The 72,089-nt window shown below is 27.3% G+C and overlaps 5 protein-coding genes across 8 annotated transcripts in view; 2 read left to right on the top strand and 3 right to left on the bottom strand.

Annotated features, from left to right (window-relative positions):
* Positions 1-18,344: 18,344 nt before the first annotated feature.
* LOC126901037 (protein embryonic gonad-like) lies at positions 18,345-29,367 on the top strand. 2 transcript variants are annotated; one of them, XM_050677168.1, is made up of 3 exons: positions 18,345-18,681; positions 25,564-25,641; positions 28,628-29,367. In XM_050677168.1, the coding sequence occupies exons 2-3, from the start codon at positions 25,564-25,566 to the stop codon at positions 29,162-29,164; spliced, it is 615 nt and encodes a 204-aa protein (XP_050533125.1). In that variant the 5' UTR covers positions 18,345-18,681; the 3' UTR covers positions 29,165-29,367. The 2 variants fall into 2 exon arrangements, with proteins under 2 accessions (XP_050533125.1, XP_050533124.1); XM_050677167.1 differs by lacking the exon at positions 18,345-18,681 and adding an exon at positions 23,782-24,455.
* Positions 29,368-39,717: 10,350 nt separating this feature from the next.
* Positions 39,718-47,216, bottom strand: LOC126901028 (protein tramtrack, beta isoform-like). Its single transcript, XM_050677152.1, has 4 exons — positions 46,637-47,216; positions 40,721-41,492; positions 40,596-40,652; positions 39,718-40,536 (listed from the first exon to the last, which is right to left on the bottom strand). Exons 1-4 carry the CDS (start codon positions 46,811-46,813, stop codon positions 40,283-40,285), a joined length of 1,260 nt encoding a protein of 419 aa, XP_050533109.1. The 5' UTR covers positions 46,814-47,216; the 3' UTR covers positions 39,718-40,282.
* Positions 47,217-50,693: 3,477 nt separating this feature from the next.
* Positions 50,694-52,895, bottom strand: LOC126901033 (uncharacterized). The gene is made up of 2 exons (XM_050677160.1): positions 52,577-52,895; positions 50,694-51,830 (listed from the first exon to the last, which is right to left on the bottom strand). The coding sequence occupies exon 2, from the start codon at positions 51,781-51,783 to the stop codon at positions 50,947-50,949; it is 837 nt and encodes a 278-aa protein (XP_050533117.1). The 5' UTR covers positions 51,784-51,830; positions 52,577-52,895; the 3' UTR covers positions 50,694-50,946.
* An 873-nt stretch (positions 52,896-53,768) lies between these two features.
* Positions 53,769-64,233, bottom strand: LOC126901022 (serine/threonine-protein kinase WNK1). Of its 2 annotated transcripts, none has more exons than XM_050677137.1 (24): positions 64,007-64,233; positions 63,631-63,838; positions 63,450-63,570; positions 63,046-63,356; positions 62,881-62,983; positions 62,056-62,449; positions 61,746-61,903; positions 61,494-61,582; positions 61,196-61,409; positions 61,018-61,135; positions 60,864-60,949; positions 59,723-60,573; positions 58,651-58,855; positions 58,435-58,569; positions 57,361-57,483; positions 57,194-57,253; positions 56,939-57,138; positions 56,676-56,880; positions 56,213-56,542; positions 56,041-56,133; positions 55,392-55,538; positions 54,860-54,999; positions 54,609-54,739; positions 53,769-54,533 (listed from the first exon to the last, which is right to left on the bottom strand). In XM_050677137.1, the coding sequence occupies exons 2-24, from the start codon at positions 63,834-63,836 to the stop codon at positions 54,373-54,375; spliced, it is 4,581 nt and encodes a 1,526-aa protein (XP_050533094.1). In that variant the 5' UTR covers positions 63,837-63,838; positions 64,007-64,233; the 3' UTR covers positions 53,769-54,372. The 2 variants fall into 2 exon arrangements, with proteins under 2 accessions (XP_050533094.1, XP_050533093.1); XM_050677136.1 differs by having other exon boundaries at positions 63,631-63,842; positions 64,007-64,232.
* Positions 64,234-66,203: 1,970 nt separating this feature from the next.
* Positions 66,204-72,089, top strand: part of LOC126901023 (vam6/Vps39-like protein) — a 10,860-nt gene continuing 4,974 nt past the window's right edge. Inside the window, exons 1-3 of one of the 2 annotated variants that reach the window (XM_050677139.1) lie at positions 66,204-66,750; positions 71,321-71,396; positions 72,068-72,089. The exon at positions 72,068-72,089 is cut by the window's right edge and continues 134 nt beyond it. In XM_050677139.1, coding sequence (XP_050533096.1) covers positions 71,327-71,396; positions 72,068-72,089 — 92 coding nt within the window. In that variant the 5' untranslated portion in view covers positions 66,204-66,750; positions 71,321-71,326. Of the gene's footprint in view, positions 66,751-68,375; positions 68,500-71,320; positions 71,397-72,067 lie in introns of those variants that run through there. The other variant, XM_050677138.1, reaches the window with a different exon arrangement.

The raw sequence follows: 72,089 nt of genomic DNA, 5'->3' as shown, positions 1-72,089 counted from the left end.
TAATGGATTTTTATAAGATCAATTGATAACAAGTTTAACTACTAATTAAATAGGATTAAAGGATAATGCATTTCTATATTTGATCTACGGTAATTATGTAAGTACCTGAATTAGATGCTTAACTTGTATACTGGCAACAGATTTTTAAAGAAGGCAGTCTGATAACGTCTATTCATATTCTTCTTGTATAACATGAAAGGGTGCACATCTGACAGTATTTTAAATTAATGGTAACAAAGAAGTATCAATAATGATCATTAAGATAGTCAATCTTTTTTAAAACATCCTGATCATTAAAAGAATATTTCTGATTCTGAGATTGGACTAGAGTATAAGTTGATCTGTTAAAAATGACTTTTTCATACTTGTTGTGCATACAAAACATGTTTAGGTTATTATTCAATGAATTAGTGTGTTGGATATAATAATGTATAAAACAAATCTAATCTTTTTGTTGGTCGATCACTTAATAATTAGTCATTGAATGCAATTTTGCATCTTACACTTGCCTATATACATATAAATACCACTAGGTCACTAATGTGTATAATTAGGCACATACGTGGCTGCTTTATTATTATTATTATAACGATTACACTATGATTCTATTGAGATCATATACGAATTGACGTGATTTGTCTATCTGGAAGTTAATTCGTTGTAATATAATAACAATAATAGTAAAGTATATAGTATCAGTGAGAAAATCTTTACAACCATTTGCTAATGGCCCTTCGGCCTTATATCGTTGTTATTGATTCAACTTTGACTCGACACAACTATGTTATTAGAACAATCGATCCCCGATGTTTGTTTATGCTGTTTACCTGTTCTGTATACTTTGTTTTCTTCTTATTATTATCCATCTTATTGTATTTCTAAACTGCACGAATGCATCAGGTCACGACTGTGAACCATATTTACTTAACACCTCCGCCCACAACCAACAGATAAATCAAACCGATAAATTTGGACGTGTACCTATGTACACATACACCCGAGTCTTCAACGGTGACAACGAAGACACCTTGACCATTATTGCAATAATAAATACACCTGTTCTCTGCAATTACACTCATACTTTACCTCAAGGTATAAATAAGAATCATTTCGATGGTAAATCACTTTAACTTATTTCCGTTAGTTCAAATTCAAGTTGCTTGTAAAAATTTTAATTCTAACAAAATTTGAAGTAAAGTGGATGAACGATCAAATTAAACAAAAATAACTGTATATATAAATTACCAAATTAAATTATCGAAAACCTAAACAAGTTCGTTTATATTCAAAAACTGATATGTATATTTTAACAATTTTTCAAAGAAATAAAACAAATTTAATCTTCTGTTTTCTACTGCAATATGTATAGCTTTGTCGAATTCAGATTACTTAAATGAAATCGCCATACATTTTCATAAATTATACTTACATTCTTTCAGGGGCGTATTTTCGAAGAGCAATCGCCTCTATCGCCTCCCCTAGACCAGCACTGTCAATATTCATGATGAAAAAATTTCTCGAGACATGTTTATAAAGCCAAAATGTCTCTAAAACCTTTTTTTATTGTTATCAATTTGTTTTTTGAGAATTTTTTAACAAAAAACTTCTCTGGAATTGTGTTAAAGCACATTGTATTTAAAAAAAATTAAGTCACTCCCCATTAAAATATATTTTAAATACGGCCCTGCTTTCATTTGGAATTTAATCTAACACCAATTCCCAAGTCATAAACTGGGAAATTAGAATCTGGTTTCTTTTTACAGAAACAATTTATTATCTTGACTAATTCCAAAGTTTTCTTTTGTACTCTTTAATTTCACTATAAAATTTGAAATTATCTTTTATAATTCTTATTTAAATAAATACGTTTTACGAGACATAAGATTGCGATTTCGCATGACATAGAGTTTCAATGTAAGTGCAAAAAGTCTTTGTAATAGCAGAATAAATATGCATTTATGGTAGCATCAGTAATCCTTAATAGTCAATGGTCAAGAGAGCACTATAATCGTGAAACATGAAGGTTTAAAAAATACCGAGGCCTTGTGTCAGCCAGCAGATCGTCATTAAAATTAACCTTTATTGATCCTTGGTAATAGAGCAATAGAATAACTAAGTAAATGGAAGTATTTAAACCATATAATTTTACAATGCGTTGTAAATATACTTTTTATGAGCAGAATTTATATACCGGCAATAATTTATTATACTGGAAACCTTATAAAAGTAAACCTTTAAAATAATACATTGTAGAAGATTCATATTACAGCGGTCGACTGCACTATTCAGAGCATATTATGTATTTTATTGATTTTATTTACTATTATTAGGCTACTTGCAAGTACCGATGTCATCTTTGACTCTAATAAACACGTAATATAAACATTTGTGGCCTCCAGGCTATGGCCTACAAAGGCTAAGGATGGTATGAGTTAAATGCAAAACATGTTGTTTATTTGAACCCACACATTTATAAATTTAATGTAAAACTATGCACTCGCCAGGCCACCGGGGTCACAATAAAAAAGTGTATTGGTAGAACAACACCACATTGTTCTAGGTAAACGTAATAACCTATAACTACCATAATATAAAAAGAAGAGACGATTTCAATATATGCACGCGCACTTGAACATTTTGTTATGGTTATAAATATTTTTTCATTTTAATATACAAAGATCGTGACCCGGGGGGGTGTGGCCGAAGCTACGAAATCTATAACATTTCGATCGTTTGAATAATTTATAATAAACCGTGCATAAGATATTTAGTCCACCTTTCACTCAGCGAGCATGGATCAGCCGGTAAGTAACCATCGTACTGAGAGACGTACCCGGCTTTAGCCTCTCAAAGGGGTCATACAAGGAAATAGCTGGTATAACAGTGAAGACGTTTTGATGAGATAATTAAATTATAAAATCCGAAATCGTACGGTCATCGGTCACTGGCGTATCTAATGTGATTTCCAGTTTCATTACTACAGTTCTGGTTTCTGAGAATAACTCTTAAACGTACGTCTATAATTAATAAAGAATAAACTTTTATGGATATCATAATAATTTGTATCAATGTTCCATTTAGGGTTGAACTAGCTCCAAAAAAAAAACCGGTAAAAAAATGTTGTGATGGTCCACTTTTTGTATCAGCGTTATCTTCGCTTGCAAACATTGGCGGGAATATAAGAGCTTAGAAAAAATTGGCTTCTTGAAATTTATTATTTTTTAACATTTATGACTTCTTTTGCTCGTATAAGATGATTACAAGACACAGGAAAAATAATTAATGTTTTATATGATTAAGATTAATCTGCACAGCATATTACTAAAGTTTCCGACCTTGTTTTCATAAAAATTACAAAAGAACAATATTTGCTTAAAACATTTTTCTTTGTTTTTTATCTTTGTCTTTTATATCAAAATCCTTCTGTCATAACATATAATCTTTAACTTTTTATTTTTACAATTTTATTGGTTCTTAATGTATTTATATTTCTATGGCATCATAATATTTTTGTATTTCATGGTTTCTAAATATATTTTTTTGCACTTTTGGGACTACTCTATAAATATTTTTTTTGCTCTATACGGCTTTTAATAATATAGTATTTCTAAGTAAAAGTAATACATCAAGTCTTCTTAATATTTTTGCAATTTAAATAGATTTACTTTAAACAGATAGAACTTCAGCAATTTGTCTAATGTATAACATTTAATAAATAAACACACTTATTTGCAATACTAAATCACTCATCTTCGACTAGTATTTATTTATTTTTTCAAAACAATGCCGGCTACAAGTACTTACGTTTTCAATGAAAACGATTAATAAATAGATACAAACCGAGTTAACATGTAATTACATAATATCCTTAAATAGTTAAATGATATCCTTGCTCCTCGATCATGTAAAATTATTCAAATTACCGGAATTATATACCATTACCAAAAGATAACATCAGCTTCGGTTTGAGCATTATTAGACTTGGCTGTTCGTGAACGGTACCGCGATGTGCGCGTGGACCGATTGAAACGGAAAATAGTAACCGATTAAAAAAAATCTCGTTTGTTTATCCACGACATTAAATGAAGACTAAAAGTCACGAACCAATTTTCTAAACGATTTCATCCAGTGGACTCTATATACCTATGACATGTGAAGATGGACAAAAAAAATCCTGTGTGCACGCGCTTATTATACGCGGCGAGTACGAATACGTTCTCTGCCTTTTACGGTCTAGAAGCCAAACTAAAATAAAATGAAAAAAAAAACATAATAATAATAATAATAATAACAACGGCAACGACTATACCGGGTGGATTTGTAAACGCATTTACAGAACTCGTGTAGACATGGAACTGGAGCAAGGCTTGTTGGCTTGTTTCACGAGCAACGCGACGCANAACAACGGCAACGACTATACCGGGTGGATTTGTAAACGCATTTACAGAACTCGTGTAGACATGGAACTGGAGCAAGGCTTGTTTCACGAGCAACGCGACGCGGAGCACCTCATGTACAATTTGCAAAAGGCAGACGATACGGTTGCACGACATGTGTCCTTCACGAGTAACGGCAGGGCAAATAATACACGGAGCCAATTTCGTGACCGTTTCTCGTGTACACTTTAGATCGTATTCTACACCGAGTTTGCTCGTTCTTTCTCTCTCTCAACACACATTTCATACGCATACGTACATCTTTTGAATTTTTTCTACTGTACTTTAATAGGTACTTATCTCATTTCTACCTCTCTTACACCCCCGCTTGTAATAATCATGTGAAGATGTTGTTATACATTACAAAGAATTCTCACAATGAGCCCGGTCGGCGAGTAATTTCTCTTGGTCCAGTCGATAACAAATGGAAAAATGAATTTCTAAAATTTCTCCCAGGAAATCTGAAAATTCTCATTTGTGGTGATTTTGAACTTCTTAAACACTATTTGAACATTGGTGTTGACGAGTTCTTACTAAAATCCAGTTGTATAACTCATGTAAATTTTAATTTCAAATTATTCCTGATCTTATACGCAGTATTCATATACTCACTTCCTTCAAGTCTTAGGGATACAACCGTTTAGTTATATCCATCCGTTTACTTTATACGTGTTCCGCTTTCAAATTTTAAGTCAAATAGATGTTTATGAAGAATATCAGTCGGCGTACATTAATGGCACATAAACTAAGTTGTATTCCCACGAACGCCGACAAAAATACGACGCCGTCCCTCAAATGTCATCGAATCAAATCGATAACGAACAATATTATTGTAATTCGAATTAAAGAAAACTGTCGAAATCGATGCTGTCAGCGACACCAATGATTAATCGCTCGGTCGACAGTTATCGGTGAGAAGAACGGTTTATTGGCTCTCCTATTAGATATTAGATTGTTGTAAGACCAAAATATTGGCTCGTCATCGTCCCAGCAACAGCAATAATGGGAAACAGTGCAAGTACACGCAGCATAGGGATGCATGTATACGGATACAAATACACATTGTTATGCGTATGGATTATTATTTATTACGTGTATATGTTGGTAAAATTCAACAAACTCATTTCGGGGTTAAATGTGCGCACATGTACTTATCGCAGGGGCACCCTTGAGGTCTGACCCCGTTCCGCATCGACACTCTTTTGCTACCGTTTTGTCATTCAGGTAATTCATGAGCGTGCATGTGCACATATACAACACAAAAGAAGCCTTTGTTATCGCAATAAAACAGCAATAAATCGCTCGTGGTAAAAGGGCAATAGGTGTCGTCGAATTGATATGCTAAGCGGACTTGAGTCGACTAAAATGTAGCAGCAGGGTTACCAGTCAGTTCTCATGTTTATCTATAAGGTGCCGTTGTTCTCCCCTGGACGACATTATTAAGATATCGACTAGCCTTTTATATAGATACTCATTTCTATTGTTGTTAAAGAATGGTGGCCGTGCCACTTAAAATTTTATATAGAACTCGTTCATACAAGGTAATGAATAAACTATGTAGTGATGTGGCTTAAAAAATAAACTGGATACAACTAGCCAAGTGTACGTGTGAGGTCTTAAAAACTTCGTTACATTGCTAAAGAAAAATACACATGAATGTATAAACAAAAATAAAAACAAACCGTAACAAAAGCGCCCGTTTACATGCACATTCTCCCATCGTTCAAGTCTTCCATTATGATACTCAAGGGTGTTTAAGTTTTATGTAACTCTATATAATTGAGATTATAATATATAGTACAATATTTTTATTTTTATATGTGTTATACTGCAATAATCAATATAAATTGTGTTAAATATTTTACCATCAATAATTAAAAACAACTCTATTAAGAATTGTAAACTATTGCCTTAAATAATGATAAATTTTTAGTGGAATTACTTTTAAGTCTTTTATAATAAGTATAAACTTGAATACAATCTGTATTCAAGTGTAGCTTTAAACTATAAAAACAAACTGGAAAGCGTATTCTATATTATGTTTTAATTAATTAACTAATATTAAAACAACCAAAGCGATTTCAATAAAAGAAATCTCTGGCTATTATTTAAGAGATTATTTCTTTAGTTTTAAAAAATAAAGACAATTAAATAATACATTTGAAGAAAAATGATTCATTGAGTTGCGCCTGAGAAACTTTTACAAATATGCCAAAAATCAATTATTCGTATCCTAAAGGTAAACATTTTTCTACATTACATTGAATAAAGTAATTAACTGAATAGTGAAAAGAAAGTACCGTTATTATGTAAGCGAAACATTTAAAATGTAAACATCATTGTTAAAAAGAAAATGATAATACTATTGGTTTTGAAACAAAGTTGTACGATATTGTCTACTATACTCCACAAAAGTTAACGAGTTCCCTTATGAAGGTTATGAATTACCAAATTAAAAAACCAATAACTTTCATGTGTACAACTGAAACTAATTATCTTGAGGCTAGCCGATATATATGTATGATCATTGTATGATTTTATGTTGCATAATACTTAGATGCTTAGCTGTTCTACTTATGTCGTACTCTTAACGATAATTTTCAGTTGTGTACTTTTTATATTGCATTTTAATTCATTCTTTAGCTGTGCCAATAAACACTACACGAGATATTAACGAGGTACACTTAGAAAACATAGTACATAATGCAGTTGCTCCAGTATTATAATTACAAGTACACGGCTATTAACCATTTGCTCTTCTTTCAACACATCCAATTTTAATTTGACGGACAATCTCGATATTAAATTGGCACACTGATACAGAACCATTATCATGTCCATTGGATAAGCGCGTGTTATAATATAAATAAATAATGAAATTTCGACATACAAAACCAATGTATTTATTATCTTAAAAGTATTTTCATTTTTCGTGTAACAACATTCTTTCTGTTTGTTTAGGTACTTGGGAAACGTGATGAAATAACTGTAGGTACTCATTCATTGTCTCATCTACTTGTTTTTTAAGACGCGCGGAGAAGCTACAGACCACCGCAATATACGAAATCGTATCCATATCAAATGAGAAGCAATCAATCGTGGTCCGATTGATGATTACTGTATACTTTCTAACTCGACTAATAGTTGACATAATGGTCTCCGATTACTCAACCTTGTTTAATTTTCATATAAATCTGGATCGCCGACTAGTGTTTCTTTGAAAATTATTAATTTCTGGTAACCGTGTACGACTGAAGGTTGGGGGGTATTCACTTTTTAAGTCTGGCCGTGACAATGATCGATCGGAAACGACAGTAATGATGAAGCGCGTGTATACTTAGAAATGTGTATTAAAATATTTTGTATGTATGTGTGCATTTCAAAACGGCTATGTATCTCACACAGAAAACGGACCCCCTCTAGTTTTACTGTTAACCGCCCCGATTGTTGAATAATAAACATTATAGCCGATTCGGCACGGTCCATCAACCTGGCAACAAGAGTACGCCCTGAAAGTTCACGTTATTTATATCTTTTATATATTATAAGTGGAGTGTACTTATTACACTGGACCAATTTGTACAGATAATATAGTACTGTGAATGCCGCGCTTGTGTGTGTATGTAAATCCGACTTTGATTTATACGGTGCCATTAAATTAAGCTTTAATGACGTGGCGGAGCACATTATACCAATCCTTTAATAGAAGTCATTAGTCATACTACAATATTCTAGTAGCCAGTGTTTATTTATTTTAATTTTCTTTTCAACTGATTTTTATTTCAGATGTTCTTTGTGAGAGCCCACGCTTAATAACAAGTCTTATATATTGAAAATAATTATTTGGTCGAACATCGCCATTGATTTTTATTAAGTTATTATGAACAATTATATTCATTTATCTATATTTCTCTGTAAAACTATACCTTTATAAACCTTAAGTAACTTCAAGTTAGTAGCAAGCACTTGATTTGACGTCATGGCTATTTACTTGGTATATCAACATTATGATGCGTATTCAAAAGTATTTTGACCGTGAGATCTGTTGTTCTATGTAAAAAACCTAACGCTAGCTACAGACTTAATTATACTTTGATCGTTCTAGCATCATCTTGTGTATAAATTGTCAATTAAATTTGATCAATTATTGACCAATAACAATGTGTATACTATTGATGAATTGATTACACAATTTTTACATCCAACATTTTTCAGAAGTTTAAGTCTTAACATTGATTCCAAAATTTTATTTATTTTCCTCAGTGAAATAGTTTTTAAGATAATTATTAATTATATGTATATGTATAAAGTATATCCTTTTTTATTAATCGAAAATTACACCAAAACCTACACATGATAAGGAAAATTTACGAGCAGTCTTAAAATGAAGAACCCAAAAATCTATAATTACATTTACCTTCAATGTTAATTTGATACTAATATCTCATATTTTAAATGATTACTTCTGAATATTACAAAATAATGATAAACCTTATAAATCTATAAAAACGACTAAACATTAAAGTAAATCCATGGATTCAGTTGTTTATAAAATATATATGTATATTATAAATTACAAAATATACATTTTATTCATAGACAAAACAATATATTTTTATTAGACTGGACACCTTGATAAACCTTATAAGTGCACTTAGTATTTTTATTTATTAGTGGGAAGCATAGGCGGAGTTAGACGTGGCCTTGGAGAGCTAAGCATCCCCAAAAATAAAATTAACCCCTCAAAAAATGTTGAAAATTATATTAATGTTGAACAAAAATATTTTTAGGCGAAGGAAAAATTATCAATAATCTCCAATTTTTTTCAAACTATTATTGTAATTAGTAGAATATATGTAAAAGAAGTGTTTACTACCCACCTTATTGAAGAACAACTGTATCTTTGCAATATAAATATATTCACTTTATATGATTTTGACCTCTGTGTTGCTTAGGTATGATTAGGCTATAGGCTCTATGCTTAGGTTCTGGTACATATTATGTAAAGATATTTGTGAAAAAGTTATTATTTTATCGCATGATTGTGAAGGGAATTATTTACACAATTAACAATTAATTTATTTTAATAATCAATTTAATTTTTAAGAACAAAAATTACTATATTAACTTCAAAGTAAGAGCGATTTGATCTGATCAATCCAATTCGTCATTCTTTTATGTTATTTTAAAAATCAAATAGGACTTCATATGCCACTTATAATGTGGTTACTTTTTCGCTCAATTGTACGAGCAATACAATATTATATTCTGAAAGGGTATATTTCCTTTAGTAATTCTTACCGTGACTTCTTTAACCCTTTAGTATTGTTTAATTATAATTATCACCACAAGTATAATTGTGAAGAAACTTGAAGAGCTCATGTCATTTAAAGTGCGTATTTAAGTATAACCTAAGAACGTGTAATGTAAATTGTTGAGGTACATTTAATTTATTTTTTGGTGGGATAATAGATAAAAAATGTTATTTATATTTTTTCCATTTAAATATCTTAAACACTGATTAAAAATAAGTAATAATACTAAATATAAATTCTTAAAAAGTTAAATAAAGTTTCTTTTCTAGTAATTTTTTATTAATATTTATAAAGTACTAATCATTTTTTAAGTATTAAGTTTATATTTTGATGTATTCTAAATAAATAATGATCATTTAGTCAAGAATTAAAAAAAAAAAGACGCATTGTTTTAAAATATCATGTAAATATTATACGAAATTTGTGAATAATATAAAATATAGAATATTGTAGTAAAAATAGTTTTTTTTTTTTTTAATTTTACAAATATTAAAACACTTACGATAAATTATATCAAGAGATTAAATGAGCTATGTCTATTTTGTTTACAACCTAATACATAGTATAGATAACATTATTTTATTTCCTATTACAATGTAATTCAACCAGATTATAAACTTAATCTTGTATTTATTTATTAACTGCATGACAACAATGACGCAATATACCGATAATTATATAAATAAAATGCTTTAGTAAAAGTCAAAAATTAAAAATTCAACATTTGGATAACCTTGAAGTATTAAAAAAAGATTTAACTCATTGCTAATATTGATTAGGCAGATGATACTAAATAATTTGCCCACTCAAAAATTAAAAACTACGTACGTATCTTAATCTGCATACAATAATACCAACACATAAAATGTTCTAGTAGATTTATAAGAAATATATTCGTTACAAATAAGGCAGCACACTGCTTCTATAAATCTTTGAACTATTTATTCAATTTAAAGCGGCTTATTTACACAGCAAACATGAGCTCTTCTCGTGACACCTATGTACTTATGTACGAGGAATTTCAACTTCCAAACACAAAAATCGTGCACCCGTTTTTTTTTTTAAAAACAACCCGATGACCGGGTTTTTTTACAGAAAGAGTTACACAACAACGGTGACATCTCACGTTGTAACACGGTGCTCAAGAAGAACACTGTTAATACAGAACAATCCAGATTCCTAAGTACAGAAGAATCTTGTAATTTAATTGATGAGTACAATGCAATAATCAGATAAACTCGAGATTCTCAGAAAATTATTTTTGTTAATTTTGAATAAATATGATTTTTTTGCGTAATTCAGTTCAAAAGCAAGTTCTTTATTCCTATTATTTGTGGAGATATTTATTGTAGAAAAAACAAATTTACTACTGTTTTAATGAAAACATTTTCATGAAATTGCTTTTCCTAAAAAATTAAGATATCTAATTGTTGCGTTTTTCAATTACAACAATTAAATTCAAATCGAAAACTTTACTAGTCGTCTAAAATATAAAATAAACGATGTGGTGGTCTGTTTTTTTATAAGTGCACCAGACCGCACACATCAAGTAGACACATTCAACACAGTTACGGCCTGAGGCTTTCCAATAAAAATTAAGTCGATTAATTACTATGAATCGACTTCCAGTCTTAATAGTTATGATAAGTAATATTATACATTATTATTTTTAATTATCTAAGTAATTGATCAGCAATCAGACAATGTAAAATACATGGGTATAATATACGGAGAATGGTGTATAGCAGTTTGATTAATACTCACATAGCACGCGATCGACCAAGATTTTTCCATCGAGCTTCGATCAATCAGAAATCTGTACTATAATTCTATCTGCAATACTTGCACAGAGTCACAAAGAAACAACAACCCTAAGATAGATATTGTTAATATTACATGTTGTTAATATAACTTTCAATATGATGATGCTAATTAATAACTTTATTATAAGATTAACGACTTTTATTTCATTTCATACCTTTTTCTTTCGGTCTACGATGGAAAATTTAAATATCGTCTCAACGAAAACCTACAACCAATTTATAATAAGCTCAATGAGTATAGAGCGTAAGAGATTTAAAACAAATATGATGGTTAAACATTATTTTTGTTACGATTATATTTTGATGTCAAAAAATCCAAACTGGACTCATTATTCTCTTATTTATATTCATTGTAGTCATATTCATACAACAACAGATAAATTTGCTGANAACAACAACCCTAAGATAGATATTGTTAATATTACATGTTGTTAATATAACTTTCAATATGATGATGCTAATTAATAACTTTATTATAAGATTAACGACTTTTATTTCATTTCATACCTTTTTCTTTCGGTCTACGATGGAAAATTTAAATATCGTCTCAACGAAAACCTACAGCCTATTTATAATAAGCTCAAAGAGTATAGAGCGTAAGAGATTTAAAACAAATATGATGGTTAAACATTATTTTTGTTACAATTATATTTTGATGTCAAAAAATCCAAACTGGACTCATTATTCTCTTATTTATATTCATTGTAGTCATATTCATACAACGACAGATAAATTTGCTGAACACATCAATCCAAAATATTTTACGCGTCATCAAATATTAGTATTTATTATAATTTTCACGAAAGTAATACATGTTATATGGGAATCATCTATAAAGATGTTACCAATTAATATCTAAAATAAATTTAAATTAATATTCTGATACAGAATACTTATACTCGGAATAGAGAGAAAATATATTTTATATTATGATTCCGTCGTTGTTTCTTCATAATTTATAACGTCCGACATAAAAATCGTGTACGTGTCTGGGCGGATTGGGTATATTTCGATCATGACGTGGAGGTGTGCCCCTCAGTCGTAAAACAAAATGCGAATCTATTGATGATATCAATGCAAGTTTTGTTTGTTTTCCTTCTGCAGCTACACACGTTTTCATTCATATCAGATAATGACAAATGCGTTGTATTATTATACTCACAAAACTATACGTATAATTAATATTAATTACTTTAGCCAAATAATCAAGTCCAACCTTCAGCAACTCCCACTGGATACCGATAAAGGCATTAAATTAATATTATGAATTCATTTAACTCTACAACTAATAATGATCAAAATAACCTCATTTAATGATAGCATAAAAAGAAATATTTCAAATATCACTAAATTGTTAATGAAAACAAAAATCCTTGTAAAAATTTGTATTTTCTTAAAATTTCTCAACATTTTATGAGATTTCAAGATTTATACAAGTCGTCCAGAAAATAGCAACAATAAGTATTTTTACACAATCTCTTATTTCAGTAAAATATTACTAAAAATAAATAATTTAAGTCTATATTCTAATACATTAATAGCCCCGGAAGACATATAAAATACATTATATAAGTATATTTGTACTAATACAAAAATAATTAATGCCATAAAAACAGAAATTCATAAACCCATTTTTATGACATATAAATTTTTGAATTAGAGGTACAGAATTATATTTGTTAATCAATCATTCGAAAAGTAGATTACTTGATTTNACTGGATACCGATAAAGGCATTAAATTAATATTATGAATTCATTTAACTCTACAACTAATAATGATCAAAATAACCTCATTTAATGATAGCATAAAAAGAAATATTTCAAATATCACTAAATTGTTAATGAAAACAAAAATCCTTGTAAAAATTTGTATTTTCTTAAAATTTCTCAACATTTTATGAGATTTCAAGATTTATACAAGTCGTCCAGAAAATAGCAACAATAAGTATTTTTACACAATCTCTTATTTCAGTAAAATATTACTAAAAATAAATAATTTAAGTCTATATTCTAATACATTAATAGCCCCGGAAGACATATAAAATACATTATATAAGTATATTTGTACTAATACAAAAATAATTAATGCCATAAAAACAGAAATTCATAAACCCATTTTTATGACATATAAATTTTTGAATTAGAGGTACAGAATTATGTTTGTTAATCAATCATTCGAAAAGTAGATTACTTGATTTAAAAATAATTGTATAAAACATTTAAAAAAAAAAGCACCATTCGTGATCTTCTTTGATACGTTATCAATAAAATATCTGTAGTATACAAACAATTTTTAATAAAATTTAAAAAACAAATATAAAAAATAATGTATTACATCGTTGTTGAAAATGAAAATTTGGAATACTTATCAAAAACAATGCAAAAATAAAACCTTTTATTATTTTTTGCTAATTATGAATAGACATGATATTTTAGCGTAATCCAATACAAAAATTAGTATTATATATCTATTATTTGTGGAGATATTTAATTAAAAAAAACAATTTTAGCATAGCTTTTGGGGAGAAACAATTGCTAAATTTGTTTCTACTGAAAATTGTAAAAAAAAATTGACTTATTTGATTGTTGTATCAGACTCTTCTATTTTGGTAACTATAATGTATTAATATTATAATCATTAAAAAATTATGTAACCGTTAAATTTATAACAATGTGATATTTATTATTTTATACTTAGTAAGGTTATGATGTATGTAGGCAATAATGATTTTCTAATTAGGTACATAGATTCTTTTGGTCCATTTTACACTATTATCGACACATTTAAATAGATAAGGACTGTTAAAGATTAAAACAATCATTAAAATATTAAATCATTAGCTGTTTATAATATCAAATGGTTCACGTAAATGGTGGTGGGTCAAAAACGGTGCATTTAATTTCTTAATTTTCAATTAAAACCTGACCTAAACAACACTAATAATACTGAAATAAGCCGATCATTATGATGTCGTTAAATAGCTATATGTTTATTAATGAGAAAATATCATATAAAAAACATGTCAAGTAAAGCTGTTTAGAATGTCAAAAGTTGATACAACGACCCAAACCGCAGACATTATTTACTCAATGCATCCATTTATAGATGACTACAATTTGAACACGTCACACAATGTACACATTATACATCATGTCACTGTACGAAAATAGTTTTTATGAATGAGTTCTATTCCTAACTTTATCGCTAGTAAATCGTTATAAATTAGTTAATAATAATCATAATGGTATAAATATGTTCGTCGCATTTAATGATCATTACTCAACGTTTTCCCACGGTTAGCTATATGGGAAGGCCATTAAACGCCACAGAAATGAAACGATTTCAAGGTACACGCACTTTTCCAAAATAATCTTAAATGTTCTATACATTTGTATTAATCCCATCGTTAGTTGTTAATAGTTTAGCACTTATATGTTTTTTATTCTAAAATATGTTGAAATATGAGTCATCCCATACATTTTAAATGCTATATATATATAAATATAACAATATTTGACATAAAAACGTGATCTCGTTAGAAGCGCAAAAATATTTTCATGTAAAATAACAGAAATTAATAAATGTAAATACACCAATGTTCTGATTACAAAATAAGTTATAAAAACCCTCCAAAATGGAGTCACGGCATTATTGGGACAAGTATAGATTATTTGACAACGATTAATATCACTATCATAAAAAATGCTTTAATGCGAATTTGTCGCAGACGTCTCGACACATTTTCCACTGCTTCAAACTGTTGTCAGTAAAGTTCCCATGAAGACTGACCATCGAAAACAGGTAGAGTAATTCGGACTGCATGTGCCCTAAACCCAACAGAACCTCATACTTTTCAATTAAATACTCCAATTCTAGTTACGCTTTCGCAAAATAGTCAAATATTTATTTATTTATTTGGTCGACGTTCGTCAGTAATTAATTTAACCAGTAGTCCTAACCTTTGTTCTATCAGTTCTTCTATAAACTTTCTTTTCCATTTCGTCTACTGTATTGCAATTTTCCTAATATCGTGATAATTGAATTCGTCAACTGTTCTTCGTTCTCCACCGTTGTTTTACAGATGCATATTTTTAGCATGACTAAATAAAACAAAAATTAAAGACAATACCGAATTTAAAAAAATAGTCGATTCACTTCTAACATCAATTGTAACAAAAAATAATGAAAGATAAAAATCGTTAATTGAAAACAGCAAAAATAAACGATGTACACAAAAAATAATATACACTTAAAAACCAGTGGCGGATATGTGTAGGACGCAGAGGCGTGAGCTCCCCTTTAACGCCCCCTACTAAAATAAAAGGAACAAAGGACTTTGATAATAATTTTTTTTTTACAAAAGCTATACAAGTCAGTAAGACTTTTTACACACTTCTACCAAACTTCTTTAGCTATTCCAGTACATTGCATCATCCAATTGCATTGACTCGTCGTGTCTGCGATATCTTTATTCGTACTGTCTAACCATCGCTGACTCGGTCGTCTTCCCCTAGGTTACTTTTTTGTTGAATTTTTAATTAGGATTTTTCTTATGAGACTTTCACTAGCCCGCCAAACATGGGCATCTCACTCCAATCGTTTTGATTTGCAGACCACTCCTGAGTTAAAATGATAATACATTTTTATAAACCATTGTAAATGTTAGTTTTTTGTTTGGAATATATTTCAAAGAGTAGGTTATAGGGGTAAATTTTGAAAATAAAAAGGAAACCTATCATGATTTTTTACTATTTAATAGAAAATAATTTAAATAAAATTTTGTCACATGGATTACCAGATTTTTATCATAACTTTTTGAGATATTAACATTTAAAAATTTAGATAATATGAAGAACTGCGTAGTGTCTAACGATGCTATACGCACATAAAACAATTCTTCAACATTGCGCATCCATATAAGTAATAGTTACATTGATTAAAAAAATAATGATAGAAAACTGGTTATCGATTTGTCAAATTTTTATTTAATCATACTACATTATTATTAATATAATAATAATATGTTCCGATTCTAACTTTTAAAAGTTACCGCCAAAAATCTATCCTCAACAATATTTTTTTCTTGTAATAAACTTGATATTTACAATGATATATAACTCTGAATCAAATTTTAATTTGTACATTTTTATGAAAAAATCATTATTTAACGGAAAAAAGAGGATTAGTACGCCTTATAAATTACCCTGTTTACATTATTTCTTTTATACGAGTATATTAATTTTGATAATTTGTAGAATATTTGATAAATTTTAATAAGTACAAAATTTAAAATAAAATAAAAAATTTGAAAAACGGATATATTTTTTTTGTTTTGAAGAAGACATTCATAAATCAATCACAAAAACTATATAACAAAGGTAACGCACTCGCCGTTATCTTCTGCACACTTCTGTTATCTTGCTCATAACTCTCAACCCCATACTATTTATGGAGAATAATTTTTAGTGGTGGCTGAAATGTACAGGTGCACACGATATACTGTTTGAGCTTGAAATATAATAATAATAACATTATAAGTTTACGGCATGTAGTCACCACGATCCATAAGTTCTGAACAGTGATGGGGCAACAAGATAGTGTCGCCAACTAGCGTGAGACATACCGTCATCGGAGGCGATGCGATGTCCACTTGAAGTGATGACACACATTATATTATTGTTGATGTTGCCTACGACCTACGCCATATAATATGACTGGATCGGTACATGGAGTATACACTATTATTGCTGGTTTTGTATACGACCGTTAAGCAAATAGCCAGTCGTGGACAAATGAAATATACTCGGTGACGTATTGAATTTGTACCGATCTTCAGACAATGCACAACAGTCTCAACTGCTGTAGCAAATAACTTCAACAGCAGCTTGCAGTTACATCGATCGCACGCAATCCAAATGTCTACTAGTCGTTTGTGCTTCCCGTTTGCTTCCGATAACATCTCCTTGTCATGTTTATTAGCCTGACCGCTAGACCCTCATAAACCCTTTTTTCCTATCTTGCACGCACATATACTAACTGAACGCCTGTGACACGAACGGGCGCAACCGCGTAGGCCGAACCTGGTACATTATTGCACTTAGTTTAACTTATAGATATCCAATCTAGTTATGCTTAAACCTGTACTACTACATAACAACAGCCATACTATGTGTTATGATATAGTACACTGCTCCGTCGTCACAATCAACGAGTAAGAGCTTCTTATTCATCAGAAAAAAGTTATAATTGTACATAATTCAGGTTTTTACTGGAAAACATGACTAATTATAAAGTTCTTAATATTTTGAAAAAATGTAGCAAGTAGGAATACTCGATATAAAAATTAAAAATAACCTTTTTACAGTTATTTGTGTAAAAATTGAAGTCTTCTTACGAAGTTTATTCTTTTTGAAATACTATGACTTTGTGCAAAATATTATAGCTCTAGTATCTTTTTCTGGGAATATGAGTGCCATAACTCATTTATCCATTGTATCCGCACTATTTTTATACAAGCACCAGGTTATATAGTATACTGAAAAGTACACGCTGAAATCTTTTACTAGTTATCCATTTGTTTAATTAATACAAATTAAATTAATTATAACTATTATTTAAATTTCCAATTGTTTCAATATTAAATCCGACCAAGCTCAAGTATAAATATATATATATATATATACACTTGATACATTTTAAACAATCAAATCGCACCATACACGAATCATTCATATTCATCTTACTTTGCCCTTGACGGCAGTCGGTCGCTGGAGACTTGAACGATCGGCTCAACGGTAATTGTATTTATCTTATTACTGTACAAATCTACGCTCCCACTTGGACGCTGACGCGACGCAACGCTGACACGCTGCCGTTGGATCCGCAGCAAGCGTTGATAGGTTATCCACCGCCTTTTGGTCGACGTCGCCGTCACTATCGTGTCGCGTTTACAACTGGTCCTTTTCGAATATTATTTTAATTTTATTCTAATTGCCATTGTGTTGTACCCACAGTTGCCCCTAATCATTATGTAAAACGATCGCATCTTCACCCGCAAAGAAAACACGTGTACTGCGTTCCAACACTCATATTGTGTTAACACAAGGTAAGTGTCTCGCCGGAAACTTAAGATTCGAACGCGATTTGCATTATTAATAAAGGTGTAGTTGATATTTTCCATTTTCAATTGCCCACCATGACGGGGTTATCTTTAACGTGTTGACGCATTTCTTTCCCTATACCATATTATTCTACATTAAGTTAACATTACTTATAATTGGCGATTGATTAATAAATATAAGTTTATATAGAGCGTGCTGTAAATTAACAAAAGGGTTTCTATGGTTTTCATTGTTTATAACAATTGACTTGTTTCCTTACTTTTTGAACACTCTGTATGTACAGATTTGTCGCCGATAACTAGATTTCTTCTAAAATAACAATTTTGAGGATTATCTTTTGCATAGTTTATTACTACTATTTCTCCATTTAAAAGCGGCTAAATGTTTTTTAGGTTCATCCCTTATAAAGGTGACATACATATTTTATCAATTTAAATATTAGAAAATTATCCAGCTTAAAAAATAGCAGGTCAATAAAGACTTTTGAACAAATATATTCCAACTTATGAGCATTTTTATACCTGGGTGTGAGGAAGAACGCTGCAGAGTATGCATAACCATAAAAAGAACATAACTCGCACCTAACCTCTAGTCTACATTTAAAAATGTTGAGAACTTCCTAAATATTGATTCAAAAGTCGTTATTGACCAGTAATTTTCTTATTTGATAACTTTTTACTATATGAACTAGTTAAACACGTATGAAATCATTTAAAAAAATGATGTTAGTACCTTTAAAGGCAACAAGGATGAACCTTAAATCGAGAAATAAATAATTTTATATGAAGCAATCAAAATAATGTCTGAAATTTTTATTATTTTAGAAATAATCTAGTGGTCGACGATAATGATTTCACCACATCGATATATAAAATTGTACTTATCGCCTATGTTATACCTTATATACTCCACTGAGTGGGACATATACAGTGCATTAACTTTAACAATCTTAAATGTCCACCGTAAACATGAATTATTGAATACTCCTGACAGTTTAATATGTAAGACGAAAATATGATATTATACATTCAGCACATGATCTAAATTAAAACTCGTCCAATATTATTGCTGCGCCGATCAGTATCATTCCTCGCAACAATAGGTAAAACGGTGCCAACATTCTCGATTTCAGAGTACTAAGAATACGCGTCTCATTGGCCTCGTCATGTTCGTTGTCTTATAATAACTGACTTTAATATTCATATAAAAGCATAGGTATTTAAAGTTTAAATTCTTACATGTAGTCGTTGTCTTTCTTCAATTAAATATTTTCTAGTGTTGATTTAGTGTATCAATACAAATAATGACATATTTCAGGCGAATTCAAATCTAATTTTCTCCTTATTAAATAATAAAATATGTTTATTTAACAAATGTTTTCAAACAAAATATTTACAACTTTCTTAATTCATAGTCTCTAAACCATCCATAGGAAAAACTAAAATGAAATATTAGAAAGTTTCAAGTTCATTTTTTTTCTCCACACCAAACATATATTTTTTTTATAATTTATTTAAATTCTATTAATTTTTAGAACATAACATTATATTAAATAATTTTTTTCTTTTTAATGATTATGAATGATCTTTAAATGATTCATTTAAATTTAAAAACAACATTTATTAATGAAGAATCAATGTAGTACTATTCGTACCCAATGTATTTGTTTAGCATCACACTAACACAAAGTGCAGTACAGTGTATTATGAAAATGAATTATAATTGTCATAATTTAAAATCTTGGTTAATAAACAGATATATTATTTATTTGAAGGACAAATAGCAAGATGAATTTCACATGATTTCATATTCTATACATTAGATTAGATTACTTGCAAAATCGCAGAAGTTTAACACCTATGAAATTGAATAAATTACTAGTTTTAAAAAAAGAGCAAAATTCTAGGAGCAATTGTAAAAACGTGCTGTGATTCAACATACTTTTAATTTATAAAAACACAAATTTATAATAAATTAAAGAAATATAATAAAGAATAATTCTTTATTATAAAATAAATTATTTATTTTCAAGACGTTTACTATGACATGAACCTAATACATTATAAATCTTCATCTATTAATATAACCTATAATAGATGCATACGACTTGTTTCTATACCTAAATTTAACAGGGTTTCTAGTAAAAGCAAATTACATTTAAAAATTAGACATTGAGATGTTTTATTTTCGATCTATGATTTGCAGATTATAATTTTTATTTTTATTTCCGACTATGTGTGTTATTTAAAATCGCCGATACCTTACGGAATGATGTAAACTTGAATTCTTTTATATATATATAATTGTCTACCAGGAAACAACAATACTGTTTATTTCCAATTATTGGTCAGTTATATTTCTAAGATAGAAATATTTTCCATGTTACTGCGTTAGTTTTTAGTTAAAAATTATTAATAAATATCATTTGCGTTACCGACACTGATTTTAAAACTTAGCCATAAAACAATGTGTAACTTTATAATTTCGGCATGACGTCCCAATGAAGGTTTGCTTGTGGTCCATTGTATTTCTCAAGTTTTCTCGGGATTTTAATTAGGAAATAGCATTACACAGTAGTGTGTCGTTATCGACAAAAATACGCATCCGTAACGAATGGTGAAAAAGGAAACCAGCTGTGTCGTTACATTGTTGACTAATCGCTCCGGCAAAATAGTGTCTCAATCTAACTTGCAGTTGCGACAGATCTTGTCATTCAACAATAACCACGATAAGTAGTTCGGCTAATGTTTTATCGTTTACCTTTTGCCGATGTTTACGTGGGTCATCTCCGTACACTCGCGATGGGGTAATAATAGATATTTGCGTGATGATCAAAACCTAAATGGTCAATAAAGAACGAGGGCGTCTTATAGATGATACAGTTTTGATCGTTTGCCAAAAAATGATGTTTTTTATTTTACCAAGCTCTACTCGCAGAAAGAAGAAGAAACCCAAAGGCAGCCGTGGCGCATCATATACATGACTTATTGTTTGTCATGATGACAAGGCCACAGTCATCACGAATTCTATTTACCAAACGCGTTAATTGTAACACGCTGCTGCAGTAGGTATTACAGATACATACAACACGTGTGCATAATTTGCACATTATACTTAATTCTATGTGCTTAATTTGTAAACTCGATTGCTATGAATCTATCTATGTACACAACAAGCAGTGCATGACGACGTAAAATTACAATGATTATCGCGGTAAGGCTAACCAAGTACGAACAACCTTGACAATTCAAACCAACTCAACGCCGGCAATGATCCAATTGTTGATATTAATACAATGATTACGAATTTACGACAACTAGAGAATTGATTTATTTATAATTAATGTTAATATAAATTTTGAATTTATAATACTGAAGCTAGGGGCATTTTGATAACGATTTTTTTTTTATCATTATCTGAGAATAAAACATTTTATGGAGCATGTTCCTAGAGATGACTCAAAAAAAAATTACCTACCTACCCTATCTGATGAACACCACCCCACTGTTTCTCACTCCAATTGAAAAACACGAGTGGGCCAAGTCGGAAGGAACAAATGTTTTTTCTTGGTAATCGATCGTCTCACCCTAGTTACTAAATTAAAAAAAAAAAGCTGGACATGCTGTAACACGTTTAAGCAACACCAGCGACTAGTTTGAAAATCTGGGCTATTGTAGCCATTTTAAAAGTCATGAGAGAATTTATTGAACTGGGCACAAGGAACCCACATTTTACTAATATGTTTACCAGTTATAATAAACTCTGTTATGATATATAAATATTATTTTTTTTCGACCGATAAATCATTCGATTTAGCGAACCAATTTCTGTTTCTTCTATAGGAAAAAAACCCGATTTATAACCGAAATTATCGAGCCTGCAGACACGCGCGTATAATGATAGTCGGATAATATTTTTAACATGTTATCGATTGCCATAACCGAAGCCGCAGAGCGATGTTGGCGTGACGCGTTTGCGCAGCTAAATCTATTAGCGTTTTTGTTGCCTATTATACTCCACTTAATATAATATTAGACTCAATGCTCGTGTTATGATATATACGAGATCACAGTTACCTAGACTGTGTACCGTCACGACTTGTGATTTATTCGGTTCCCTATACCTGTGCACTTGGTTCGGGTGTTTGCGTTTTTCACGTCATGACGCGACGACGTGGCCGCCCTAAAATTAGATCGGATCACGATCCCATCGATCATGTAATTGTTATCGCGCAGATATAAACCACGGCGATAGACATCGGCGGATGCGTACAGTCAAGACAAGTTTACGGATAGATGTATTATTATAATATGGCGCACTATAACGTCCGGCGTTAATGCGATCACGAGCCGCGGTGGCTGCTCGCTAGTTGAACAACGACAGACAGAGGGCAACTTATCCGTACGATAATCATACTAATAAAAACTCGTCCCGGACGCCCCCAAAAACCCGTTCGTCTAGATCTCGAGCCGCCACCGCCGCACGAACGGGTTTGCGGTCGAAAGGCCAAAATCAATTTGGACTATTATTTAAAACGTCACCTATGCAAGCCAGCTAAGTGTCGGTGCCACGAGCACACTCATAGATGTATCTATACATATTATTATTATTATTATAGCGTCTATTGCTCCAAAAACTAATCATTACAACGAGATCGAGATCGTGACCGCACGCAACTCGTTACGGTCAATTCAGTGCTTCTTCAGTCCGAGTTAATATGAAATGAATACATGTAAAGGCCAACGACAGGACGTGTCACCTCACAAAACTATGTAGGAAGTAGTTGAAGGTAAATTAAATCCTTCTTACATTACAGTACAGAGTAGTGCTGTTCCCATACAAATACAAACATAAGTTTTCGCTAATTTTTAAGTTCTAACTTCAAATTTCAATTCAAGAAACACTACATAGCGTGCCATAAAATGATTTAAATTAATCATTAAGAAATAAATTATTTATTTTCATAATCAGCTGTAATCCTAAATTTAATTCTTAGGTGTGACGTTAATTTTATAGTCTATTGGTGATAAACTTGCCGATTAGAAAACCTTAATGAGTAATAAAGCTTATTACTCTAAAAATAACGCTTATAACATTAATAAACGTTTAAGAGGAAGGTTGTCTTATTAAATTGTCCTTGTTCATAATACAGGAATTCCCAGAATAATCTTTCATATTTCAAATTACCCATTATGTAAGTTGGTAACACAATTTTTTCTAGCCAATGAAAGAAAGTTTACTTTTCATTAATAAATTGTCACTGTGAAATTGTGGACTGCTGTTTAACGAGGTTTTATGAATTGAAAACGTTTTTAAAATGCACAAATCACACTTAGAATAGGAGTGTGGATCAATCAGTCGCCGTCTTACGCTGATGTTCAACTGCTGTAGGTTCCTAAAAGTGTGACCTGGTTGCCTCAATCATAATGCAGTTGAGTCAGATCAACAGCCAGTGCAAAACTCCGTTAAATCGTTAACTCTAAATAATTGGGATAGAGATTATGATGATGACAATGACAAGTTGTACATAGCAATTGCTCATGTGTTACAGCTAAATTTCAAACATCAGAAGAATATTAAATAAAATTAAAACTATATTAAAAATATTATTAATTTAAAAACTAAAAATATTAAACTCAATAGCCACTAAAAATTACTGAAAAGTCGCGGATACGTATTTCGGAAACAATGTTACCATTATCAACGCTAAAAACAAAAACTAACGCAGAAATTAGAAAGTTCGAGAAACTCTATGCTGGTGAGATTCATATTGATTATTTCTTAACTACGGATAAGGCACAATTTTATTAAAATAGGGACGTAAACGAAATATAATGTTGCGTCTGACCCAGGCACGAAGCCAGAAAATATTTATAGGAGGGGCCAACGATTTTGGGCCCTTTTATCATTTTCCATAATTTGTTTCCCATGAAAAGCTTGTGGGGGGCTCCCTCCACTTCTCCTTAGACAGTATCCCATTCTATGAATCTTATAAGTTCAAAATTTTACCATTGGCTGGTTAAAAACAAATTGTTTTCGTATAAAGTATACTAATTATTACAGTATTATAAAAAATGGATAGTACCCATGATTAAAAAAAAAAAAATACTTTCATCTTCACTATCGGAATGAATTTTTCATATTGTGAAAAATAAAAAATATGCTATTTTTGTGTTAAAATTCTGTTTTGTATTTTATTTTATTTTAAAATATCTTACAAGGGGAATACACTGACTTCCATGAATATTATATAATTTAATTGACATAGAATAAAGTTCATAAGACATAAGAAATTAAACTTAATTAATTTTTTTTGCTTTTATAAAGTTGAAAAAGTAACTTTTAAATTTGAATTAGCTTAAATCGCTAATTTTATCACGTGACGGAAGCGACAGACAGTTGCCGAATCGGTAACACTTGTGTTTTTTATGCTAAGGGTACGAGTTTCACATCCGCCTGTGGCATTTAATATTTTGCATTTTTTTTTTGAGTTAGAAAAAAATTTTCAAATCATTTGATTTTTATCTCATTTAGATTCAATAACTTCAATAAATATCAAGGATCGCATCATTATAGTCTCCCCTCGTGAGAAGAAATTACTTACTGAATACATTATATAATAGCTGCAATTATGACATTTGATCGACAGAAATTAATATTAAAATTTAAAAAATTATTTAATTATAAAGCCAATTTTCCAGTTCATTTTTCATAAATTAAACTTTAAGATATAGTTACTATCGAAGGTAAAATAAAAAAATCAACGGTTCTTAAAACTATAACTAATATTTATTTTCATAGATTTAAAAAAAAAAATCATATTTTATTAACTTAAATTATCAATAAATCTAATAATATCTTCACAGATGAATCAGAAATGTAAAGTATGCGATGAACCAGCTGCTGGATTTCATTTTGGAGCGTTTACATGCGAGGGATGCAAAGTAAGTTAATATATACAATTTTTCCATTATGTCAATCTAATTATAAATATTTTAAAAAAATAGAGGTAAATTGATATTAAATTATTGTAAGAATGTGATACTACTAAATATATTTCAATAGTAATAAAAATTTAAATATTTTATTCGGTTAATTACAGACACATTTTGTTATCTCCGTAATAGTGTTTTTTTATCTTGTTAATAAAGACTTTGCGCTTCATATTTTGGATCTATTGAAAAAATAAAGTATGAAATAACAAAATAAATAATTTATTTCCACATTGTATAATTATAGTTTCATTCATTAATCTTCTATTTTACATAACCAAATCGATTTGTCTTAATTAACATTTCTGTCAAATATAGGCGTTAATTTTGTGCTATGATGAATTTCAGTCGATAGATATGACACAAGAATATACTCTATATATAGATATGTACCCTATATATATATCCTCGCGAAGATAAGTTTATTTTTGCATGTATTATATTGACCATTATGTTTCATAATATTTGTCCACAACATTTTGATAATCTCAGTACATATATAGGTCTCGTTTTTATTACATTTTTTGCAAAATAGTTATATAAACGGACCATGGAATAAAACGAGGTACTAATATGTGATTGAATGACTAACTATAGACAAAAATACATTTGGAAACTGACAAGGAATAATTTCAATCGACTTACTAGTAAGCTTATGATTATTCATGCTATTAAGGAATATAACACCTATAAGGTATATACTATGTCCAGTAAGTGAGGAAACGGGTTTCCTTGATTTAAGAACTATTGCATCAATCTATGAACAGACAAATTAGTAATATACAAATGTCTGTAGCGCAAAATAAATAGTTTCAACACTATTTACAGAGCTACAACATTGGCTAATTGGAGTATAGATTTATCAACTAATATTCCACCATACTAAACCTAAAAACTCTAGACTACAATAAAGAGGTCCGACCAGTTTCGGGGGCTTTTCAGACTAATTCAGCGATTATTAATAATATCACATAAGTTCTCAAAAGAATCTATTGTACAAAAAATAAAACAATCTGTTATTTAATAATTTATAAAACATCCAATTGTTTTAAGTTCAATAACTAAAAATAAAACACCTTCTTTATTAATGGAGATTATAAAAAATCTATACATTATATCGATAATAACACTCTAATAGAGGCGATCTAAAAAATAGAGAAAATTACAAACGAGAGATTTCAAAAACTTAAGGACAACATATTAAACTGTAACAAGCTTAAAATGTAAAAAATCTTATAATAATTGCTACTCGCCAATCAATACCATGCGCGAAGAAGTTATTTTTATTCAAGCAAGATACAATTATCTGACTCATTCATATCTTATTTTAAAAATTGAAAAACCAACTTGTGTTACGTTCTCACAATACAAAATATTATCACTAATTGCTCAAAATACTCAAATGTTGTAATAATTGTAAGAATCACCCCTCGAAAAAACACTCGGAGAAAATAATAGATGAAATGTTAGTTTTTTTAACCTTGATTTAGCTAATTAAATGTAAATAAAATTTATTGAATATTTATTCGCATAAAATTATAAAAATAATTATCAAAATTAATAAATTGTAAAAATAAAAGTAGAATAATGACCGTTTTTTGGTGTTGAAGTCTTTTAATAAAAATAAAAAATCGTATAACTTTGTAATGTAAGCGATTACATATAACATCGTTTAATAGTTAAAATCTTAATTTATGATAAAATAACGTTTATTATTACTATTACTTAGAATATATTACTAATATCTTATAAATACATGTATATTTAGTTCGTCGTAGAGTACATCTTCAGAGCTATAGTTACAGGTCCAAGGTTGAAGATATACTGCTGACTTAACATGTTTCCTATTTGTTTTTGTAATTTTTTTTTTTTTTTTGTTATTTTTGTTATTTTGTTTTTATCGTTATCGTTATTGTTGTTATTACTGTTTTTATTATTTTTGTTTTTCAGTAAAAGTGAAAAAAATTATTTTGATGATCGAGTACAGAAAAAAGTGAAGAATACATAAGAAATAATAGTAAACAATTTTTAAACTGATTTCCTGAACAACAAAAATGTGTTTAACACATCATATCATATCTTATCTATAATGAATATAAAAATAAACTTGTTTATAATTTTTTGCTAATGCCACCTAAGTCGAGTTAAATTATTTTAGAATCAGGTTCCTGAATCTTAACACAATTTTTTTTTAGTTTTATTTTCTCTTTGTCATTTTACTATTGTACCTATTCATCATTAAATGGCTAAAAGTATTTTAGCCATTTGGGGATAATATTTTGTGGTAATAATTAAATAATATCATCTAATAATATGATGAAAATCATATAAATTTTGGATTTTTTGACAAAGTTAAAAGTGCATAATCAACGCACCCAAATTAATTTGAACCCTGTAACTCTAACACAATAGGCTCTCACGTTACTGCCCAGGCAATTGACCACTACAATTGTAAGATGATAAGAAGGATTTTAAACAGGTACAAATTTTAAAATCATTTACTCCACTTAGAGAGACATTAGAAAAAATATATAAATAAGTTTAACTTTATATTCATTGTAGATTAGATATATATAACTTTTATGTAAAGCTGTGAACCAATCACTGTGATATTTTTAAATAAAAATAATTATTGCAATATAAAATATAAAATAGAGGACTTCAACACAAAAATTTCGAAATTTACTATAAAAATCGAAATAGTTTGGGTGATTTACGAAAAACGAGAAATTTTATTTCAGTTTTTTAGGGTGATGTCTTCAATTAGACATAATTTGTAATATTTTCGTGTATTATGTAATAGGTCTAGTAGGACCTGAGAAATATCGGAAACAGACATAAATGTTTATTTTATAAAAAATTATGAGTTGTCAGTTATATCTGGTTCACTCTATATTTATTTATATCGATACTAAGTAAAGTATTTTTTATTTTGCAGTCGTTTTTTGGACGCGCTACTGCCAAAGCACCAACCCTTTCGTTTTTTTTGACTGAATGCAAGACTAGTGGAGGTCGATGTGTAATTGATAAAAATAATAGGACGTCTTGTAAAGTTTGTCGCTTAAAAAAATGTTTAACGGTAGGCATGTCAAAGAGTGGCTCCCGTTACGGTCGTCGATCAAATTGGTTCAAAATGCACTGTCTGCTACAAGAACAACAGCAATTTAACATAAAACACGGAATGGATTCAGCAAACTCAGCTCTATGTATTATGCCAAAAGCATTGCTTCGTCAGTCTAAGTACTCTGCTTTTCATAAGCCAAACAAGTATTGTGTTAACTATAATATTGACGAAAGTTCCAAACCAATCGACCTCCGAATAAAACAGTCAATTACACCTGACCATGACGACTTCAAAAATAACAATAAAGTCAATAATCGTCAATTATCTCTCGAAAATTCAAAAAACTACCAATTATTGGTGCCACTTGATTTGACTCGAAAAAACAAAGATCACATACTTCTAAGTACCTAGTGTTAAAAAATATATATTAAACAAGTCGATTACTTATTATAGAAATATTAAAATTGAATATTTCAAATGAGTTAGGTTAATTCTATTTTAAGTAATAATAAGTTGTTATTGTTGTAATATAGCTTAAAAAAATGTTATATAATGTAAAAATCAACAGTGTTAAAAGTAATGTAAAATATACAATATATCAAAATATACTTCTATGCAACTTAAGCAAATTGTTACAAATTCAGTTAATTTATATCGAATACTAACTGTTAACAGCTCAAATTAAAAAACTAGACCAGTCAGCAGAAGCATGAACGCCTTCTTTCGTACTTGCGCGTATGTCTAAAATAGCCTAAATTTGATACCGACTCATTAATTTTTGTGTAAAAAAAGGACTCATAAGTCCACGTATTTTAAATGAACTTTTTTGCTTCTCCTGTAAAATTCAGTTTTTGTAACTTAGTACCTTTCCCCAAACAGTGTCTCGATTATAAATTAAACTATATTGTATAATCTAATTGGCAATTACAGATGTACAACATATTTGCCATATATTTTATGCAATTAATAAACTTCACCTCATCAGAAGGTTAAGTGACACGCCTTAAATAAGTTTAGTTACAACTTTTTCTAGGTAATCGAAACTAAACGCATAGTTACTACTATTACAGAAATGAACCATACGAAATTTCTGTACAATAATAAAGACATTGACCTCGAGAGACGAATTAGATTGACCTATCGAATTAGTAACTGTTATCATTAAAACTCATCCATATACACATCAACAATAGCTATGGAACATTAATCATATACAAATCGACACATAAAAATAAATCATAGGAAATAATTAGAAGTAAAAATATTTCATAACACATGCAATTACGTAAATGTAAGTATGTATTGTAAAGGCAATTCATTGTCCTAACCACCATATTACCCAAATTCACTTTGTTATGTTAATTTAAAATTAATTTTTGTTTTTGAAGTCTTAATCTTTGTAATTTAAACCTCAACGCAAGTTTTATGACGTTCCTAATGAAGTTTCTCAAGTATTTTTTTCTAAATCACAATACTGAGTAGTTTAATTATCGAAATATTTTCTAGGGCAGTATAATTAAATAGAACTACAGATAAAATTATACATCTCTCCGTAACAGTCCTTTGCACCGGAATACTTAATCTCAACGATTCAATACGTGCAATTTTCAATTCGACAATTAGATTTATCAAAGTGTTATTAAATTATAAATTATACTTGACAATATTTATAATAACATTAATTTACTGGATCCACATAGTCTAACATTAAGAAATAAAAATGTTACACTTGTTAAAGATAATATTTCGGAAATTCAACGAATATGTCATATATCCACGCGATGATTATTAATCCTACAAATTTCATTCGAACCCGCCAAAGTTGATCAATAGTGTAAGAGTTGTTTGGTGCATCTTCTAAGACGTTTCCCCATGAGGTTAGCCGCGTATATAGTTCCTCTGCTTCTCGGTCTACTTTCATAACCGACATCGTTATATTCTGCTTAGACGGCAATTAAAACGCTTATACGTTATTATAACCGTTGGGTCGTTTATAATAACATAGCCAGCAATGAGCACCGGTCGTTTTAATCACAAATTAATTGACGAAGAATGATCAACAAGAGCGCGTGTAATTAAAGCCCTCTGGACATATGTCTCGCTGGTACCGCTCAAATGACACGTGCAAATCACACCTGCAAATACACAATATACATTACTTAGTGTACAATAATAAAACAGAGTAACAATTATCTATAATACACGAGTATAGAGTTTATTTCAACGATGTCCCCAAACTACAAATGTAAATACCAATTTTTCATTAAACTAATGCAAAGAATTAGTTCTACCTTGCCGTTTATAGCGATGAAATAAAATTCAAAATGTGTTCAACAGTAAGGGCAGATTAAAAATCGAACTGACGTATATCTCCCACAGGTTTTTTGTTGCTAATTATTAAAAAAAACCAGAGGGGTGTCCTATACGAAAACAACCGAGCTATTTCGACGAATCAATACACGTTTATAATTATACTTTAGGACACCGGTCTGCATGCGTCCGCAGATGTAACAGATTTTATTTTTTTTTTTGTTTTTATGTCTAAACTGTATGGTTCGTTATGATTATTCTCCAAACTAGAGTGAATACTCAACTCGCGCCGATAAATCACAGTAAATTAGTTGCATTTAAAACGACCAAATGAAACCAGTTCGCTTGCCTAGTGTGTGATAGTTAATTGGTCTTATAATATAACAACTTTTATACAGGTGTCTGACTGCGTGAGAACACCACAAACGAGTGTTATTTTAACGACCTGTTGGTGTTGTATTGAAATTGAAAATAATCAATAACATCTAACGTATAATATTATGCACTGTCATAAACCATGTTGAACACGGTTGACGCGCGCAGAAAAATATCCAACGCCCATCTTTACACGCACACAGAATCCTTTCATACATAATATGTAGTAACATAAATATAAATGTATTTTAAGTACTTATAGCTAAACCCGATTCTAAATCATTTGTCTCTGGATGCGTTAGCAACGCACAAGAACAACATCAAAGTACTTTTTGCACATATCAATAATGTTGTGCTCACATTCAGAATTTTTTCCACGGAAATTTAGATATTGGGGCAACCACAAATCATTTATTGTCCATAATTTCATCAAACTGCTAGGAAAATAAATTCAAAAGCAGAAAAAAGGCCTTCGTATAATATCTTACTAAACGTGGCGATAAATTTCAAAAATAGCTATACTACCACTGTCATTAAGCTTATCAAAACACCCGGGAGACCTGAGCACCCTTGATGTATACTTAGATTTGACACTGTTCATACTACAAAGTGCATTACCTTAAATTAATTTATTTTATTTTATGAACGATCACTTCCTAACAGCTCTCTTTATTATTTCTTAATTTGCGGAGAAAAAACTCCATTTTACATAAAATGTAAATCTAACAACAATTTTTAGTAGTATTTGATTCTACAAATTTATAAATTGACAATAATAATTAAACATAACAACATTATTAATATTAAAATACATTAGTAATTAAAACATCCTACAAAAAAAATAGTTATTATAACAAGACACGGAAATTTAGCATTTAAATCTTTAATTAGGACAGCTCTAGATTACAAACATGAAAAATATCAAAACTCAAGTTATTTCCCATTGGAATATTAGCGGGTATAATTAATAATCGTTTTATAAGTGTTTTCTGAGTAGAATGCATCTTTTATTCTAGTATTAACTGAGTATACTCTAAATAAAATTTTATTAAGAAAATCGTGAAAGCGTAAATTATATATAGTTACTCAAACATTTATTTATTTTTTTCTATATTTTAAAAAATCCATTCTTAATGACGTAAAATTCCATCATAATCTCAGTACGGAGGTCTTGTAAGATTGCATTTAAAAGAAAAATAGCGTTAAAATTTTTTTTCCTTATAAAATTCATGATTTTGAACATAGTAAAGTAAAATAGAATCGTTATAACAGATTATAGAAGCATACTTAAAATGATAACGAACTATAGAAAATTAAAGTGTTTTCAAAATATCCGGAAAGTGAAATTCAGAAAAATGTCTCTACGTTAAATATAAATCAGACAAAGCTTTGTGTTTTATATGTTGTGTATGAATATTAACAGTAAGCTCTCTGTAAAATATAACACTTATACATAGTATTCAGTAAGTAAAAAAAAACAGGTCAATTGTTACAATGAGGACAATAGAAACCCGTTTCCTTACTTACTGAACACCTTATATAAATTTTACTGTTCATACGATCAATAAAAAAATTACTTATTATGTAATTCTTTAACATAAGATTTTTGTTTAAAGTTATCATAGAGCATTTATTAATGTTTAGTTTTATGTAATTATTAATACACTATTCAACGAAACAACCAATATCAGATTGAATACAAATAATATCTGAAGGCGTATACATAGTTTTGAATAATTTGGCACTATCCGCTAAAAGCAAAGTTTTAAAATATTTTATAGCATTTATTACATAATTTATTAATAATAGAAAGTGCTGATAAATGGTCACCTTGAAAAACACATGAGGTTACTTTAATAATATTTTATTAAAAATGTTTGACTTTAACTATCTGTGATTTATTAACTGAAAACAAATGAGTTAACCAAGTAAAAAGTGGATTTAAAATGCCAATTATCTCTAATTTATGTGCTAAGAGGTTATAATTTACATCATCAAAATCGGTAAAAACTACATCTGTTTGAAAATTAGAAGAAAAATATTCCACGATGGATTGTTTATATACTACAAGATTAGTAACGGCAGATATTTTGTTACCCATACAGCTATTCAACAAAAAACTATTTAATCAGAAATTTATTGTTTAAGAATAATTTTGGAAAATATTTTTTGAAATCAAAAAAAATCTTAGAAATTTGCCTATTATTGCAAATTTAGTCTTGAGTTCCTTGTAATAAACGTTTTTTTCCAAATGACAAATAATTAAATTAAGTAAAAATTTGATAAAATAAATACACATTTAAAAAAAAAAAAACTTAAATTCTCCGAGAGACAAACATAAAGCTTATGTTATGTACAGAAATTCAAAAAAAAATTGTCCCGACAACTTATTTTCTATGTGCAAATGGTTGCCGTAGTTAAAAAACATGCAATTTTTGTGTTTAAATTTTATTTTTTGTTTATTTTAAAATACCTTATAAGAGTTTCCCATAGTAATGACTCCACTAATTTTTATAAAATTTACATGAATCTAACATTCGTTAATATAAATTTTAACTTAAATTGAATACTTTGCATCTTAAAAGTTAAGGAAAAAAGGTTCTTTGATTTTTTAAACTTTTTTAAATTGTGATTTAGCCATAGATTCATGTAATGCACGGTGGCTGCGTCGACTATAATAGAGACATACATGCTTGTGGTTCGAACCCCCACTTTTCTAGAAACTTTTTTACATTATTTTCTTAATTCTTTTTGAGGTAGAAATAAAATTCAAAGTTCGTTGGATTTTTATCTCATTTAGATTGTATAACTTCAATAAATATCAAGGACACCACCATTGTAGTTTCCCTTTGTGAAAAGTAATTTCTTATTCATATTAAAATATCTTACTACAAAGTTTTTTTTTTGTGTATGTCATTTATTTTTCTCAACTGACACTTGACCAATTTTTTTAAATAATACGTTAAATGATCACAACTAGTGTCTAATTAAAGATATTACCTTCCTTGCTTTTGGAGTAATCCACCAATTTCTTAAAATTAAACATTATCTACAGAATTGCATCAAAGCGTTTCTTATGATGGTTATTTTAATTACTGTCAGATATCATCTATACTTGTGCCGACTATGCTACGACCCTACTGTGCTATCGTTCTTTTTTTATTAGCTTTCTTTAGTTGAAATTAAACAAAAAACATGGTAAAATAAACTTTTTTCACTATATCGAAAATTAAAATAAAAACAGAATCCAATAGTTTCTTTCTTTAACCCCTACTACACTTATTAGAAAATTACACGAAGAAATCAGATGGAATCTAAATTTTTTTATTTCAAATAACTTAATTAATAAAAATTCATTTAAATTATTTGAAAAATGAAAATATTATTTATAGATTAGTTTTTAATCTAAATATTATTAAAAAAATACTATTTTACGTTTATCAGATTCTTATTAATTTTAATGATTACTTCGATAAACAATTATTATTTAATTATTTAATGCGATACTATTTGTATTTACTTATCTGAATTCACAGCTAATTACATAGTAAAAAATTTGATCACAATATGAAATATTAATCAATAATTAAGGTTTTCTTGAATACACCCGTTATAAAAAAAAATATTATAAATAAAAAAACCTGAAATGTAAGCCAATCTACGATTTATAACTCGTTCGTTGAGGAGGAACTAAAGGTGCAAAATATTTGCAAGCCTTTCATACACAAGAAATAATTCTACAATATAGCTTATGTTATTAATATCAAACAAAAATGATTTTTAAGGAAGCAAGTTTTCCCTAATATTTCTAAATATAAAAAAAAAGTTCATATGGACAGCAATTTTGTACCCTCTCCTTGTAATGTTCATGGATATGTATTATTTAAGTAATTCACATTAATTACGCCACTGTTTTTAACTCCTACTTAAATGCCTTAAATGTCGTTTTGAAACCTTAACTTTAAAATAATTTTAAAAATTGTTGATAGAGTGAAATGTGGTAGTTGTAAACGATTAAAATACATGAGTTTTATTTCAAAATCTCATTTTATATAATAACAATACATATAAGGACTAGAACTTTTTAATGTAAAATAAAATCTGTTAAATATTCAAAGAGAAAAAATGAGTTTACAATAACCACACTTCACTCTTACAGAAATTACATGTGCATGAAGTTTTATACTTTTAGAATATGTGCTACTATCTATGAACGTATATATAATCTAGTTTAAAAAACAGATGGCGTTGTCGTTATGTTTATTTGATATTAACTTCGCAAATAAACAATTCAATAAACATCCTGGTACATTAGTTTACTCACTTTTAACATAAGTTTATGAAGGAGGTGAAAAGTTTTATAGTTTTAACAATAACTGACACTATATTTAATATACAATAAATTATTAAATAAAGTAAAATTTAATTAAACAATTAAAAATATTGAACTCTCTATAAAAAAAAATTATTCAATTAGCCATGGTTACTATTCAATGCCTTACACAAATCTACTGTTACATTAAAATTACTCCGTATTCCAAACGATATACTACAATTTTTTTTAATTACATTAATATTTAGTTTTACTTATTGTACTATATTTAAAAGTATAAAAATATTCTTTTCCATTAAAGCTATTAATAGTAAATTTTTCTTTAATAAATGTTATAACTCCAGTTTATGAGGAGATCAGAAAAGAAGCGTACTTATTTTTAATCGCCTCATAAACTTTAACAGCTGTAACTCGTTGGAAATCAAATAATATAAAAATATTTTTAAATAGAAAGATTGTTTTTTCATATGAATAAGACTGATAATATAAAGAAAATAGGATTGCCTTTGAAAAGTCATAAGTTGAGACGAATTAGATATAAGGGGTAGTAGTAAAAAGTACATTTTTCGTGTCAATATGCTCAACAAAGAACTAATAAATCTAGTTAAGAAATCATTCTGTTTATTACTTCAACAGTACATTATTTGTATTACTTTTTTTAAATGTTACACGCTGATTAAGTTTTGTATTTTATATTTTGTAAATATTTACAATACTATTTGAAAATATTTTGAAAAAATACCAAGTATATAACATAATAATAATTTTGAAGTTTTTATTAGCTCACTTTTTTTATAAGGGTACAACTTATTTTTTTTTAATGCAATACATACAGAGTGTTCAGTAAGTCAGGAAACGGGTTTCTATTGTTCTCATTGTTTGTAACAATGAGAACAATAGAAACCCGTTTCCTGACTTACTGAACACCCTGTATATTTTGCTATTTTATAAAATAGAAAACCACTAAGAACAAACTATTGTAACTATATCTATTGTATAAATATTTACATTGCCATCAAAAAAAAAAAAGTTTTTACTTTTATAAGAGATAATCGATGGGATCCAATAAATATTTAACCATTCGAAAACTAAACATTTTGTTATATTAAACAAAATTAAAATTATTATTTAGTAGAAATATTAGTAATCAATGAAAATCAATCATTTTGCATTAAAAAATTACAGCATCTTTGAGAACTAGTAAAACGAAGAAATTCCATAATCTACATTAATTATTACGTCTTACAAATGATTAAATTAAATTTTAATTATTATAATATTTATTAATTAAAATTCGTATAATGAAATGCGTTGCCAGTTTCCCTTAAGTGCGATTCATTATGAATAAGACGATCATTTTCTCAAAAACTTTAAAAATTGCTTGATTCAAAAAAGTTTACAATAATATGTAGTTAAACAATTATTTTTTATCCCTTCATGAATAATTTAACTTTCATCATCTTGCTTTTATCTCAATTAGTTGGGGTAGGTTCTACCTTATTGATAGGATTTTTATACTAGCTGTCTACCCAACACAACCGCATTATGACTCAGGGAACCAGTATGGTAACAAAGTGTAAGTCACAGTTAAAATTCTCGTATTGTCACCCATCTAGAAAAACCAACAGCAAACAGTATAGCTGAAGAACTTCAGCGCTAAAACGGCGACTGAATAAACTACTGCGTTATACCATGCCCCAATAAAATACCTAAACTTTAATTTTTTTTTTATGGGAATCCCAATTTCAGTTTAATAGTACTATAGATAAGGCCGTATTTTGGGCTAGGCAGACTAGGCAATTGCCTTGGGCTCAAAATTTATGGGGCCATCTTGTACATCAAATAGTAGTTACTCTCCCAAATATAAAATTTTTTTTATTCAATTTACAATATCAAAGAGGAACGGTGGCGTATTCATGAGAGGTTCATGCAGAATTTTTATCTTTAATAAATCAGGTCCATAATTAGACGCATGCTGTCATATTCAACGCGTTTACTATCATACTTAGTTGGGCGGCAACTTGTGTCGAATAATTTTCTTGAAACTACCATAAAAATAATTTATAGCCCTTCGAAATACATTTTATAACACCTAGTATTATGAAATCCAAATTAACGATAAATTTGTATTTGAAATCCAAGTTCAATATTATAATCAACATTTTTTTGAAATTTTATTAATCTATCATATCAAATTAAAAATAGGAGTTCTCATTAGAGAAAATTAAAAAATAGGTATTTATAACTGATTTATTTAAAATTCCTAAACATCTGAAATATCTTCAACAGAAACTAAGTATCACTGGAAAATTAAAGGAAGTTTTAGTTGACTGTAAACACGATTTTTCTGTATACAAAGTACGTACATGTATAAATCTTTTAGTCTATTTTGATCTACGGTGAACAATTTTAAATTGAAATAGAATTGAACTTCCAGAAATCTATTCAACATTGTTCGGCCAAGACAATATACTATTATAATTCTATACGAATTCTCGCGAATTTCCTAATTTTACTATCAATTCCAATTTTCGAAATCATTGTTACTATCATTTTCTTTTTTACTATGCGTTTTCAACTCATAATAATAACCAAACCGTGAACAATTGCGATTAGTTCCGGTGAAAAAATCCTATCTAGACTATAAGCTATAAGCTTTCCTTTTAGATCACTAAAAATACGCTAGTGAAATCATAAATATTCTGAGTAAAACCGTACAAATTGAATATTTCCAATTTTCATCACATTAATTCTCCATTAAAATAATTACGGATCGAAACATATATAAATAAGTTTTTACAACAATTTATTTGCACAAGTTTAACTAAATATGCAAAAATAACTTGCTACACATTAGAAAATTAAGATAAATACGAATAAAAAAAGCATTTAATTAGGTATTTTTACATGTTTTATTTATGCAAAATTAAATAAGTAGATACCTAAAAAATTGATAATAGATTCATAAAAAAGCAATAATATTATAAATCCAACACAAATACTTAATAATACAAAAAAAAATTAATAGTTAACAAAATTAGTCTTAAGTATAAATCATATAAAATGTATAAAAAAAAAATAGGGCACTTACCATAATCCTACTAACCTTTAACTTTAATAAAAAATCAATCATCATAAAATACGTATACAAAACTATGATATAAATATTATTTTAAGGTGGTAGTTTTATATATATATATATATAAATTGAGGAAAATGCCCATTATTAACATGTAATGTAAATACAATAAAAATCATTGTAAAATATTCAGATCTATATCAGTCAGATGGAGTTCTTAATAAAATTATTTTGTCATGGATATAAGTATGTTCATTTTTATACAAGATAACATAAAATACAAAGACGCATTAACATTTGAAGACCCGTAAATAAACAGTCGATATGTGTCATTCAATGTAAACCCTAAATTTGTTTTCGTGAGCAACTTACAAATAATAACCTACAACTATGTCATTGTACTATTTTATTTAATGAAAAATATAAGTAGAAAGTAAAATTTTATTCTGACAAATTACAATGGTCTAAGCTAGGCTGGCCCATTATAAACCTAACACATAACAAATCATACAAACAAAAAAAAAAAAAAAAAAACAAATTCTCAAGTGAAATACAACAATTATTTGGAAGACATTAATGATATCAAATATACATGCATTATTTATTACTTCATATTCTTTAATATGTTAGATTTAATTGAATTTGTTTTAAGTATAGTTTATTAATCACATTTTCAAGGCACTTATGAAGCTCACAATAAGGTATACCCGTAAATTAATTTGAAAAAAAAAAAACAATGTTTATCACATAGTGTTGAACAAATTATGAGCTTGGAAAATCATAAGAAACACAATTTTATGTATAATTATCACTTAAGTACTAACAATTAAAAATAATTAATACTAAAGAAAAACTTAAAAATATAAGTTATATTTATCAACATGTATCATCATATTTAATTATTGTTACGTTTTAGGAACAAGTGTAGCGGTTAATCCTTAAATACTGTATACATAATATTAATATTACATAATAAAATAATACGCACACTGTCCTACAATTACAAAAAAGTATTAATATAGTTACATGCAAATAACATTACACAAAAACACAAGTGTCCAAAATGTCTAATTAAACAATGAGAACAACATGTAAGCATAATTCCATGTCTAGGAAACAAATTAAGTTGTCTAAAACATTTTGAACACTCAATATATTGCGAAAAAAAAAATTTAATTTGTAATGTCATTTAAATGAAAAAATTCCAAATAATTGAGCTTAAAAATAATTGTTCAAACAAATTAGGAAAATAAGTTTCGTTTCATTTAAAAATTTTATGCTAATACTGAACCCTGATCGATGAAGTTTCCATGAAATCACAACAATGAGCAAATATATTTGTTAAATACAAAAAATAAAAATAAAAATAAAAAAGTCAGAGAGCATAAACTTCTCAAACCTTTTAAATGGATGTTGTGAGGCATCTAGGAACTTACTCTAAAGCTGTGTGATACTTGCGTATGTGCACCCTAAGATTACCACTTTGCTTAGCGCGATACTCACAATGAGGACAACGATGAACAGGCTCTTTACCACCACATTCAAAAACTTCATGACGTTTTAGTGTACTCTTCCATCGATATCTCTTACCGCAATGTTGACAACTGAATGGGTTGGCTTGAGTAGTACGAACATATTTGGAATTTTGTTCAAAGTTTTTCCACCATAAGGAACCCAAAGGAAAACCTATATTATAATTCACAGTTAACTTTTTTTTTCTTAAAAATAATGAATATAACATTTACCTTGATCTTGCATATTTGAGGGAATATTCATACCTCCATATTCTGTTAATTCCATGCCTTCAATTAAAATATAGATATTATAACTTCACAAGATAATAAGTACATAAAAAGAATTATTATTTTACCTTCTTCGGGACGAAAATTATTCATATTGATTTGTGAAGTCATATTGCAAACATTTGTACTTGTTGTACATACATCATTTTGAACATTAGAATCACTCTCACTAGCTTCTTCTTCAGTATCTGTTTTTTCTCTTTTCACTTCATTTAATGAAGCATTTGAAGGCCAATAACCATTTTCATCCTTTTCATCAACTACTAAACCATTAGAATCAGATTTATCTTCTTCAACTTTGACATTTGCTGATTCTACTACAGGTTTAGGAATGATTGGAGGAGAAGGTATGTTTGCCTTACCTTCCCCAGCTAAACTAGGTGCAGTATGATTGGGTGTATTGTTAACATCCAAGTTATTAGCATTTGTACGACTTGGATTTACTGGAGAAACTACAAGACTACTGAAATTCTTCACTGGTTGTACTAATTTTCGTCTTTTAGTATTTGGTATTGATGCTACAGTTGGTGGTGGTACAGTCATGGTTGGCTCAAATGAACTTTCGACAATTTTAGGAGTTACTGATTTTTTAGGTAATCCTGGGGAGCTATTTCTTGCAACACTCTTTCGCGCATCAACTTTTCTATCAGATCGACCGCTACTTTCTGTTAGTCCTTTAATTTGTAAGGACTCTGCTGCTTTTAAAAATGATCCAAGTTGCTCCTGAGTAATATTGACTTCACCACGGTACATGTAATCCATCATAGACCGTAACTCTTGATATGTTACATCCTTTAAGATAAGTACAGGATACTTGTCAAAATGTTGATTTAGCAGCATCTAGATTAAGCAAAAAGTTCCATTTTAATGTTTTAAGATATAAACATAAATGTAAAATAACAAGTTAAAATATTTATGATAGCTAAATTGTACAACTTTTATAATAAAATAATAAAAAGTTGTCAATTATAAAACTAATCAAATTTCAATGATAATTATAATAATAATATTAATATTATAGTTTATGACGAGAGATATCTGTACCTCAGGGTTAAGCTATCATACATTTTTTTAAATTCTTATTTAATCAATAATTTAGAAACAAAATACTGAATGTATTGTATTTATAGCTTATAAACCTTATATTTATCATCAAATTATGGCAAAGACTAATAAAATAAGATACCCTTTATCACCTACTATACAAAGTAATTCTTTTAATACTATCCACTCAATTTCTCTTAATATAATATTTTTTTTGGCTTTTGTTAGTTACGTATGTATTTCCATTTATCTGTTATACAATATTTTTTATGTTCATTCCTTATGTATTATAGGAATGCCAAATTTATTTTTCTTTAATGGCAACATACATATTTAACTAGCTTGTAAAATAGAAAATGATTTAATTAAAAAAATGAATAATTTATAACAACTTTTGGATTAATACTTTGAAAGTTATTACCATTTTAAAATATAGACTAGTGTTTCAGAAGAAATTCAATTTTACACCTAGGTGGGGGAAGAGCATTATTTTATGCAAGAATTGACTAATAATATAAATAGCAACATTTACACTTTAATTTCCGTCTGTATTTTAAAATTGTAATAACTTCCTAAGTATTAATCCAAGTTGTTATCGACCAGTGATTTTTAAAATTATATCATTTTCTATTTTATAAGTCAGTTAAATATATATGTTTCCATTAAATAAAAATAAAGTTGAAATTCCTATAATTTTGGCTAGTTGATCACCTATTTTAAAACTTTACTTTTTGAAATATTTAGCATTTTAATATTTAGAAAAGGTGAGGAATAGGGTAGTATTATAGCGACACTATGCACAAATAAGAATTTATCTATGCTGCACATTCTTTTCGCCTATAACTAAAATTTACATTAACTCAAAAAGTATATTGCAAAACTGATTATTGACCAGTCTACAATTTTTTTTTGAACCATTATTAATTTACTAAAAAAAAAAAATAAGGGCTCTCTCATATAACTTTTGAAAGATACCCTTAAATTATACTCTTAAAAATATTTTTTTGTTACAATCAATTTTGAAGAATTCAAATTTTAATTCGCACATTTTTATAAAAAAATTGTAATTTAATAAATAAAATGGGGGTATCATTCTTTAAAAATTACACTGTATTAGACAAATAAAAAAATTTTTTTATTAAAGGGTAACCTTTTAACCTAAAAACTGAAAAGTATCCAATTACACTCAGTTTTAATATTATAGCTTCTACTAACTCTACTAAGAAATTAATTTTAGTCAATCATGAATAACTCTCTTTTTATTCTATTTCACTAGTATTAATCCATTAAAAATTATAACTATCACATCCCAGGATGTTATTTTGATTTTATCATGAACCGTATCCAAAAGCAGATAAAATGGGCAAGTACATAATAACAAACAAAAAATGTAAAACTGAAGACAGTGAATAATATTAAACCATTAAAAAAAAAAAAATGTTAAATTTGAAAAGCAAGAAGTTTTACCTTAAAATAATAACATTAACTAAAATTCAATCATACCAAAATTAAAAATTTATTCTGTTTTGTTAGTCTTATTTATTCACTTTTATATTAGATAATAATTTTAGCTCATTTTGTCCAAACAATTATAAAAATTTAATTTTGTACAGAAACTATGAATCCATATTTATTTATCTATTTCATCCATCTAGACCAAATCTTATCATCCTGATTACATCAATCATAAAAAATAACAACTTTTGTTAGAAAAAAAATGTATTGCAAAAATTTTATACATAAGTAAATTTACATTTATATGATTATTTAATATCATCTATAAATAATCCAGACAATTTTTTTTAATTCAATAAATCATACTATCTGTTATCCCCATTAATCTAACTACAGAGTTAAAATTATGAAAATTGTAATAATCTATATAAAACTAATTTGGTTATGAATAAATAACAATAAATATTTGATAATATCAATATCAACTTTAAAAACAAGAAATTAGTTCTTCAAATTATTGTACACGTCACAATCACATTTAGTTCGATTATGATAAAATTTCAACGAAATTTAAAAGAACAAGAACGTGTCTGGTAAGTATTTATTAGTATTACTATCAGTTCTTATTGTAACAATTCATTTTTTTTTTAAATTAAAATAAACTTAATATTTCAGTTTTTATTCAGTTTATATTTTTCAACACACTATCTACTTTATTAATATTTTAAATGATATTAGTCACAATTAATCTATTTTTATTATATAATATTTAAAATTTTAAATATAAAAAAAAAATATGACTACCAAGTTTAAAGAGCAAGACATCATTTTAACCGCCTATTTTTTTTCAATCAACATAGTTTGTACTATGATTGATTGATATGCTAAAAAAATTAATAAATTTTGTATACTACTATAAATAAAAAACTAGAACATAATTGAACAACATACTTAAAGTTGAATGTACCAAATCAGTGAGTGGAAAAATAGAAAGTCAATTACAATCAAAGCTAACCAAAATTATATAATACCTTAACTTCCTTTTATATACTTTTTTTTTTTAGAATAAATTTTTTTATTTTATTAGACAAAATATGATAATAATAAGATATACTTATATTTCTATTAGATATTATGAACTTTTTGTAAAGAGAAATTATATCCATAGTGACTAAGACCTACATTATACCTATTGAGTCTTGATTATTAAAATTTAAATCATAATAAAATTAAATAATTAAGTTCCTTTATTGTACTGTACTCTGCAGTTTAAATTAAATATAACATAAATATTGGAAACTAAAGTAGAAACAAATGTATAGTTCATACCAATCACATGAAATATTTAGACCAAACAAATATCAGCATAAAAAATGTTCATATTAAATAATTATTAAATAAAAATAAATTTATATACACATGACATTATTTTTACCTTACAATAATTTATAATATTTTTAAATAATCTCTATCACATAAAATTAGATGAATTTTGCTTATCGTCCATCACTTTTAGATAACATCCCAACTCATTTACAAAAAATAAAAACCTTTTACAAGAGCGTTATATTTAAATAAATGGTTATATCCCTCATAAAAAGTAATTAAAATAACTTATTATATAGATTTTATCATAAATTTCAAATATTTAAGTGTTTTTTAACAGATACTTTAACTGATATTTTCAAATTCTATAAAATTGTATTGAATAATGATAATAATGATTAGTAAGAAAAAATATTTATCTTAACTGTTCGAGTTCATAATTCTAGGAAAATTAAAGAACTGTTACAAAAATTTACATAATTCACAATACATCAATAAGTTATAATTTTTTACTTTTTAATCAACAATAATTTACCATTCTCAAAAAATGAGGACCATGTAATTTTATGAGCTCATTAAAAAAAAAAATAGGAATAACAAATGCAAAAATGACTCATAAAATTGTATAACTTGGTATATAGATATAGTATATAAATATAAACCAAGAAAAAATAAAAATAATTCACTATATACATTTTTGATTTGAAGAAAACATCACAGCTCACAAAAATAATACATGATAAATTACCATGAAATCTGACAAAGAAATATAAAATTAGAATAATAGTCACTTTTGTAATCTAATAATAAAACTACAATTATAGTATTTTATTGAAAAAAAAAAATCAATTCTACATTTTAGATAAATGCATAAAAAAGAATACTTTCAAAAATAAAAATATTCAATAATAAAATATTATGTATTAAATGTATGACAAATACTTCAGAATTAAAAATTAGATTTATTCATAAACAATTTATTTAATGATACTTAAAATTGAATAACTTAAAACATGAATTAAAACAAGTTTAAATGTAAGTCAAAAAATTAACCAGACTCTGATTACATAACCATATCGCACAAATGTGATTTCTATAAATTATCTACTCAGATACCTAATTATAATATTGAAAAAGAAACTTAAATTAAAAAATTCAAAACTCATTTTCTATTTAAAAACTTCATAATGTGACAAATTAATACACCTAACAAAGAAGCAGTGGTATATTTTAAGGGGCAGGCATATGTTCATTGACAAAGCTATATTAACCAAAAAATTATGACCATTTAACATTCAAATTTACATATACTTATTTAATAAATTTGATCTTTTGCACCACTTATAATGAATTTTCAATAAGCTTTTGATAAGAATTATTTTATTTAATTTTAATAAATACAATGAATGTATATAACAGATTTTTAACAAAAGTAGTAATGATTGATTTCACTGAAGTATTTCCAGTAATACGAATTAAGGCATTCCAGTAATCAAAATAATGTTTATAAAATATTGTTTAGTAATTAAATGATAGCAGTTCAGTTTATAACGCTACGATGGTACAACTTCTAGGTTAGGTAAACAAAAATTATGTAAAGAACTGCATTTTATAACTTGAAATAATCATATTTATTTACTTGCACATAATAAAAATTAAATTAAATAAGTACATGTATTCACTAGAGGTTTAAGAAGTGAAAATTCTTTATATAATTAAAAACACAAATTTGCTTAGTAATCAGGCAATATGACAATTTGTTTCAAAAAAATAGATATTTTTTATGCCAAAACCAGTAATTTTTAAAATGTAAAAGACATGAATATATAAAAACATAATGATTTTCTTTGAATATTACCAACGGTAATTTAATAGAAATCCCAAATTAAGTAAAATGTTCACTGATAACATAAATTTAACCAGTTGGTTTCAGAATCTTAATGAAAATAACCTGCTTAACAATTTGATTGTTGTGCTAACAAGGGATCGAGGGTCATGCGCTGTGTTTTTACATTCAACAGGTGTCATAGAAAAATGTGGTTGTCGGACAAAACATATGGAACGAGGCGGCAGCGACGGCGGCGTCGGCCAAAACAACGTGGTCGCGCACCGCAATATACTGCGACGTAGAGATCATATACTTTTAAGCAAATACTTACTGCAAAATAAGGGCTGCAAGCTGAGAGTACGACTTTGTGAGCGTTCATACACTGTCCCTCAGCAGCCAAAGCGCAATCCACCAGTGATCCACTCTCTAGCAAACTGTCGAACACCGATATCAATGTGTTCTGATGGTTGTTCCATCGCAAACAAAATTGTTGTTGCTGTTGTTCCATAACGTCCACGTTATCCCGTTTAAAAACGTGTGCGCACCCAGCACGGACGCGGGTAATAAGATCGTTAAACACAGACACAAACTTGCAGACTTAAACACGAGGATTAAAAAATTACGTCAAAAAAAAAAAAAATGAATAAATAAATCACGCACAAAAACACACAGACGCCGAACGGTGTGTTGTCCTGATAATAATTATCGACGGACAGAACAGCAAAAGCATCAGTTACGGCGACGGTGGTCCCGTTTCAACGGCGAAAGCAGCGCAATGGGACAAAGAGAAATTTTCACACTGAAACGCGGCGTAACGAAATTCAAACATACCATCGCACTCGCATTACCAAAATTATGTGCGCGGCCGACGACAGGGAAAAAAATAAGTAATAAAAAAGGACAACAACAACAAAATAGACAATAAAGTTTTTTCGGCAGTGCCAACTTTGAAAGTTTGCACGGTAATTTTACAAACCGGTCCGGAAATGGCGCTGTCGACAGCGGGCAATGCGTCAAGTGTCTCGTAGATACGTCCGGCCGTTGTTGAACTAGCCGTTTTATTAATGAACTGTGTTAATTAGCGTGTATGAACGTTGATGAGCAAAAGATATACAATAACTTTTCTAAACTCGGCCGGCAGTGAGTGCCGCGTAGGGAATTTTTGTATGAAAACCGGTCACACTGCACACGCGTTTGGAAAGTTCGGCGCGGGTTTGTTTACACACTGTTGTCGGCGCGCGGAATGGGCAAAAAAATGAAGAAGAAAGAAATAATACATTTTTGGGACCATTCGACTACTAGTGGTGGGAGAGAATTCTATTTCACGGAATTACATTGTGATGATCTGTATCACCGCGTTCGTCCTCCGTCCTAAGCGCCCCGTTTCTTTATTGTGTATCCCTCAATATCATATATATATATATACATACAAGTGACTATTTTGCTGAAATACACAAAACGTATTTTTATATATAAACATATCAACCGTAGGACGATGGCATTCTCTATAAAAAAAAAAAAACTTGCTCTGTACAAGAAGTATGTAACAACGATACCATCACATGACAATTTTATTATGTGTTACTATCTTTTTGTTCAGCACTCGAAAAACGAACATAGTATATTTGGAAACAACGGGAATCACTAATTTCAAGATGCGAAACAGAATCGGCACTCAAATTATTTCCCTTCTCCTATCATTATTTGCTTCATTTGTTGGTTTTCAGACTAGTGCAGCATGACACAAATTTCTAAAAATGGTCGCAAATTCAATATTGATATTTTATTTTAAAGATATATATGTATACATTATGTAATTTATACAATATTTTTCCAATTCAAAAAATTATAAAACTACAGATTTGTGATAATAACCAGATGAGACATTTCTTCAGTTTTAAAACATTTGCATTATACAGTTGTTTCAATTGGAGGGGGTCAAAATTTATAATTTAATTCAGTGATTTCATTTTGCACATAGCTTACCTAAAATTTATTCACAACACTATCACGAACTTTTCTAGATACGACATATTATGTGTATAACATATATTTGGTTACACATTGTCAAAACCATAAATATGCGTATCCATTATTTCAAGTACTTTACGTGGCGTTGGATTAATTTTATTCATTTTTAATTAGTTAGTCATAAGTCATCGATTATAATTTTTTGGGGCTCAATTTAATTAATATTATTATTAAAATCATAATTTTTTTTATAATAAGCCATAATTGTTAAAATATTAGTTTATAAGCTCATTTATACAATTAAATTACGAAATGATAATTTTTTTTTAATATTCTCTAAATATCTGTAGTTTAATGCGCTAACATTACTCGATACCATAATTATTTTATCTAAATGTCATTTAAATAAATAATTCTCATAGAGCATGTTTATGCAATTATATAATTATTATTAATGGATATGAATAATAATTATCAAATGACAAACAATAATACTTAGCGATTTTGTTTCACAAATTAGCTAATAGTGATGTTGTATCACAAAGTATTTATGTTTATTATTAATATTTTAAATTCGCTCATCATCAATCAATGATTTTTAGATACTAAAACTATCAAAATTTAATGTTTAAATGATTTCATTTATTCTTTAAATTCTATTAAGATAAAATATAGTCTCTATTCAGACAATTTTTATTAGACAAAAAAATATTAAATATTTTCAATTTAATGCAAGAAATCTTTCCAAAACGAGTTTTTTGAAGAACAGCAGTTTTATTTTCATATTAATAACGTTAGTGACAAACGACCTATACCACACAAAACTCCATAGGTCAAAATATAAAACCTTTAATGGAAGAAAAAACCTTTGTCTTATAAGAAAAACGGAAAGAAACGCATAATGCATGAATTATAAATTTGACCTTGAAAAAAATGTATTCTAGAATAATTGCAATGTTCCCCCTTGTACATGAAATTTAAAGTAACTTTTGTAAGTATCCATAAATGCACTTCCATGCAGTAAAGGGTTAAGTACATCAATAAGATGATAACACGTTATATCAAGTATTAACTTTTATATTATTAGAAATATACGAGATGAAATTGTAGGACTAATAGGATTTTTGAAGTTAATAACATATGTTACTACAGTTGAACAAAAATTAATGGAAAAAGTTTGAAGTTAACTAATAAAATTTTATTCTTGTCGATTTCAATATTCTGAGCACAATATGTATATGTGCAAATAACATGCATATCTTGGTATGATTACATTAAAACTTATTACATTTACAAGGATGTATTTAGAGGGAACACAAGAGTATATTTTTTGCTCATTATCAACTCCAACTTTTTTGGTCAATCTTGTTGCTTCTAAAATAAAACTCCACTTAGTAAAATATAGTAATACTATATTTTTTCATCATTTTACTATTAAAATTATTTATTTAAATTTTATCAACAAACTATTGAATCTTCTAAAAAAATTATATTTATTAAAGATGATTTTTATAGATGTTTGAATTATCTTTGTAGTGTTTTTAATAAAATCTCAAAAATTATTTTTAATTTTTTCTTTACTTAAACGACACTAAAAAAAAATTTTTAAATAAAATTACTCTGTAACTTTTGATTCTATACATAGAATCAGAAAAAGCCTCTTCTAAATAAATAGTCCCCCTTTAAAAAGCATGTCCTATTTTCTAGTCTACTTTAGTTTACCTCTAAATGTACCGCCGATTGTTAACGAAAGAAAAAAAGGAATTTTTAATAGGTATAAATTATATTTTAAATAATGATAAAAAATATAATCTTATACAGTAGAATGAATCTAATTTTAGTTTAAAAAAATTTGATTGACAAATTTTACCCAGTGACCTACATTTTCCCATAATAAAATAATTTTACAAATGAAAATAGTTTTTTGAGATAGATAAAATTTTATCATCGCCGGATAAAATAAATATTTTTACATGTAATTAATAGCCAATATCATAATCTCAATTAGAGCTTTTAGTATTCCTAAAAATTTAGAACATTCTTTGTTATATAAAAATATATATAAATATAAATATATAAAAATACTCTATATGTATTCACAGTCGTTTTCGTAACTAAATTATTCCATCCTTCCTTAAAAATCAATGAAATTGAACCAAGCTATTATCTCATTAAGTGTATTTTGGATGTCTTTACTAGTAAAAAAAAATTATAACTTTATTTCAACAAATTTTTAGTTGTACCTATTTATCTTTAATTTTTTGAAATGGCCCTTATAGATACAAAACAATTATTTTTAACAATACGAAAAACATTTTATGGTTAAAAAACAAAATATTACTATTTTATTATTTATAAAAAATGTAGGGATGGTAACTAAAATTCAAAATAAATAATAAAAAATACTTTATAGTAAATAATTGTTATTAACATTGTTTATTTTATATTTGTATAATATATAAAATTGAATCGCATTTTTTTTATAACTCAATAATTTAAAAAAAAAACAAGTATTGATTATATTAGTATTAAGTTAAGATGCATATATTTTTTTATCTATGTCGCTTGTATTTGTAGTACACTCAAATATTATATTTAAAATAATATGATACATATAATTTTATTTAATAAACTATATACATATTAATAAAATAAATTCAGAAATCAAACTTAGGATTTAGATGGAGCAATTTTCCTAAATTTATAATTTTTACTATTAGGATTAGCCCAACATTCTATCAAATGGTCATTCATATTGTTCACAACACAGTAACAAAATGTACAGTAATTTTGAGCAACAATCTTATTTGGAACAGGAATTTGAGCAGTAGTTTGTGTTACTTGATATGGTTGATTTATAACCATGCTTTGAGATGATTGATTTATCATAACAGAAGATGATGAAGTCGCAGAATTTGGTGTTTGTTGAAGAAATAATGACTGTGGTTGTAGCATTGTATATTGAAGCTGATTATTAGCATTTGTTGTTTCATGATTTTTTAATATAATTTGATATGCAATTCCAGACATTTGTGGCGATGGCATTAAAATCTGACCAGAATTTGGTGTTTGATCTAACTTTGAGACTTTTGCAGATATTGTAGAGTGTTTCATTGGTAATATGGCTCTTGGTTTACTAGATCTTAATTTGTAGGTATTCTTAACTTTCGATTTTTTAATAGATTCATTAATAAAAGAATTAATCCTTTTTAATTTTGGTATAGCAACTTTTTGTTGTTTGTTGTTAATAGCTATAGCCTTAGGTGGTTCACGTTTATCAACAAATATTTCTTTTTTATTTTCTTCTTCATTAATATCTTCATTTTTCAATTCTATGATAGTCTGGCTTATACAATCATCAATTGATTCTTCTTTAATTTTTTCATTGAATAATGCATCTAGAGGTTTCACTCTAAGTCTACACTCCCCTTGATTAATTTCAGTTTCATCACAACTACCCAATAAGCTTACTAATGATTGTTTGTCACATGTACCAATATAATTCATGTCTTTATTAATATCAATTATATCTGAATTAATAGTGCTCAAATCATCTAATAAATAATAAAGTTAGGAAATATTAATTTACAATAAATGTTATATTAATTCACTAATAAAATACTGAAGCTACTCTAAGAATACAAATTTAATAAAATGATAAGCTGCTTTCCATGATGCGTAAAATGAGTACTAAGCTAAATCAGATTACACTAATATTCTATTAAAAGAAAACTGTAGTTCTCTTGCTACTTGCTTAAGCCAAAGCTTATTAATTAAAATATGAAACAAATAGTTTTTTATTTAGTCACAACGAAAAATTATGTGTAGTAGATATCTTTAAACTATTCTCATACAATGTATCAAACAATTTGCATGTAAAAAGTTGGTTAAAATTATTTTTTTAAATAATATAGCACATAAATTAAATAAAAGTTATGCTCTTTTAATAACTTAATTAGTTTTCTCTATTCTGGGGTCATTTTTGTTAAATAAAGACATCGTGCTGTTGTTATCAACAAGAAAATTGTAAGGAATCAATTATCTTGCTGATTTTATTGAAAGAATTATTAGGTTTTATTTGATTTCAGGTAACATTCAACACTGAAATAGTACTTAACAAATAAATATTTAATAAATTTGTTTTGAATGATAGCTTAAATAAGATTTATTATATTATGTTATAATGCCATCAATAACATACATCTAGGATAAACTCAGAAAATAATACTTGTATAAAAGTAAAGGTCACATTGCTATAAATTTTTTCTGTACAACCCATGCCACCCCATTTAATACTTACCTCATTTTGTCTTTAATGCTTTTCTAAGTGTTTTAACAACTAATACCTTACTAATGTTAAAGTAGTTTCTTTCCATACTCAGGTATGAATAATAAAAAATGAAAGCAAGAAGAGTTAAAAACATCCTTCTAACATGAATGATACATAAAATAATATGTTTTATATAAATATTTGTAATTTTGTCAATTCATAAATTATAACGTTTTATAATGATTATAATTCGTACAATATATTCAATAACACTTAAATGACATAATGAAATTTTAAATTTTTACATAAAAAAAGGAAATATCAAATGTTATATTAATAACAGTTGTCTAACTAATAAATATTTAAAACAATTTTGTTAAACTTATTTATAAGATATTATAGTAGTAATAATAATAAGATAACATATCAATTAAGTGTCTTTAATTTGATAACAGTTTTCCACAATAAAACTTATCACCGATTACAATAATATTAATGTTTAAATATTATCAAGTTGAGTTAAATGCATAATTCTGTTAACAATTATGTCAAATATATTGGGTTTAAAAGTTTAATAGTTGGCAAACAGTTATTAACAGTATAATTATTAAATTGAAAAAGAAACGATAAAAATATAACTGTGGATTTAAAATCAAGTTGTTAACTAATTATAGAATGCGGAGACACTAAAACATGGATTTTAAGACTTTTTCATTATAAATACTAATTATTTTTAGTACACATAAAAGTAGAATAACGGGGTTAACGTTAAGTGTCAACAAATAACTTTGTCATCTTGTCGAATTTTTAACTAAAATATTTCATGTTTTATTTTGTTTTTGGTTATCATTTAATAATTTTAAAAAGTTACATTCAAATAAGAATGATTTACCCGATCTTGTTTTAACATAACTAAAATTATATTAAAATCTACATCTGTCTTAACCATAAATGCAATGTGTAACCAATCAAAATTTAAAATTTTAGAAATTTTGATAAATGATTAAATGATAGTGGTAATATTTCTTGAAAAATGTTGAACTATATAATAGTAATTTAAATTCTTCACACTCTTTTTAGATGTATATTGTTCTAAAATTAATATTTTAAAGATTGTCATATGCTTTAGGGGTTGGGTTTTCTAATAGCCATTTTTAAAACGATTACACATGACCTTGAATTTAGTCAATTCAAATTAACTTCATTAATAAAAAACCTCAAATCAAATGTTACAGTCATTTATATTTGTTTTATTAAATACTTATTAAAAAAAAAAAGAGATTTTTATATTACACTGGTATTTAACTAATAATTTGCAAGTTTCTTTAATCTTATTACTTACAAAATTACTTTAATTAGACTAGACTATGTAAATTACAATAAGTGTTGTAACTTACAATAATAAGTTTATAGTACACCATAAAAATAATAATAATAATAGACAAAAATGCATCAATATTGCAACAAACAACAATAAATAATAAACCTGAGATAACACTAAGTTTTTGTTATAAATTTTTTAAGATAAAGATATTAGAGTTGGCTGAGTAGTTTAACACCCATGTTATAATGTGCATAATGTTCATTAAATTTGCACAAGTATATATATATATATATATAAATGTGTGTGTGTGACATATTTATATAAGAGTCAAATTCTATTTCAAATTAATAAAATTTTTTAAGGAACATACACAAATTAAAATAAAAATTAATTATAAGCGTTTCAATTTAAAAATATACACAGTTGGAAAAAGAAAATATTGAATTTTTCAATAGTACGCTTAAGATTTAGATTAATTTTAATATTTTTTAAAATAATATTTTCATGTATTTTGTTGATGAGAGTCAACTAAACTGGATGATAATAACTTCACTGACTCGGGTAAAAAGTATAAACCTGTAGGAGTGAATCGCATAACAGTATTGTCTAATATTGGTGACGTTGATCGAGAATTATTGCTAGTTTCAGTTGCTAAATTTTTACCTAAAAAGTAATATGCTCAATAAACTGTTCTAATTTTTTTTTTGCTAAACTAAATAGTAATATAATAGTAAATACCAGCATTGGTAAGAGGTGACAATGCTTCATAAAGAATTGTAGATTGTAAGCTCTCAGGTTTTAACATTTGCATATAAGTTTTTATTTCTTCTACATGACGTCGTCGTAAATTATCTAGTTCATTCCATTGTCTAATTAAAAAGTAAAAATCTATATTAAAAATCTATAAACATTTTAATTTAAAAATGTTTAAAAGTATTAAAATTTAATGTTCTATGAAAACTGGAAATAATTAAAACCAATCAACTAACCTATGTAATAAATGTTGTAAATCCAATGGCGTTAAAGAATTATTAATTGTAGAATGAGAAGTTTCAGTTGTAATTGTAGGTTTATAGTTATCTGTATTTTGACAAATTAATTCTTTATTTTCTTGAAATATTTCTTCACTCTAAAAATTCCAAAACATTTATAAATAAAAAATAATTACAAAAATAATACATAGTAATATAAAAAAATAAGAAGTCAAATAAATAATAATTGTTTATAAAAAGAATATGACTTAATAATTTTTTTAACAGTATGCTTGAAGGGTACAATCAGAGTAAAATGTGATGCAAAATATAAATTATAAATAATTTACAGGAAGAATTATGCCTTCAAACATTATTCAAGCAATTAATATTATAGTGTTTATTAAGAAGAAATTCATTTTAAAGTTATTTAAAGTAATAAATATTTAAGATTTACTGTAAATTTTATTTATCAAAAAATTATTACTAGTAAATTATAACTCTCTTATAAAAGTGAAGTAATAGTTTTTAATAATCAATCAATTAGTACCGAATGAGATTTCTGTTGATTAGTATCACAAGAGAAATCTAGTTCTGCAGTAGTTAGTATGTTTTGATCAGAACATTGCAACATTTGTTGATTGGATGAATTTGTGGAATATTTTTTATATGTATTACTATGAATACTAGATAATTTCTATAACAAATAAAAAAATTTTAATTTTGTAAATATTAGTAAGAATACAATAATATATATATAATTAAACATTTATTTCTAATGAATCTATTAGGATTAATTAGAAACAAACATACATATTAGATAAAAAAATTGTTTTTTATACCACCATTATTAGTTTACAAAATATAAATTGCAATACTTATGGTATCATCATATAACATAATTTTTGGCTTTATCAATTTTCACTTGAAAATATTATTTTCCAGCTTTAAATCCAATAATATATTCAATATATGGTTATAAAGGCAGTTATTTAAGTCTTCTGAATAATTAAAAATAATTTCAGACACATAATATTACTATTAGTGTTATTAAATTTATAAAAGACAAATAGATAAAGTTTTTAAGTATACATAACCATAAACCTACAAAAAACTTAGGAAAAATATATACATATTTTTTTTAATATTTATAAATCGAAATTTTGCACATTTTATAGTACTTATATTTTATGAATTACTTGTTCTAAGCTATGTAAATCTATTGACTGTGCACGGCTCACTTTTCTTTCTTTTGCATCATCTTTTTGTGAATTTGGAGTGGTTTCAATATCCTAATATATAAAAAATATAAATATTTATATGTATATACATTAAAGTTAGTAATAATAAAACTATGCTATTATAACTTACAGTAATAGAATGATCTTGATTCTGCAAAAATCTTATAGGTACTGATTGCACCATAACAGAATGACCGGGTAAGGGTTGGACTACCAATGTGTGTTGGTCTTTGTTTTCATCTGGCATAATAACATGTTGAGGATTTTCATTACCTGATATAATTGATTGAGCTTGAACTGCATGTACTACGATAGGGCCAACTTCATCTCCAATATGTACTTCTTCCACACCAATGGCTACAGGTTGCATGGGCTTAATAACTTCAATCGCTGATGGAATTTTTAATTTAGAAGTAGCAGAACTAATGGCATGCAAAGTACTTTGTGGAGATAGTGGTCCCTACAAATACCATAAAACATTTCATAATTTATAGTTTTTTGTATAATAACTACATATAAATTGAGAAACTTCTAATTTATTTATGTATAGTATTTACTATCAAGTAACAATGAAAAAAAAATAAAAGACTTACTAGTATGTGGCCAGTAGGCATTGAAATAGAAGCTAAGCGTTTTTGAAGAGTATTCATGTATGATTCATAGCAGCTATTTGTGTGAGGTGTACTAGGATGAGATCCAATTGGTGGAGTACCAGATGATATTTCAGATGGTTGAGCTGTTAGTTGTATTAATTTTTGCTGGAGTTCAGATATAGTCAATGACCCTCCTTTTTGATTTCTATGAAAAATAAAAATGTTTAAAGTAAAAACTTTAATGAAACATAAAATATACTCACATATCGGTTGGAATTTGAGAGTTAACTTTGGAATCTGATAGTTGACATAGATTAGATTCAAAATTAGATGAGTCTTCATAAGGGCATGATGGTAAATAATGGACATTTGTACTAGCTAAAGTGATCATTTCAGTGAGAATACTTTTCTGTAGTGATTCAGGACTCAACAATTCATTTGGTTTAGTGTTATCATTATTGCACTAAAAAAGACTCCATAATAATGACTAACTAAAATTTATTTAGAAAATAACTTACTACTTCAGACGTTTGTTCAGCAATAACTGGACTTACTAAAAATCTAGATATCTTTCTAACCTAAAAATGAATTAACACAATATTGAAATATATATTACATTTATTGCTTAGATTTAATGTATTAGTTTTTTAAAAAAAGTATAGTTTTTACCATATTTATAACTTACTGGTTTTTTCTTTTCTACTTCTGGTTTTTCCTCTACATCATTAACATTTTCTAAAAGCATATCATTAGAGATTGTATTTGTTGTACTTTCCAACTCTGACAAAACTGACAACACAGGTTCAGTCTAAAATCAGTTAAATATCAAATCATGAGTTTTGTATTTTATAATAAAAGAAAGAGAGGAAAAGTCTTTTAAATTATTAATATTTATTTAAACATTGATATTTTATACCCCTTTAAAGGTCTTATAATCTACTACAAAACGTTTAATTTACAATATCTACTAACAAGATTGTATAACTAGCAAAAAGTTTACTCAACAAAAATGTCGTCTATTACATGTTTGTTGTGTTTACTATCTAATAATATTAGATTATCTTATTAATACTAATTAAAATTAATTTTTAACATCAGTGTTTGATTTATTTACTGATGTGTTTTGGAAGAGATATATAACTTCTACTTGTGTAACATAATATAATTTATAACAAATAATTCATCATCTAATCTAAGAAGGGCCCGAAGTCTGTGCTTTAGTTATAATAATTTTAATTCTAAATTAGAGTTAACATTTTTTGGTTTTGACAAAAATTACACTAAAAATCATTGTAGCAGCATTTGTAGTATAGACTAAATTTCAAGATAGACCTCAATGTTATAGGCCAAATAACAATAGATCAAAAAAATGAATGTTTCGAATGTCTATACAAGAGTAGTAAATGATTGAAAAAAAATTATTTTTTGTTAACTCATATTAGATTAATAATCATATTCAGGCAATGTCATAGAGAAGGTACTAAATCACAAAAAATAGATTCTTCAAAAGAAAAAAATTAATATTCTAAGTTCCATGATTTATTGATAAATGTCTTTTTATTTTGTGCATTATTCTACACAAATATCAAATAATTTTTTTTTCATAAATTTGTTAGGATTTGTATTTACTACAATATACATTAAAAGTGGAAATTTGATTTTTTTGAGATTAGTACCTTTCCTATGCTAATACCTCAATTTAAAATATAAAATTTCTCTTTATATAAGGGAATATATTTTTTTAAGCAATTTTACAAACCTCAATTTTTGGTAATTCGAAAGCAACAATTGAATTTGGTAATGGTTGCATATCTAATTTTAGTTTATTTACTAAATCTTTCATCATTTCAGCAACTAAATCAATATGAGATACTTCTAATAGATTTTCAGTGACCTAAAATTTATATTTATTTTATAGATTGCTGACCTAAGATAACTTTAAGTTAGGAATAATACTTAAAATATTAATACTCACTAATTTGTTGGCCACATCATATGGAACCACATCATCTATATTAAATCTGAAAGTGACTGTTTTATGTTTATTACTTTCTAATTGGCATTCAGCTTGACGATTATCATAAACAGCTAGTAAATTTAAAGATGGTCCTGAAGTTCTACTCTTCTTTCTTGTAGCGGTATCTTTTATGACAGAAGTTTCATCTAAATTATTTTCAGATCTATAAATAAAAATAGAAACTTAGACTATACTTCAAACAGAAATTTAATTTTAATTAGGTGAGTAATCACAGAAATAATAGTAAAAGAAACACAAATGTAAAATAACAAGATTAAAATGATTTTTATACTTTACTACATTTGACCAGTTTCAACTATAACATATTTTTGGAAATTTTTTTTATTATTTTTTTGTTAATTCAAAACATACTACATAATTCTTTATAGCTAATTTTTATACTAAAAATTATTGTTCAAAAATTAAACTTTATTTAACAAATTTTCATCGAGAGATAAAATAAAAAACTGGTATGATTAAATGTATAAAATATCATCAATTCAATTTTAATATTTATATTTTTGTCTAAAATGAACATGGAGAAATTAAGAAGTTTAGCGTAGATATGTTTTAAGCTTGCGTACAAACAATGTTTTAGAGAAAGACATAAGTCTCGCTTAACTTAATAGTATATCATAATGTTTCATTAATACTAAGCGCATGTAAAACCATGAAATCTTGTAGTATTGATTGAAAAATACACGAAAGTATCACAAGTGATACATATTTTTATTTTCTCTAATTTTGTAGTTTTCAACATAAAATGAAAAAATCAACAAAATTACATAAATGAACCAAATTTTATAAGTTTCTCAAAATGTTTAATTTATTACTTATAATTATTGTAATAAATATTTATATTTAATAATATATTTTTTATACTACCGAGAGTAAAAAAGAACACAGAAAACATTTAGTTTGGCAGAATGGAATGAAACCCCAATACTTGTTTTGAGGTATGATGTGGTCTAACCGAATTATACAAACTACTTGACTAAAAATATTTTCTATCTATAAAAATCAATTTTACCGTTGAAGTAGCTTAACATCATTATCCATAGTATTTGTCATCAGTGGTTCATTATCTAATTTTTCATCAACAATTTTGCAGTCTTCTGTCATATTAGTTTGATTACAAATTGGATATGTTTGTTTTTCTTGGTAAAGTTTTGGTTGATATTCTTCACATGGAGATTGAGCTTTATAATAATTTAATGTATCACCACATTGAGATGCATTAAGTGGATCTTGATTTTGAACAAATAATAAGTTTTGACTATTTTGTAGTGTATTTTCTTCGTGTATAATGGCATGATGTTGAATATCTTGTTGCATCAGTCCTTGTACAGAATCTGAAGATAATGATGACAAATTTGAAACTGAAGATACTGTAGATATTTTCCTTTGCATTTCATCATGTATTAATGAAGTTGGCTGATTTGGAATGTTTTGAATAGGGTAAGACCATTGGGCCATAGTAGTTGGAATAAAGTTTGGGATATCCTGGTTAATAATTTGCTCTACATTCTGATACATAACAGGTTCTTGGTGATAAATATTGTTATTTCCATTCTGAATATAGCCTTCTGGTACAACTTCAACCATATTTGGTAATTGATTGAGTTCAGATATATGTTTGTATGCTCCATTAGTGTCAGATGTATAGGCTGAGTCTGTAGATGCTGTAGAAATATTGGATATTTTCCTATAATTATCTTGTTGGCATACAGCATCAACAGTTCTAAATGGTAGACTTTTGGTCGGAGATGTCTGTATTAATATATGTTCTTGATTTATAAGCTCAGCTACATTCACCTCACTACCTGGTTTTAGAAAAATATGATCAACTAATGGATTTTCATTTTTGTTACATTCATCATCCTGTGTATGTACAAAAAGATAACCAAGAGTTAGTATTTAAAATGTGTATATATATATATTTAATTATAATTAAATATAATTCATAATATTATTATTATTATTATTAGTTTTGAAGTGAAGTATTGATTGAACCACAATGACTGTATATCACATCAACCAATTAAAATTTTTATATTTTTATAATACTAAAGATTTTATATTTCTAAAACAGAAGTTTGAAAATTACTCTTTGGGTTTCAATAATTTAAATATCAAAAATAAATAAAGTAAAATGATAATTTTTTACTTACCTGATGGTTTAATTTTGGAGGTTGATACATAACTACAGTTTCAGGTTGTCGAAATTGAGAAACATTTATATCTGAGCTCACTTCATCTATTATCAAATAAAAAATAATAAACAAAAATAATGTTGTATATAAAAATAATAATTATAAATTATACCTTCATCAATTGGCACATCTCTTTTTTCATTTTGTTCTTTATTTAAATTAAACACATGGTTGGTTAACATCTTGGCTATAATTTTACTATCTTCTTCCAAAATTAATCCAGATTTTGCCTAATAAAATTAATTATTCTTAGATCACTATTATTAAGTATATTTATTAGTTAATTATACCATTTCTGAGGCTACATCGTCAGCATTATCTTTGTTTATTTCAAAATCAAACTGTATTGCTTCATTTTCCCTATGCTTATTACTACATCTTTTTTTTGGATCAAGAACCCGTAAACGAAATTCAATACGACTATCAGTACGACTAACCATTTCTAATTTTATACCAGGATCTTCCATAAAAAAATCGTGAGCCAATAACTCTTTAATAGAGGGTCTATTAAAATTATAAGACTATTTAATATTATTTCATATTTTTACTGATAAAAATCATAGGAGCTATCTAAAAAACTGATTATACCTTTCTTCTTTTTTCAATTTTATACATGATTCTATAATATCCTTGATTTCTGGATTTTCAATTTTATCAAAACTTAGAGGTTTTACACCCTAAAGTAAAAATACAGTTTAAAAGTAATATCATTGTAAAAAATATCTGTGTAAATTGTTGAAAAATATTGTAAAATGATTTTGGCTATAACCCAAGAATGTAAAACTGCAACAATAAAAAAAAGAAAAAAAAGACTATTCAAACCTAAAAAAATAAACTTACACTTATCACTTTTTTATAAATTTGAGCAGGTCCAGTGCATTCTGTATAAGGATACTCAGAAGTAGCCATCTCAAGCATACACATTCCAAAGGCATACACATCAACACTTTCATCATAATGTTCTTCATACATTTCAGGAGCCATAAATTCTGGAGTACCTATTAAAATATAAACTGTAAAAATATACTAATACACGATTTAAAAATTTATGTCTTTAAATATTTAAAAAAAAAATTATTAAGCCTTTTGGGTTTGCAGTGTTGTCTTTTAAATTGAACCAATATATATAAAGACATTAAAAATTACTTACCAATAACAGATTTAGCAAATGATCTATTTTTTAGAGTGGCTAATCCTAAGTCTCCAATTTTTACACATCCAGTAGTACCAGTAATAAAAATATTGTCACATTTTAAATCACGATGAATAATTGGAGGAGTTCTTGAATGCAGAAAACTTAAACCTTTAACTATTTGTCGGCACCATGACTTAAGTACTTTGGGATTAATTTTTTTAAAACGTCTTAAATAGGTTTTTAGTGTACCAGAAGTCATAAGTTCAGTAACAAGAACAATATATTTTCGCTTTGTTAAGGATACTTCCCAATAATCATAAAATCGTACGATATTAGGATGCTGTAAACCTTTAAGCATCTCAGCTTCCTCACGAAATCGAGCACGTTCTGTTTTTGTTAGTTTATTTTCCTTAAATAATAATTAATCAATAAATTTTGATAACTCGTTTTATACAAAAATGTTAAACACATTGTTAAGCACTATATCATAATTTTGTTAATTCAAGAATATCGATATGTAATTAAATGATATTGTATTATTGTTTGTAAAAATTAAACCAATTAAATGGAAAATGTTTGCTTTTTTAGAATTATACTGTGACACAGGATAACACAACTAAGCATCTAAGTAATAAGAAAGAAGGCTTTAATCTCATAAATGAATTGCTTAGTTATGTTTTTTTATGATCTGTAGTAAAGTTTCTAATATCTATATTTACTATAATCATATATTCCATTATTAGAAAAATTGTCACTTTTAGGAAGTATAATAAGATTTTTAATATGTTTCTATTTTATTAAGTTCATTTATAAAAATGTATCTAAGTATTAAATTTTTACCTGAAGCTCACACCACGCTACTGCAACTCCAGTTTGAGTATCTAATCCTTTAAAGACAGTTTTAAAAGAACCATGTCCTAATTCTTCATCAAACTTAAGAAATCTAAATAAAAACAAAATAATATATTATTTTATAAAAAAAATACATTTATTTAAAAAATTTACCTTCCATCAGGTGAAATCCCAGTAGCTTTTTCTTCATCGTCATCAGAACGGTTTAATATAGCTGACTTTGTATTTAATATTTCTGTTGGAATAGGTAATGTTATTTGTGGAGAACATGATTCTTCAATTATCTCCACAGAACTACTGTCATAATAATTTTGAGTGAATACATAAGATTGTTTTGACGGCATTTCTACCGGAGAAGATTGGCATTCCTTATTTTGTTGATTATCCACAATTTTTTTTGAAAGAGATGTTTCACGTCTAAATCGAGGAGGTGTTGTTGTAGTTCCTCTTCCTCTAATAGACACCTTTATAATAATAATTAGAAGAGAAATACTCTATTTTTACAAGAAATATCAAATAGTTTTATTTTACTTGTCATAAGAATATTTAATGCTAACTTTTTTTAGAGGTGTGCTTGGTGAATTTAAATAAGAACGGTTTAGAGTTGACTTTGCAGTATTTCTTGATGGAGTACGACAGTTGGCTGCACAGCTAGACTCGCTTGTAGATTGATTTAATCTGTAATTGTAGGGATTGTTATATATTTCGATTCCACAGTTTCGGGTAAACCGAAACTACCTTGAATTTCTGTAAATATTTGAAACTCTATCTACAGAAATAGCACTTCTATGTGTTTCATGGTTGCCATTAATTCTATCATTCTCAACACTACTAGCTCGTAATTTACTCGTACTACAACAATCGTGTTTAATGATGTTTTTGTTTCTCGGCAATGGTTCGTTATTATTCTTAGCGGCGCGGGAGAGCCGATTCCGATAACTCATGGCTTACTAAGACATATTATGATGAAAATATTACTTGTATAAATATAAAAACAATACCTATATTTACATTAATTAGCAACACAAACGTACACTTTACTGAGTAATATTATTTAATAAAATCATGTATTGGAAGAGTTGCAAAATGTATGTTATTATATTAAAACACTTACCATATATTACATATTATTCGTTGATACTGCCAAATACGTATAACGTACTATAGACTAACCAGCAAACATACAGTAGTCTCTATTACGTCGACTATTTGGTGACTTGATGTTGTAAATTAAGTTAAATTCACAGCTACAGCCTATCCCCACAAGTTCACACCAACAGATTTTGATTAGTGACTCGACTTATGATAAACCAAGACGGACTCAGATAAAGCATAGAGGTTGGGATGGTGCTGGGTGTTGAAGAGGGAGATGAATTGCCGCCCAACACAACCTTGGTCTAAGTGTTGCCACTACTATCGTATTAAAAAAACTTCAAAAATATCAATAAAACTTGAAAAATTGATTACATTGAGAACAAAACTTTTTTCTTATCATAGGAAATTATTTGAATGTTTTTAATTTATTATGTGACCATGCGTATATTTAACTAAAAGTTTTTTAATAATGATGTTTTAAATATTATCTCAATGTACTTTTCAAACAACTGTTTTAATTGCAGATAAAATCATTGTCTTGGTATTAACCTGTTATCGTAGTGATGTCATTCTATTTCACAGTCAATATATATGTCTGTCATTACACCTACTACCTATCACTACGTATGAAATTCATAAATTATATGAATTCAATTCATCCATTTCGATAAAAATATATGCTACTCATAATGAATAAATTTCTTAAATATATTAAAATAGATATTGACAGATTTGTTCTAATATTGTCTAAGTTTTTTTTAAAAAATCAAAGGTGTCGATTACGACCTTAGATTATTATCGTATACTCCATGATTAATAGATATCTAAGCTAATCTCAATAGAAAACGATCCTTTCGATAACGTGCAAATTCTAGTCTAATGGTGGATTGATCACTGCGACATACGTAATATTTTTTCAACGGTTGCCATGAAAGTACTAGAATTGTGCCAATTCAAGAGTTTTTTCAATAGGAAATTTTTTTTTTAAATTTATATTACTCCATAATTTATTGTCTTTAGTTGTTAATTAAAAAATATATTATATATGTAATAAATATTTAGAAATTATTTAGATTATTTAAGAACTATTTTCTATTTTTAAAGAAAACAAACCTAGTTTATACTAAAAAAATTATTAGAAAAATTTTAACTGACTTTTTAGACTTGCAGTTAAATTAAAACTATAGTTTCCATAAGTTTGGTAAATTTTGAAAAGTCAGGGCATTTAGATTTAGTCAGGAAAATCATGCAAATGTCGGGAATTTTTTTTAATCTATTAGACAATACAAGGAAGGAGTTAGGGGTTTAAACCTTCTTGTTACAAGATTTATTACATAAAAAAAATTATGTGGATTTACGTTTACAAACCATTCTATAAATCTATATTTACACTTCTGGGCTAGGAGGAAGTTTTAAGAGGTGTTTTTAAGGTTGAACATAAAGTATTTCCAAAATTCCTATAAATATACAAACAATAAAAATAACTGGAAGGTTAATGAAATCAGACACCCTTCATAAGAATGGAGTCTTATATGATCTTATATATCTGACTCTTAAGTTAATTATGGAAATAATTTTAAAATTGACTGGAAGGTCAGGGAATTTGAAAGTTTTAAATTTATGGCAACCATGATAGCAGATTGATTTTATAAATTTATATTGAAAGTTAGTTAATAGCTGATAGTTGAATGAGACAGGAAAAAGTTATATTAATTTTTAAATATTTTACCTTATCAATAAATGCTAGATTTAAATGAGAATCTATGGCTCGGGACTCGAAAAAAATAATAATTTACACATAAAAGTAAATGGTCTTTTGTACTCATTCGGAAGTACAAGTCTCTAATAGCGTAATATGATTTTTTAAAAATTTTTAATCTTATTTTGAAATGGTCTAGAACCATGGACGCAATTAAGGAAGGGGCCTTAGCTCTTCTGGTCAAAAAATTATGATCTCTTCCTCAATTTAGAAAATTAAATATTTGTTAAATAATATTTTTTGGGAAGGGAAATTAAATTTAATACCCTCAAATATTACATTCTAGTTACACTTATGACTATTATTTATTTATTGATTTATTCTCAATATGGGATATACCCAAATATTATCTTTATATTCTCAGATTTAGTCTTAATATAAATTACATTTTGATACCATTGATTATAAATATTTATAATCAATAGTAATGCGTATTTCAGAATAGTATGTTATGGAAAACAGTAATAATGACAGTTTTAAGATTGAAATGTTTCTTTATGATTTTTCGGAAAAACTTATTTTTTGGAAATATGTAGAACTTGTATAATATAATACTTGTGTAATACAACCTGTAGCTGTAATAGAGTACCGATCTTCAATATGCATTTTAGTTCTTATCATTTTTCAGCTGTTCAGCTTGTCTTCCCAAATTTATTATCTGTGTCATATCTATAATGAAAATATCTTATTCTTGGTGAAGTTCTGAAGTTTGTGATGAAATTATTATTAACTCACTCGTAAGAAATCAAAAAGTGGTATACTATTCATCCGATTAATCAAAATTATAAATTATTACATGAGTAATATTATATATTTTATTACTAAAATAAAAAATACAAAAATATTGGAAATATCGTTTATAAATAATGGAAACGGATTTTTTTATTTTTATGTGTAAATAGAAATATAAATAAACATTTTTTGGATATCTTTGTTAATGCTTAAATATATGCCTATTTTTTTTATATTACAAGTAATATTCATAGAAAATTGAGCTTCTAAAGGTAAGTAATCTTTTGAATAATACAATTAATTAATTATAATATGCATATAAATACATATTTAATTTTGAATATTTTCAAAGTGTAGTGTACTTTATTAAATTGTACTGCATTGTTGCAAATTTCATATGACTTATTCAAAAGAAAATTTGGTGTTTTTTTAATGAACAATTGGTTTAAATATTAATCAAATTAAATATAAAAAAAATTGAAGAGACTATTGGTAATATATCAAATATTGAGAAAAAAATATTGGATAAACTATGCATACAATTTTTATATTATCAGAGTATTTATAGTACAGACTTATAAGAAAAAAATTGTAATAGACATAAATAAAAATATATTTTTTTAATTTCATACTTGTACCTATTATCAAACTCAATAATGGTATGAAGAATTTAAATATAAATTTCAAAAGCATCAATTTATATGAAATAGTAATAGTTGCATATAAGGGAAAAGGATATCATTTATGACATGTAATAGCTACTTATCAAACTAGATTGATTATTTTTATGTAAAAACATTTAAAGTAATATTATATTATTTTTAAATTATTATACAAAGTGATTTTGTTAACACTAGCCTCTCAATCTCTTTCAAAATAATAAGTTTTTTAAACAAAATTTTTTGGATTTTGTAAGTTCGTATATTTTTATTTCTGCTATAAAATAATGTTTAGGTCCATCCCTTGTGTATTATAAAGGTATCAAGTTTATTTTTTTAAATGGTTACATCCATATTAAATTAGTTTATAAAATAGAAAATGATCTAACTAAGAAAATGACTGGCTGATAACAACTTTTAGACTAATACTTTGGAAATTATTAGCATTTTTGTTCCTGGGAGAAAGAGTAATGTAGTTGACTAATGATAAGTGATAAAAATAGCAGTATCTGTACTTCACCACTAGCCTATATTTTAAAATGTTAATAATTTTAAATCTATTTGTTCAAAAGTTGTATCTACTAGTCATTTTCTATTTTGTAAACTAGTTTAATATGTATGTTGCCATTAAAAAAAATAAAGTTGACACTTCTAAAAGATATATGAGGCAAACCTAAAAAATATTTTATAATAAATAAATAGAAATACATATGTAATTAACAAAACCCAAGAACAAATTTTCTAAAGGCTTATCATTCCAAAAGAAATTTAGTATTTAGCAATCAAAGGATAACTTTGTAGATTAAATCTCTAAACTATTGTCATATCATCCTCCATAATCAAAAATATGTTTAATTTCAATAGACACTCTTTGAGTTTAACTATAACGTGGATCAGTAGCATTATTAAAAAAATTTTTAGGATATGGGGTTATTAAAATTTTAAATAACTTTTTTTCACTAAAATTCAACTTCAAAAGCAATTATATGAGCAAAATAAAACACTTATGACTTTAATTTAAGGATAATAATTTATTTTATTTTTGCTAAAATTCTCATTATAGATTTTATTCTTTTGATTCCTAGAGGACACAACTTTTAACAAAAATTGTTAATAAAAATAAAACTAAAGTTATTTTGTACATTGAAATTTGACAGAAATATACATTAATATATAAAATTAATTTTTTTTCTTGTGGATAGGGGATAAGAATACTTTCACGGCTTCTTTGCCAGCTGTAAGAGATGACTAATGAGGTTGTATCGGGTCGACAGCCAGCATAAAATTTTGCCAAAAAGTATGAGGTGTCCTGAACAAAATTTAGGTAGATTGTCCCATCTCAGATGTATGCAGAGACAACAGGTGAGAGGAAATAAAATAGTTAAAAATGAAGAAGATCTAAAAAATAAAATGTTTGATACCAGGCGGACAACTTGTGCAGTAGCTGTTTCACCAGTCATATGTACAGGTCTACCTGTTACATAATGCTTGTAGTGTCAACAGAGTAGGGAAATCATTACTTAACTCTAGGTTGAACTTGTGTATAAGGGAGAAAGATAGGTACAAAGTAAGAATAGGTATATGGAATGTTAGAACATTATCTGGCAGAATTCGAAAAATGGTAGAAATATTGAAGAGGAGAAAAGTTAACATTTGTTGTGTGTAGGAAACTAAGTGGAAGGGAGAGAAAACAAGTGAAATAGATGAGGGTTATTAGATAATATACTCAGAAAAGTCTAATACAAAAAATGGTGTATGGATAAAATGGATGAGGAAATGAAAAGTAAAGTAGTACAAGTAGCTAGAAAAAGTGACAGAATTGTAGTCATAAAATTAATTTCCGAGAAAAAAGTGTTAAATGTAATAAGTGCCTATGCACTACAAATAGGATTTGATGAAGTAGACTAGGAAGTGTTTTAGAGAAAGATATATATTTTTGAGAGTAATAGATTACAGATTGATTATTTCATGTGCAAAAGAGAGCGTAAAACAAATAAAAGATTATAAAGTTATCCTAGACAAGAGTGTAACTTCACAACATACACTGATGGTAATAAAGTTATGGTGAAGTGGGAAGAGAATATACAAAAACAGAAAGAACATAGGAGGAAAATCAAGAGAAACATAAATGATGTGTGGAATAGATTTGCTAGTTGTGTAAAGAATACTGTAAAGGAGATTGTAGGTGAGAGTAGGATTAGAATGCTAGGAAACAAGGAAACCGGGTGGTGGGATAAGGACGTTAAAAAAATCATAGAAAGTAAAAAAAAGTAGTTCAAAGTATGGTAGAAGAGCAAAAGAAAAGAAGATTGAATGGAGTATAAATGCTTGTGTAAAGAAGCCAAATGTGCAGTAAATCAGACGAAGTTAAAGAGATATGATGAGTTGTATTATAGGCTAAGAACAAAGGAAGGTGAAAAAGTAGTCTTTTAGACTTGCAAAAGTAAGAGATAAAAGGTCTAAAGACTATCACAAAGTAAGGTGTATAGAAAGTGTTGATAAGAGAGTACTATCGAGTAATGATGATGTGAAAAAAAGGTGGAAAGAATATTTTGAAAAATTACTGAATGAGGAGTATCCTCATACAAAAAAGTATCTTTTAGAGGATATCTCGTGAAACGAAGGACTGGTAGTTTTAATTAGTGAAAAAGAGGTATGGGAGGCTGTATCATCGATGAAAAAGAATAAAGCAGTAGGACCAGATGAAGTGCCAGTAGAAGTATAGAAAATATTAGGCAGTGTTGACATAAAGTGGTTGAAAGACTTTTTTAATAAAATCTTATTAGAAGGGAAAATGCTAAAAGAATAGAGGAATAGTGTTGTGGTTCTGATATTTAAAGATAAAGGAGACATACAGTAATGTGGAAATTATAGAGGCATAAAGCTTATGAGTCATAGTATGAAAATTTAGGAAAAGGTAATAGATAAGTTTAGAGGAAATGAGACATCGGTAACTAAAAACCAATTTAGATTTATGCCTGGTAAATCAACAATAGAACCATTATTTATGTGACAACAAATAGAAAATTACAGGGAAAAGAAGAAAAAGCTGTATATGGTATTTATAGATTTAGAAAAAGTGTATAATAGAGTACCGAGAGAGGTTTTAAAGTGGGTATTAATAAGAAAAAGAATCTCGAAAAGGTACATTTAAATAATAGAGGATATGTATGATGGCACTAGTATCAGGGTAAAAAGTGTGGGAGGAGTAACAGAAGGTGTTAGGGTAAGAGTAGGAGTAAAACCAAGGTTCTGTTTTAAGCCCTTACTTATTTTCTATAGTAATGGATGAAATTATTAGAGAAATACAAGGAGAGGTACCACTGTGGTTCATGTTGTTTTTTGTCCATCTAGTGTTAATAGAAAAAAATAAAAATGAAATTAATCAAAGACTAGAGGTGTGAGATAAGCTCTTGAAGAAAGGTTTAAGAATAAATAGGAGTAAAGCAATGTATATAGAGTACGACTTTATGAATGTTGAAGGAAGCAGAAGTAGAGGAACGCCAAAAGAAAAGATGGAGGGATGTTATTTAATGCAATGAAGATGGTTGATGTTGAGTGTAGATAATGTGAGAGATTGTGTCAAGTGCAAGTTTAGGATAAGGGTAGCCCCCAAGTAGTTGGGATTAAGGCGAGGATAAAGAAGATATTAAAAATAAATTTTTGTACTTCAAAAATTAAATCTTAATTAAGAATAGCTTTAAATATTGCAAACAATTGCTTACATTTAACTCTCACATAAATTATTAAAAAAATGTGATGCTTCCCAGTAATTTTATAATAAAAAAGGTGTATAGACAAATTATCTTTTATAACTTTTTTTATAATTCTTTGTAGTACACTAAAATTATTTAATCAAATCTTAATTTAAAGTATTTGATTATTACATTACTAAGTATTCATTAAGTATAATAACATTACCGCGCTTAGCGTGAAAAATATATGTGCAAGAAGTGAAAATTAAAATTTTTGATATCCCTTGATTAAAAATAAATATCTAGTAAAAGATATTTAAGTTTTGCAAATGATTGGTTTTCACATCAAGCATCTATTAGTTGAACATTTTTGATTCAATTAATGTTATTTTCTTTAAAACTTTTGGACATTTTTATAAATCAAATTTATCAAATGATTGTAAAAAATTTTTTGGCAAAACATTCTAATATTTTCTTTGATATTTTAGATCAAAATGCATGAAATGTACGAAGTATCAAAACTTTTAAAATATTCTGTTCCAATTGAAAGTATTACAGCCTATGGTAATATGTTTTTTTGTAATATGTAAATTAAATTTTATTTTTTAAAAAGAATTATTGAATAAAATATTTATATTGACAATGTGCTATATAAAGATTAATAAGCTTTATTTTGTTTAATTTTACAACTTAAAATTATAACCTAATCAAATTAGGCTCAGTATATTTATTGAGTGATTCAAGTGATTCAATAAGTGGAGTACACAAGATTTTTTCAAATAAGTGTCACAATTATGATGACTTGATGAAACCTAATATTATTAAGTAAAATATCTTAACAAATGACTATTGTTTCTACTGCAATAATAATCATAAGTAACAACTTCTTGGGGAGTAGAAATAAGTATTTTAATAGGGTAATGTATAGTTTTGGATGAGTATCTTCAGATCACAATACACTTCTAAATAGGTTGATTGTGTAGTATATGGCTGAGAGAATTATGATACCCTGTCAACCTATAGTAAATAGTTTTTTAAAAAACTTATAAAGCATATAAAAAAAAGGACATTTAGGTTATTATAGAAGTGTTAAACTGAAAAAAATTGAAATAATTTACAAAAACAAATTATTTGTAAAATTAATTAATATGAACTGAAAAATCCCTTCTTTTTCATAATATTAGTTAATAGTGAGCCCACTTACATCATTGATATGAATATAAATTTTGTTTTAGATAACTATTTATTAGTTGGTAA

Source organism: Daktulosphaira vitifoliae, unplaced genomic scaffold (genome assembly GCF_025091365.1).
Source record: "Daktulosphaira vitifoliae isolate Bord-2020 unplaced genomic scaffold, ASM2509136v1 Scaffold_3, whole genome shotgun sequence".
Taxonomy (NCBI): domain Eukaryota; kingdom Metazoa; phylum Arthropoda; class Insecta; order Hemiptera; family Phylloxeridae; genus Daktulosphaira; species Daktulosphaira vitifoliae.
Note: the sequence above shows the minus strand (reverse complement) of the source record. Positions and strands in the feature narration are given on the sequence as shown.

Bases quoted from the DNA above. Each gene is read 5' to 3' on its own strand.
- LOC126901037 (XM_050677167.1), top strand. The intron at 25,642-28,627 runs GTAAGTTAATAT...TTTATTTTGCAG, and splicing joins TTACATGCGAGGGATGCAAA to TCGTTTTTTGGACGCGCTAC.
- LOC126901022 (XM_050677137.1), bottom strand. From the start codon at position 63,836: ATGAGTTATCGGAATCGGCTCTCCCGCGCCGCTAAGAATAATAACGAA. The intron at 58,570-58,650 runs GTGAGTATTAAT...TATAAATTTTAG, and splicing joins ATGATGTGGCCAACAAATTA to GTCACTGAAAATCTATTAGA. The intron at 55,539-56,040 runs GTAATTCATAAA...TATTTGTTATAG, and splicing joins ATTTACATAGCTTAGAACAA to AAATTATCTAGTATTCATAG.
- LOC126901028 (XM_050677152.1), bottom strand. From the start codon at position 46,813: ATGGAACAACAGCAACAACAATTTTGTTTGCGATGGAACAACCATCAG. The intron at 41,493-46,636 runs GTAAGTATTTGC...TGCTTAATCTAG, and splicing joins CTTGCAGCCCTTATTTTGCA to ATGCTGCTAAATCAACATTT. The intron at 40,537-40,595 runs GTAAATGTTATA...ATTATAATATAG, and splicing joins CTCAAATATGCAAGATCAAG to GTTTTCCTTTGGGTTCCTTA.
- LOC126901033 (XM_050677160.1), bottom strand. From the start codon at position 51,783: ATGAATTATATTGGTACATGTGACAAACAATCATTAGTAAGCTTATTG.